The sequence below is a fragment of the Battus philenor genome, unplaced genomic scaffold, assembly GCF_028537555.1.
Source record: "Battus philenor isolate CCGP_79_NKW_IND1 unplaced genomic scaffold, ilBatPhil1.0.hap1 SCAF_10, whole genome shotgun sequence".
Lineage (NCBI taxonomy): Eukaryota > Metazoa > Arthropoda > Insecta > Lepidoptera > Papilionidae > Battus > Battus philenor.
The window spans coordinates 15,746,163-15,814,819 of record NW_027181662.1 but is presented as its reverse complement, the minus strand read 5'-3'; the positions used below and the strand labels follow the sequence as shown (position 1 = coordinate 15,814,819).

General features: G+C 45.8%; 5 protein-coding genes across 6 annotated transcripts; 2 read left to right on the top strand and 3 right to left on the bottom strand.

Moving 5' to 3' along the window:
- Nucleotides 1-3,983: 3,983 nt before the first annotated feature.
- LOC137927393 (piggyBac transposable element-derived protein 4-like) lies at nucleotides 3,984-5,947 on the bottom strand. Its single transcript, XM_068771195.1, is given in 2 exon segments — nucleotides 3,984-5,266; nucleotides 5,269-5,947. Coding segments are annotated over 2 exon segments (1,962 nt in total).
- Nucleotides 5,948-18,095: 12,148 nt separating this feature from the next.
- Nucleotides 18,096-25,158, top strand: LOC137927382 (uncharacterized). The gene is made up of 5 exons (XM_068771184.1): nucleotides 18,096-18,170; nucleotides 20,383-20,640; nucleotides 23,238-23,378; nucleotides 23,538-23,597; nucleotides 24,141-25,158. The coding sequence occupies exons 1-5, from the start codon at nucleotides 18,096-18,098 to the stop codon at nucleotides 24,372-24,374; spliced, it is 768 nt and encodes a 255-aa protein (XP_068627285.1). The 3' UTR covers nucleotides 24,375-25,158.
- A 2,386-nt stretch (nucleotides 25,159-27,544) lies between these two features.
- Nucleotides 27,545-28,999, top strand: LOC137925672 (uncharacterized). Its single transcript, XM_068769147.1, has 5 exons — nucleotides 27,545-27,668; nucleotides 27,816-28,022; nucleotides 28,214-28,354; nucleotides 28,471-28,569; nucleotides 28,708-28,999. The coding sequence occupies exons 1-5, from the start codon at nucleotides 27,600-27,602 to the stop codon at nucleotides 28,909-28,911; spliced, it is 720 nt and encodes a 239-aa protein (XP_068625248.1). The 5' UTR covers nucleotides 27,545-27,599; the 3' UTR covers nucleotides 28,912-28,999.
- A 221-nt stretch (nucleotides 29,000-29,220) lies between these two features.
- Nucleotides 29,221-61,461, bottom strand: Cad87A (cadherin-87A). Of its 2 annotated transcripts, none has more exons than XM_068769931.1 (37): nucleotides 61,094-61,461; nucleotides 52,600-52,664; nucleotides 51,580-51,698; nucleotides 51,419-51,505; nucleotides 51,090-51,221; nucleotides 50,822-50,947; nucleotides 50,608-50,742; nucleotides 50,158-50,350; nucleotides 48,790-48,902; nucleotides 48,294-48,491; nucleotides 48,008-48,160; nucleotides 47,274-47,461; nucleotides 46,989-47,151; nucleotides 46,529-46,678; nucleotides 45,540-45,704; nucleotides 45,100-45,223; nucleotides 44,127-44,318; nucleotides 43,763-43,998; nucleotides 37,261-37,414; nucleotides 36,974-37,171; nucleotides 36,287-36,526; nucleotides 35,848-36,038; nucleotides 35,292-35,478; nucleotides 34,998-35,203; nucleotides 34,439-34,651; nucleotides 34,195-34,354; nucleotides 33,712-33,847; nucleotides 33,398-33,588; nucleotides 32,948-33,124; nucleotides 32,392-32,504; nucleotides 32,158-32,321; nucleotides 31,902-32,059; nucleotides 31,476-31,581; nucleotides 31,144-31,345; nucleotides 30,889-31,002; nucleotides 30,591-30,689; nucleotides 29,221-30,111 (listed from the first exon to the last, which is right to left on the bottom strand). In XM_068769931.1, exons 1-36 carry the CDS (start codon nucleotides 61,105-61,107, stop codon nucleotides 30,600-30,602), a joined length of 5,553 nt encoding a protein of 1,850 aa, XP_068626032.1. In that variant the 5' UTR covers nucleotides 61,108-61,461; the 3' UTR covers nucleotides 29,221-30,111; nucleotides 30,591-30,599. The 2 variants fall into 2 exon arrangements, with proteins under 2 accessions (XP_068626032.1, XP_068626040.1); XM_068769939.1 differs by having other exon boundaries at nucleotides 34,439-34,636.
- Nucleotides 61,462-61,830: 369 nt separating this feature from the next.
- Nucleotides 61,831-67,550, bottom strand: Iyd (Iodotyrosine deiodinase). The gene is made up of 4 exons (XM_068766908.1): nucleotides 67,165-67,550; nucleotides 64,249-64,470; nucleotides 63,176-63,492; nucleotides 61,831-62,902 (listed from the first exon to the last, which is right to left on the bottom strand). The coding sequence occupies exons 1-4, from the start codon at nucleotides 67,349-67,351 to the stop codon at nucleotides 62,720-62,722; spliced, it is 909 nt and encodes a 302-aa protein (XP_068623009.1). The 5' UTR covers nucleotides 67,352-67,550; the 3' UTR covers nucleotides 61,831-62,719.
- Nucleotides 67,551-68,657: the final 1,107 nt, after the last annotated feature.

The following is a 68,657-nucleotide window of genomic DNA, read 5'->3' as shown; positions in this document are numbered from 1 at the left end:
CTACCTACCTACCTACCTACCTACCTACCTACCTACCTACCTACCTACCTACCTACCTACCTACCTACCTACCTACCTACCTACCTACCTACCTACCTACCTACCTACCTACCTACCTACCTACCTACCTACCTACCTACCTACCTACCTACCTACCTACCTACCTACCTACCTACCTACCTACCTACCTACCTACCTACCTACCTACCTACCTACCTACCTACCTACCTACCTACCTACCTACCTACCTACCTACCTACCTACCTACCTACCTACCTACCTACCTACCTACCTACCTACCTACCTACCTACCTACCTACCTACCTACCTACCTACCTACCTACCTACCTACCTACCTACCTACCTACCTACCTACCTACCTACCTACCTACCTACCTACCTACCTACCTACCTACCTACCTACCTACCTACCTACCTACCTACCTACCTACCTACCTACCTACCTACCTACCTACCTACCTACCTACCTACCTACCTACCTACCTACCTACCTACCTACCTACCTACCTACCTACCTACCTACCTACCTACCTACCTACCTACCTACCTACCTACCTACCTACCTACCTACCTACCTACCTACCTACCTACCTACCTACCTACCTACCTACCTACCTACCTACCTACCTACCTACCTACCTACCTACCTACCTACCTACCTACCTACCTACCTACCTACCTACCTACCTACCTACCTACCTACCTACCTACCTACCTACCTACCTACCTACCTACCTACCTACCTACCTACCTACCTACCTACCTACCTACCTACCTACCTACCTACCTACCTACCTACCTACCTACCTACCTACCTACCTACCTACCTACCTACCTACCTACCTACCTACCTACCTACCTACCTACCTACCTACCTACCTACCTACCTACCTACCTACCTACCTACCTACCTACCTACCTACCTACCTACCTACCTACCTACCTACCTACCTACCTACCTACCTACCTACCTACCTACCTACCTACCTACCTACCTACCTACCTACCTACCTACCTACCTACCTACCTACCTACCTACCTTTTTATACCAAGTGAAATTGATATTCTATTAGGATCACAATCATTCTATTCTCTATTACTTTCAAACACAATCAGTATCGGTCCAAATCATCCACATTTAATAGAAACAGTATTTGGTTGGGTTGTAGCAGGAAATATACCTTCAGAATACCCTAATACAATTAAGAACTATATTAGCTTAAATCTGACAGAGCAACCATCTACGGATGAACTATTAGTTAGATTTTGGAAACAGAAAGAGATAACACCAAAAAGTGCACTTAATCCAGACCAAAAATATTGTAAACAGCACTTTCTAGACACAACTACACAATTGAAATGTATTGTCAGTCATTGCACAAATTTATGATACTACAGGCTTTTTAGCACTAAGCATTATTACAGCAAAAATTATGATTCAACAGATATGGAAATTAAAATTAGATTAGGACAGTGTGCTTCCAGAAGATATGCAGAAATCATGGTTAGAGTTTTATAATAATATTCCCTATTTGAAGCAGATAACAATACCTAGATATTACTTTAGTGATGTCCCATTTGAAATAAATTTATTAGGCTTTAGCGACGCCTCTCTCAAGGCGTATGGAATTTGTCTGTATTTTAGGGCAACATATCCTAACAGAAAGCCAACTCGTTCACTTGTATTAGCAAAAACCAGAGTAGCCCCTACCAAAATACTGTCGCTCCCATGCTTAGAACTTTGTGGTGCGCTTTTATTAGCAAGACAAGTTAACAGATTATTAGAAACATTTAAAAATTTCAAAATGTCTCATACATACCTTTTTACAGATTAACAAATAGCTTTGAGTTGGATAAAATCTCCATACAAAAAATTACACACTTTCGTTTCACATAGATTAATGGAAATACTTGAGTTAACAAAGGAAGAAACGTGGCATTATGTGAATACAAAACTTAACCCAGCAGATTTACTCACACGACGAATAGCACCTCAACAATTGCAGCAAACAAAGTTATGGTGGAATGGTCCAGACTGGCCTATTCAAAAACCACAGGATTGGGAAGATTTACTTTCATATTCCATTCCGGTTGAGGCTGGGATAGAACCTACTTCTACACTCGTATCCTTAGTTAATTCAAAAGCGAACAAATCATTTATTTTAGATTACTTTCAGAACAACTCTAAATTCAGCAAATTAGTTAGAGTTATTGCATTAGTATTCAGGTTTATTAATTTAGTTCGTAAAAAGACTACCTTAACGCAAGGAAAGCATTTAACTACCTCTGAGTTGCATAATGCATATAATTTTGTAATTAAAACTATCCAAAACAAACACTTTTCAAAAGAAATCCAAGAATTACAAAGTAGAACAATTAACCTAAACTCAGTATTGAAGTCTAGTCCCTTAAGGAAACTGAACCCTATACTGGATCAGGAAGGAATATTACGTTTAGGAGGTCGCATTGACAATGCTAACATACCTTTCAATCATGCACATCCTATACTACCACAGAAGGAACACATCACTACACTCATTATAGAGCAGGTTTATTACAGGCTACTACATTCATATACAAAACACATTATGCAATTAAAGATTGAAATATTGGTCAATTAATGGTAGAAATGAGGTGAAAAAAGTCATACATAGATGTGTTCGCATTATCAGGTTTAGCGCGCGAGTCTGTGAGCAACAAATGGCAAGCTTGCCTTCTCCGAGAGTGAATCTAGAACGTCCTTTCTTACATGTTGGTGTTGATTTTAGTGGTGCAACTCTTATACGAAGCTCTATGGGTCGTAATTGTAGATACGTGAAAGGCTACATTTGTTTAGTTGTTTGTCTGACCACGAAAGCTTTTCATCTCGAGTTAGTCACAGAGTTGTCAGCTCAAGCATTTATTAACGCATTGAAGAGATTTATTAGCCGAAGAGGTATTTATCAGTATATTTATACAGATAATGCAACAAACTTTAAAGGTGCTTACAGCGAGTTAAAAGAGTTATTCAAGATGTTCAAAGATGATGTTTCATACAGTCAACTAATAGATTTTTGCACAACAATATCGATTCAGTGGAAATTCACAGTTCCTCTAGCTAGTCATATGGGCGGACTGTATGAAGCAGGAATTAAATCAGTAAAATCTTTGTTGAAAAGATATTTAGGAAATAGAAAGTTAACATATGAATTATTAAACACTGTATTGGTCCAGATAGAGGGAGTCCTGAACTCGAGGCCGCTATGTGGTTTAAAAGATGTGCCAGAATCTGATGATGCTTTATGTTTAACGCCAGTACACTTCTTAATAGGTGCCCCGATTTCGGACATTCCCGAACCTAGTTTATTGGATAAGACAGAAAATATAATAGATTAAGTTTGTTTCAAAGAATAACAGGCATTAACACGTTCGCGCGCTGTAATGCATGACAAAATTTGGCATTTTGACACACGTTTTTTCCATACTAAGTCCATAGGCGTACTTGCGTAGGTCCGCTTACCAATACCATACCAAATGACAGAACGTCTTCAGGCGTCGCACGTCCTAGGGCGTTCTGGCAGATTTCTTTCTATCATGTAGGTGTTCTGCCCCTTAACGTTTTGAGGCGTTCAATAATAAAACATATATTTTTTGTACTAAAATGTTTAATTAATCTTAAGAATAAGGTATCAATATTTGAAACTATAACTAGGTAAGGCACTTTTACTTATAATAAATCAACTTACAAAACAAAACAATCTTAGGAGGGTGAGATCAATTATATGTTGAACTATAATTAGCGACTAAACATTTACTTATAATAAATCAACTTTCTTATAACAAAACAATCTTAGGAGTGTGAGATCAATAACAATGTTAATTAATAATTAGGTAGGTACGAAACTTTTACTCATAATAAATCAACTTTCATAATAAAAAATTAGTAAACAAAATGACCTTAGAAATTACTGGTAATTATGTTATTATAAATTAATTTCGTTATGCCAGGCCTCGAAGCAAGATGGACAAAGTGGAGGTTTTTGTGGACATCCTTTGCAACGGTAACTAGTTTCTACGCGTTTTCCATCTTTGGAACAAACACGGCATTTTAAAAAAGCATATTTTTTCTTGCTGCCAGGATTAGATTCAATTCGTTCAGGCCAGTGGACATTCATTCTATCTAAAGATCTCTCATTACGCTCAATTGCTGGTATATTATTGTGTAGCCTGTTGTAATGCATACTTTTCTTGTTGACCAAGTCCTTTACATTTATATTAGTATCGAGTTTTATCAAGTCTTTTATCAATTCCTCTCTAAACATAATAAATTCATAACTTTTGTCATTATTTTTTTTGTATTTTTAGTACAAAAAATATGCATTCCACACTGATATGTCTAAAAGATGAAATAATACTTTTTTATACCAACGAATTGTTTTTCTAGGGCTTGAATAATAAGAGACCATTTGGTCTAAGCGATCAATTCCTGACATATGATCATTATAAGTCGCCACCTCAAGAGGCTTCATCTTCTTTCTCCCAAATCTGTTTTTTACTTCAACCATTGTAGGATGAGTGTTTGTAGAAATCATCAGGACAGGGCGACTATCCCTCCATTTAGATACGTAAACATTGTTCTTTCGGACCCAAACGTGTTCACCTTTCTTTAATTTTTTCTTTACAATACTGTCAGGATTACCTTTCCTATTTGACCGCAACGTTCCAACAGTGTGAGTTCTCAAACCGAGTAATTTCTTGCACAAGCTAACAGAGTTATAAAAGTTGTCCATATATAAATGGTGTCCCTTCAAAAGGTAAGGTCGCATTAGCCTCAAAACTAGGTCTTCAGTCTTTGAAATGTTTTCTTCTAGATTTTCTTTACCACAATACATGTAAATATTTAAGACATATCCATCCGACGTTGTGAGCTCATAGAACTTGATACCGTAACGAGCCTTTTTAGATTTAATATATTGACGAAATTGCAATCGCCCTCGGAATAGAAGTAAAGAATTGTCTAAAGAAAGATTTTTACCAGCATTGTAAATCTTTTGAAAATGTGCTGTAGCTGTGTCAATAAACGGAGTTATTTTTCTTGATCCCTTAGCATCAACTTCAGAAGCGTAAAGACAACGCAATAATTGCTCATGTCTTCTAGCAGACATAACATATGTAAAAATTGGGTGATAATACAAATGATTTGTGTAGGTAAACAGGTTACGTTGTTTAGGGCATTTAACATGTCCTTTCAGCAAACATAGACCATTTCTTCATTATTGGTCTCTCGAAATACAGCCCTTCGACTATGTCTGGTGTGGGGTCTGTTAGTAGAACACAACTTATTACCATAGGCATTTGTACACTGCACAATATAATCGACGAAATGTTTAGGAAAAACAATATCAAACATATCCCGAGGATTGTTTACATTCTCTTTGTTTACTGATATGCCTTCTATTGATGAATCAAAATTAAATTCTGGAATGTCAACTAGTGTAGAGGACCAATCCTGACTATCGAAGTCGTCGTTGTTTGGCTCGTTGTTACTATTAGACTGGGAATTATGAGTAAGTACGAGTAGATCTCTTTCTATCTCAGTTCTACTAGTAGAAGGCTGAACATTTTCGTTTTGCTGAGATTCTTGCTCAGTTTGATGCTCCGATTGTGATAAATTTTGGTCAGGAACATCTGATAAATCGGTAGAAGACTTACTTGAATCAGACGATCCACCGACACGTCGTCGTGACTTGTTCGGTTGATGTACTCTTACCACGGTTTCTGAATCGGAACTACTGCAATTATCTTCATCAGAAGGTACGTAGCATTGGTCGGAACCATATTCTCCATCATCTGCATAAGAATCTTGGCTAGATTCTGACGATGAAGCTTCGTCAAACAATTTTTGTATACGATTTTGTTGTCTTTGGTATGGGTCATTGGATTCCATCTAAAGGGTAAAAACACAAACATATAACTTCGATTGGTAAATAAAATAGTGTAATAAATCACACTAAACACATATAATATACAATTGTCAATGTAGTGGAGATATGGCTGTCCCTTTCTAGTAAGTTTTTACCATTCAATGTGACACTAGCAAATTTCTGAGGGTTCGTACAGGGACAAAAAAAATTTCCCGCTAATATTTAATAGGAAACAATACCGCCCGTCGACGTACGGTGGATTACTAGATTTCAAACTTGAACGACTGTCGACGTAGTGTCGCGTTAGTTTTTTTATCTTCTATCGCCCACCGACGTACCGCGCGCGAACGTGTTAAGCAACGATTTTGGTCTCCATTTTATTGTAACTATTTATCAGAATTACAGCCTCGAAGCAAGTGGTTGCTAGCTAGAGATAATTTAAATATTGGAGAAATTGTGATTTTGAAGGAAGAATGCACACCACCTGCTTGTTGGCCATTAGGTAAAGTAATTAGTGTAAATAAAAATTCCAAAGATGGTTTAGTTAGATCTGTAGTAGTAAAAACATGTAAGGGTCAATACACAAGGCCAATTAATAATTTAATTTTTTTACCTAGCAATAGTTAAATTAACCAAGACACTGGGTCTATTGACTTCAGTTTAAGCTCATTTAGTATATCAGCATCGTTATTTAAACATTAGCTCAACTCAGTTTTAACTGTCATTTGGAATATTTATATTTTATTCTTGTATTCATTCATATTATTAGCAATAAGTTCACAGTCGTTAACATGCCATCTAGAGGCCCAGAATGTTCGATATTGTATCCGAACTCCACTTTATAATTGTACTTGAGTGCGTGTATCGAAACGGTCGGCTTCTTTCACCGGCCTCTTTCACCGGCTTCTTTCTCCGGCTTCAATCGTCGGACAATAAAAAATGAACTAAAATGTACTTGTTTTACATCGATACCCAACACCAAAGAAATAAGGTATTTTTCAGTAGAAACAGAATGTTAATAAAACGCGTCAATAGGGCGCTCGCGTTTTAAAACTGCCGCCCATGCACAGGCTGGCCGCATCTAAACGTTTAACTCGTGAAATGACGTTTATTTCGAGTTGAAACCAAATGTCAAAAAAACGCGTCAATAGGGCGCTCTCGTTTTATAACTGCCGCCCCTGCACTGGCTGGCCGCTTCTAGACATTAAATGTGTGAATTAGGTTTATTCGAGATTAAACAAAACGTTCCTGAAAAAAGTTGTCCATAGGACAATTTGCTTAATAAGCGTGTTATTGTTTTGTAAAACGTTGTTATTATCACATTGATTAAAACAAAATGTAGTAATTGATAGCGTTTTCGTTTTACTAAATAATTATTTATTTATTTTATTTCAGGAACAAGCAGTCGGTCAACTATAGTTTTTCTATGAGAAGCTTCATTATAGACTTATAGTTCCCTTAAATATAATTGTAAATCTTAACAATATAACAAAATAACTGTTACACGTTGTAATACGCTCGCATCATCATAAGCAGTTTAATTATAAGTGCAGTTCAAATTCGTAAAACATGATTAATAAAAATAATTACGATCAAATCTTTTCATTTTGACTTTTTATTTACTTTACATTTTCCTAGATATTCCTAGATTTTCATTATACGATGGTAATTTGCTGTAAATTTAAAGGCAGTTGTATAACTATTTATCAATTTTATGAATGTCATATTGGACAATAGATTAGATGATTTGAATTTACTGTTTTATTGTTCGTATAAATTTACACAGACGATAGTTACAGAACTTGAGTCTTATTTTTGGATGATAATCTACTTTGGTTCTCAAGTATGCCCACCGAGTTTTAGGTGATGGATTTTACAAATTGTGAACTAAGAAGATTTGTTTCGTTGAGTTTCACCAGTAAGCGGGGTCGGTTCGCAGGGGTTCATAATGGTTTTTATAATATTTTTTCATCAGCTCGGATGTACACAAATCGTAGTTTATAAGAGAAATAATATGTAAGAAAAAGGAGATTTTTCACACTATTTTGAATGTGACTTTATTATTTTCTTTTGTCTCAATCGACTCTGGTAGATGTATAGGTTTTTGGGAGATGAGCAGGTGCACGCGTGCTGCTGAGCATCCCGCACACAGAGCAACCTAGTTAATAATAATAAGGAATAATAAATAAAAACAAAAAGAAAAAACATGGAAAAACAATTAAAATGTAATAAACATGAAAATGTAAATTTAAGGAAAGTAGTGAAGAATGAGAGAAAATGAAAGAAAGTAATATGCTGAATGAGACCTTTGTCTTTTTCCAACACTTTTCTTAGGATTTGTGAAGTACATCCTAGAGAGAGCGAAAGGTCATGCGAAAAATTAAAGAAAAAATAGTTAGAACAAAGCTGAAAAACTCGGGTCGTACGAGAGGCCACAGAAGGAAGCCAGGAAAAAACTCTAGCTAACGATCGCAAGTCTCACTCCTGCTCGGCAAGGCTGCCGCTGCTTATTTATCTTGTGCGTCGTTTGCTCTGTGTACATAAGAAATATAGTTTCGAATTGGTCTGGAGCTTTTAGGTAACTATCTTGTACATCTGTGTTAAACTGACTGGTCGCTTGCGGGCTAGTAATAGTATAATATAATGTAATATATGTATTTAATATATACGCTATAAGTGGGCTATATTTGCGGGGCGCTTGTGCAAATTACGCGGTATAAAATATTATGTAGCTTCAGTTTGTTACAACAGGAAAGAGAATAGTAAGATAGGAAGACAAGGGCTAAGGAACTCACCATGTTAGCATTAAATCCTTATTCTCTGAGTGCTGAGAGCGGCGCGAAACTCGATTCTCGTTCTAGCATTAATTGTCTGTTTTACAGAAAATAAAACACGCGGCGTGGATGCGGTTAGTATCAAGGTATGCGAAACAATAATGGTGGGCGGAAGAAAGTTTTGTCGCGGTTTTAACCTATGCGTTAATGTTGCCACTTCACAGAACAGCTTGGACCTTCGGCGTATTGATGCGTGAGTGAGAAAAGGATGGGAACATAGAAAATGACACACTGACAGCTACATTGTTATTTAATAAATTTCGAGTCTGAAATATGAATGCGGAAAAGTAAATGTATTGATAATTAGAATAATTGTACATATAATACATATCACGGCGTAAATACCGACTTTGTATATTAGACGCAAGTTTGTTGCCGTCTTGAATGGATGTTCCATTTGCTCTCTGAACGAATTTATGTATTTTCTTTTCTTTTACGTTAATGTTGCCTAGTTACCTTTAAAATAATATTTGCCGGACTCAATTTCGATTTCCGCACTGCATTAATTATATTACAGAAAATTCACTAGTTGGTGCTTACTACGAAATTGGATAAAACTGCATACAGTTGCTAGCGACACAACTAGATGGCGTTATCCTCAACATGCCTTGTGCGGAAAAGACAGCGCTGTACAATATTTATCGCTTTTTCTAATAGATTCAGGAGTTATGTTTCGGAAGTCCATCCTAAGTAAGAAAAGGACTAACATATAGCTACTTCCGCTATGTAGCAGTAGTCGTGCAATAAAGTGTACCGTCCTCTAATAAATGCGCATGCGGCAAACATGCGAATTACACAACTACCACCGATAAATCACTGAACACGTGTTTCACCCCTCCACGGGGTTTCCTCAGGAGTAATGTTACAACGATTAGTGCCTAACATCGAGTAATTTTTTTATATATATTAATGGCACCATTTGTGTTGATATAGTTTCGAATATTTGTAAAGTTTTATTCTAACAAAGAAACCACTACAATCATTTTTTTATTTTCATTACCATTATTATTATCGCCTCGTCATCACCATCACAGTCATAATTGTTGCACACGACATGTCGATTTCTCCTAATGTAAATTTGAACCTTTGGGTCGATGGCGTGTGTAATATGTCACTATACTATCATATGTGTGTGTACGATCGTATATTTAATCTACTATCAAACACGGTGCGGGGAGGCCGGATGGTTTTTTCTCACGTCTCCTTACAATGCCAGACAAGAGTCAAGATCAACAGCGTCTCCTTCCCTTTATATAGTGATATTAAACATAGAAAAGACAGAAAGACTGCTTTACACCTAATTTAATCATACCTTGGATTTATAAATAATTAAATTCAAAAATTCAAGTCATCCCGTAGCTTTATATACTGATATTAAACGTAGAAAAGACAGAAAGATTCACAGTTAAGATTGCACAGCCGAAAGTAAACGTGCTAGGTAAAAATGATGTAAGTGAAAGTTGTGCGCAATTTTATGCGGGTAAAAGTACTCAAAAAAAGTAATGCCATTTTTTCCGGCAAGTTTAATAGATCATCCGGAAACTTTATTTTGATATCAGTTCATTTTAGCTTTTATTTAATTTGACATCTGTATAACGCGTGAGTTGTTTTTAAGGTTCATACGTTTTATGTAGTGCTATAAAAATTTTCTGGGTGGTCGTGTTAAAAGTTAAACTTTGCGTACACGCGTGTCTTCACCTGCCGCAAGTAAACTATACACAAAAAGTTGCACTTAGCTAGAAGTGTTGACAATCTAACAAAGGACAGTACAAAAAGTATTTCAATTTATAAATATTTCTAATTATATTACGGATCCAAAAATCATATTCGTCTTTTTAACAATTGATATTGAAAATCAATAAATGAAAATGAAATATATTAACGATATCGATCAACTATTTTGTTAGATCACGTATTAAACCAGTGATTCCCAAAGTAGTCTATATAGACCCCAAGGGGTCTATGACAACTTGCAAGGGGTCTACGTCAGCAAAAAAAAATTTGGGGGTCTATGAAATGAAAATGGGGGTTCACAAGAGTGATCTCGACACATACACTGATAGTACCTATTTTCTTACATCATACCGAAATAATATCAAAACATTTAAATTATTTATAAAAGTACCTATGAAGTAAAAAAAATATTATATATGTTTATAAAATTGTGTAAGTTGTAGGATGTTGGTATTCGCTTTGTGGTCGCAATAAATTTTGAACTTGTAAAAAAAAACCTGAGAGTCGCAGTCTCAGAGCTTCGCTACCTTGCACTGATTTGTTCAATTCGTCACTCTATAAATACGAATGTGGAACAAATACGTTTATTCGTTTCCTGAATCTTGAAAAGGAAAGTGTTAAGAAAATATTTTAAAAAATAAAAACTGATAGTATATCACACAAATTATAGTGAGTCAGTGTTATTTTGTTTGAGAGTGCTAACACTAAACTTCACTACAGTTAGAAATTTACAGGAAATCAACATCAGGTAAGTAGGGGTCTACCCAACACGGAAAAACATAGCAAGGGGTCTATGACACAAAAAAGTTTGGGGAACTCTGTATTAAACGAACTATTTTATTTATCGTGTTTGACAATATCGATATCAGATCAACAATATCGATATTACGTTAGTTTTGCGCTCAGGCACTTACTTGTAATTATCGAAATATACGCGAGTGTGTAAAAACATTACGGACACTTGTTGCTCGCATTAGTTCCATTTATTGAAAAAATACATATTCAGGCATGTAGATTTTGCGACGGTGCACTTGCAAGAGTTACAACAACTAAGGTTATTTATTATTAATATATCTAACGAATAACGCTCGCCGTGGAAACGCTTCACAGTTCTGAGCAGCGCGGGCTCCGCGTCGCGACGTCGCGCCGCGGGGCCGCGCGGGCGATGTGGAGGTGGGGTGGGGGGGTCGAACACGACACTTCGAACAACATACTTTGAGAATAATATACATACGAATTATTCAATAATGGTCCTTATTACCTTAGTATAATATCGAGTATTGCATATTGAAATTAATGAAACAAGATGTCGTTTTTAATAATTGTGGGTATAATACTAATTTTCAATATAATTTAAAAGTAAAATAAAGTCACACAACTTTCTTTTTAAATAAAAGCAATCGTACTTTGAGCCATATATACCTTAGTACACTTACAAATGGTTTAGAACACTTATTAAGAACTATTAAGAGAAAATTTAAATAATATATATATATTATTATAATATATATATAAATAATATTCAGTGTTTAATTAATAATAATATATATATAAATAATATTCAGTGTTTAATTAATAATAATATATATATAAATAATATTCAGTGTTTTGTTTTACTCTTTATAGTTTGCTTAGTGATGCTGTACTTATACAACTCAGTTAATCAAGGCAGTTGGCTCAGTTGAATAACTATGATGTCACCATATACAGTGACTTCACATTCAGACGGATTATTATCGCTGGCAAACAGAACTCAGACTATAGATGTAAGGCCGGTTTAAAACGAATTAAACCAATCGGTTTAAAACGAAAAAAACCGTTTAAAACCGAAAGAACCCATTTTTTTCGATTTTAAACGTTTAGTGTTGACGACTATGTTTTTCTTAAATATAACACGTTATCTATTCCAAGCGTAGACATTACCTAGCTAAGTTGAAAAACTATTACCTAGTTAACTATATTGGTTATTTTGAAAAGATTTATCAATCAGTTTCATTCGGTTTAAAACCAAACTCAACACTTGCACTTCTCACGCGGAGAGACGTCAAGAGACCTTTGAGTAGACCTAACTACTTGGAAATAAAGGTCAAAACTCCTATCCACAATTTCTTTATGATTTAGGTACATATTTTAATCTATTGTATGTAATATTGTTTCTTTATAATTATAGTACTTTATATGTAATATACTTACCTACATAGGTATAAACTGCATAGGTAACTAACACAAGACCAAGTATTGTCGATAATGATGTGTAAAAACACTGTTCTTATATTTTAGTAGGCGAGTTTTAAACCGTTTAAAAAGATCTATTTGGGGTTTTAAACCGCCACTTTTGGTTTTAAACGTTTTAAATCGGCTTTTTTACATCTATAACTCAGACCCTATTTTAGTACAAAATTTGAAGTAGTTCCAAAGTATGCCTACCAAACGCCGAGCGACTAATATTGAGTATTTTAAATGTCTCTGTATTTCGACAGTTTTTACAACAGCTCGGATTTATACTAAATATTGCCGATTGGATTAAATATAAGATGAAATGAGTTGGACGAGGAGATTTCTCGCAGTGTTTCCTATGTCGTTTGATTACTTTATTTTGTCTTAATCAACGCTGACAGTTGAATATGTGCACTAAACGTTCTTATTACAAATCGGAACTTTTAAGACGAGTTTCACAATTAATTAAGATAATGCGCGCAGGAATTAATAACATTACAGTGTTTTGAATCAATTCAATAACGTGATACTTACCGTTTATTCCTCGCTCCGGTTTTTCTCACCAAGCTTCATTCACAGAACTTCAAACCGGTCCCGACTACACAAGTATAGAAACAAATAATAATAAACATGAACGTCTTTTCTTATACTGATTATTTGCAATTACAGATAAGGAAAAAGACCTTTAAGAAATTTATGTTATCGATCAATAGCACACTAAATACACACATACAAACACCTACACATATACACAGATCTAACAATCACAGAGCCACTTTGTAACGCTGCGTTTTTAAGACGAGAACGAAACCGTCGCGAGAAATCCTGCGGGGAATCCCCGAAGTAAACGCAGACGCTCGCCAAGAAATGCACAGATTGAAGACAAGCGACTTTTGTCGTTCGACAGTCGCAAGATTTATTTAATTTTTCATTACTTTTATTTCCTTGTCTTCATAATAATTTAAATAACTAATTATAAATAAATTGTCTATTCCTATAACAGAGGCTGGCGCTTTGTATCCACGAGAGGGCATTCGTACGCCGCCGTGGTTTCGAATAACTCCCCGATAAATGTTATGTGTACTTAGACAGTGGCACCGCGATTAAACAAAGTAGTCGTAAAATAAATAATAAAATAGTAAGCCACGAAAATGCAAAAGAAAACGGCCCGCGCTGTCGACATCACGCACGCTTATTAGAAATGGTTCGTCATCATCCTACAATTGTTGCTCTTTTATTTTTGTTACATTATCCGCACGCTTCGGCCAGTCGTTTGCCACAAATTCTTATCATTATGTTATATTATCTCGATAAAGTGTTCTATACTTCTTATTACTCGTATCGGCCAGATGTCACTGAATAGTTACATTTAATTTACAATTGCTATTTTTAGTTAGGCTATTGAATAACAGATGGCACTGAACTCAATTTAAAACTAATTAAAAGAATTATGTTATTAAAGATATACATTGAAGTATTATGTTTGTGACGGCTGTCCTCTTTATTTAAATAAGAAGTTTTTAACAGTATTGTGGTTAAATAACCTCCAAGTGTGTTATTATTATATTAACCAATATTTTGCTAGTGCACTATGATACATCCTACTTTATACAGTTTACATGCACTGTTCTAGAACCATGCGATATGTTACCTGTCGGAGCGGGAGTCATCGATAGCTTATCATTCGTCCTTCTTTTGCTAAAAAACTTGAGAAGTTATCCCGTTCGTGTTTAAATATTACTTGTTGACTATAACGTAATATTTTAAGCTACCTTGCTTTCGGAATTGTACCGTTGCTACAGTGCTAGGGATGGCACATATTTAATGATTGATGATGAGATGGGATATTGATTTTAGGAAAAAGTACAAAAATCAAGATATTTGAGTTTGAAAGGTAATGACAATGCAACGAAGTCGCGTTTTTTATCCATCACTGTTGCAAGCGATCAAGCTAGTAGCATAATGAAAGAAATACATGTTTACAGTTTTAATCAATGAATGCTTACTTCGACGGGTGCCCGGAACAAAACCGCAATCGCCACGGTGGCAGTCATTCGATTTAGCCGTTTTTGTGATATGCAGTCTGTAACACACCACGAGAATTTTTTACACATTAAAAATGAAAACTGTCGGGTTTAGCAAAAGCGCCGTGGATATTGTCTCGTAATTCTAATCTCGTCGTTGACGTTTCATTTACTAATCGGCAAATATCAAAACTCGACCTGATCACCGCGCGAGTTTAAAATACAAAACAATCGCTTACAACAAACAGTACGCAGGTATTGTTTTTCATTTGAAATTTATATTAATTAAAAATATTACTTAAAATATTAAATTTGAACTGCGATTATTCACGGTTGTGAACAGTTAACTAATGATATTTTTTATAATAATGAAAACAATATGTTAAGAAAATATTAATAGTAAACAGAAATTATGTAAAAGATAGTGGTGAGGTTCTTCTATAAAAACCATCCCCGCTGTTTTATCAAAGCGACTTGAATTTCTGACTTTGGTCTATCATAGAATAGAGTTATAGAGAAAAAAAAAAACGATTTTTTCATTACAATAAATGCTTCATATTTTTAATTTCGTTTTTAATACAACACAGTACACAGTATAGTTTATAGTTGTTTAGTTGAACTTGTAGAATCGCGTTTGTTTTCAAATTGAAGTAAAAACGAAAAGAAATCATTCTCTGTTCATTATATATCATTACATATCATTTAACATTATTTTTTATTTTTTATTTCTGTATTTTCGTCTCGGGTCACCATGACTAATACGCTTTTGCAGTGCTCTCTCACTTTCTAGTGTAATATTTACATATCTCAAAATACAATTCAAAAATAGTATCTTTTTTATTTTGTCTCTAGGCATCAGAAGTTTTTTAAATGAAATAAATGAGAATTAATTGGTTCCTTGTGCTCTGTCCGAGACATAGAGGTGCCGTTGTGCCGTGATTGTCGTGATTGCCGTGATAGCCATGTGAATAGAAACATTATTTTAAGCTAAAAGTCGCGGCCGCCCTTGCAAACAGTGATTTAGAAGTGGACCAAATGCTTGCGTACTGAACTTTAGAACTCCATAGTGCGATCGGCCCCGTGATCACAGACATACAGACATAAATCTGCAGGAAGCCTGCCCGGGCCGCGTGCGCCGCCCACGCCACCTTGCGGAGCGACCGGCAGTCGGCGCCTCACTTTGTAGCGCATGTTTACACCCCCGTGTAACAAAGTGCAGCGCGCGTGCTGCTCTCTGCGCGGTCCAACGGCGACCTTATGTACAACGCCCGCCAAAACTACGGACATGCATGTGAAAATTGCAAATTCAATCTTTAAATTTAATTATATATTTCACGATGCTCATGGCGCTGAATGCACTTTTTAGCAAATAAAGAGAAAAAATTAAGAACATCAACGCAATAACAGGAACAATATGAAACAAAACAAAAAAAAATCAAATAAACTTGTGATACATCTGATTTAATCATATTTATTATAGCAGAATCGTTTCATTCTACTGCTAAATGAAAGGCAAAAGATAAAACAGCGCACAGTTTCGCAGTGCCTGTGATCGTGTGCCCGTTGGCACGCGCGCTCTCAAGATGCGTCACGGCCGCGCGCGTCAAACGAAATCTTCCTACGGATCTGTAATGATCCGCATCAACCTGCTGCTCGCAGGTGAAATACAATCAGAGAGCAGGGAGCGCCGGTAGGTTGCAGTATGTGTCGGTTCCGATGCACGGTGATATAATTTCAACGGTGTAAAACTTGCAGTGTAAAACTTGCAGTGTAAAACTTGCAGTCTAAAACTCGTAGTATAAACTTTGCAGTGTAAAGATAGCAGCATAAAAGTCGCAGTGTAAACCTTGCAGTGTAAGACTCGCAGTGTAAACTTTGCAGTATAAGACTCGCAGTGTAAAACTTGCAGTCTAAAACTCGCAGTCTAAAACTTGCAGTGTAAAACTTGCAGTCTAAAACTCGCAATGTAAAACTCGTAGCGTAAAGCTCGCACCTGTGAATAAATGTCACAGTTATAATATACATATATAAGTATATGTACATTTTGCTCCGCTGACACTAAACCCGGAGATGGCTTGCGATGAAGTAAGGGCAGAAACCGAAAGCAGTTGATGTGATTGTTTACTGTCAGAACGGAGTTACAAAATGTAAAGCATGTAAAACAAAAATAGAAGAGATAAACAAATAAACAGATTGAAAAGTAATAATGAATACATAATGATGGAACTATGGACACAGACAAAATGTTGAGCTCTAACTTATAGATAAATGCTACGTAATAATGATGTCTTTATAATATTTGTTCAACACTTACCCCTTGGGGTGCGAGACGATGTAAAGGTTGTGACGTGAACTAAATGATGCCCGGAGAATGAATAGGATCAAGGCGTGAATTTATAACGTAAATTCTAATTGGCCCCGGCGCGTATGAAGACACATAGCTGGTGAACGCAACCGACACAAAGAGTGTGCGTCGGTGCGTGAGACGATACCTAGCTAGTGAACGCGACCGAGGCCAGGATCCTTCTGCCTGGCAAATGTGAACTGCTGTCGCTGGTGCGCGGGCGCATTGGAATTTTTGTTATAAAAACAAAGATCCGTTAAACCAATAGCACGCTCCCACGACCCCACGCCACTTGAGACGTACCGTTACCCGCTAAGGGTTGAACAATTTTTTGCTGTATTGCGATTTATGAGACGTTTCTCGTGATAATATTTTTTTGGTTAAGATTTTAACTAAGATTTATGGGACGTTAACTTGCAACGTTACAGCACTGGTGGAGGGATTGGATGGGTGGAATACAGAAATTCTAGAAAACAGCTAGTTCAACCTCACAGAATTAAGTTTTTTTCCTTTTTCTTCGCATTCTTCGATCGATCTGTGGCAACTGCGATGCAGATTCCGAAAATTATTGCAGCAGTGCGCCACCTGCGCCCGGCACGACCTGCTGCTCTTTCGCAAGTACAGTCATCTTGCAAGGCGGTACGGCGGTCTTCCAACTGCAATAAAAGAAAAACGCTCAACCTATATGTACTGCCATAGGAAAATACGAGCGTGCGACTCGCGCTATAGCCAGACGCTGCGGCCAGTGGGGATGTACGACTTATCATCACGCTCTCGCATCTGTGCTGTAAGAAAAAGAGTTCTCGGTATCAAAGAAGGAATGGGCAGTGCTGGCCAATCGTCACGCTAGGTTTTCATTTTTTAATACGAAATTTAAAATAATTTAAGAATCAATGAAGCATATATTTTGTGTTTCCACTACTTCGCGTGACGTCGCATGACGCCGCGTGGTGTCGCGTGACGTCGGCGACGTGCGGTGAGGGCGCGCGCGTGTCGGCGTCGCTGCACAGTCGCTACGATGCGCGCGCGCTGCTCGGCTGCCTGGCTGCTGGCGCTGGCCGCGCTGGCCGGCCGCCTCGCCGTGTGGGCGCAGGTCGGTGCAATTAAATATTCTATTATAACTGTCCAAAGGTAAAGATATTTAATTCATGTGGCCTCGTTTTACTAGTCTACACGTGCGCCGTCCCTCTCTTGACGTCTTTTGCAATTCCGGTCGCTTTTGCAGTTACGGCTGCCAACTCTACACAGTTACCACGCATATGGCCGCAGCCAGCCTGACGTCGCTCTACCTCGCCCCCCCCCCCCTCTTGATGATACACACACTGATCTGGCACATTTACTCTATACCACATCGTAACACGTTTCTATTTTCCGCATATTTAACATCTCCGTCCTCTAACTTTTTTGTCGCAACGTGACCCTAAGGGCCGATCTAGTCCGTCACGGTGCCGTTACTGCAGGGCGTTCTGTACATAGTTCCTTCGAGACACTGCGTTCGCTCGTCAAATCCACCCGAGGCGCAATTATTCCAGCTGCACGCTGATGGTTTGCTGGCCGGTATCAATTGACGTAAGCAGTTGTCCACTTCGTCGGTCGCCGGCAGCAGAAGGTATTGCAGAAGCGCACTCGCCCGCGCGCTCGCGACAATGCAACCAGTCCCGCTCGCCGCTGCGTATAAGAGAAGCCGTTATTGTAGGCGCGACGAACTCGCCTCACGAATTAGTTTGCATTGTCTACGAATCGAGCCCATCGGCATCTACCGCTGCACCGAGACCGCTCTCGAAATACGTGCGATAGCGATACGATAAAAGCGTAGGGAGTTCATTACGGAACCGCACGCGGACGTTAAAGTCCTGCCCTGGAGCACCTTCAGTTTTCAAGAAAAGAAAGATTACCGGTAACCAAGCGCGCCAGCCTTCCGTAAAGTTGCCCCGTGCTTTCAACGCTTGTAGCATCAGCGCCATCGATCAAATGACGGCAGGATGTAATATACTCTTGTTTTGATGCGTCTGTTCCTTGGTGTTCATTACTAGTTCTTAAGCATTTACACCAAAATTATGAATTCCATGAAAATAAACTTTAACAATACTTGTTTAGAACTGTAATGAAAAGTAAAACGAACAAATAAGCGTCGAATTCAGATAAAAGCAAACATATCGGATGTCAAGACAGCATCGGAACCGGGCACCTGATATTTTCACAAGGCGCGCTGCCGTTATATGAGCGCAGCGCGTTCTGCTGACGTCGTGTAATGTTGGCGAATCGCTGGCACTTGCGCGCAACGCGTGCACACGAATGGTTTCGAAAAATTGCAAAAAAGAATAAAAAAGATCTGAAAAGTGAAGTCTGCTCGGCAGGGGCCGTGGCACACTGAGCACTCTCGGCCGCACCGCAACAACCACGCCCGGTAACAGTGCACCAAAATACAGCACATCACCTGCACAAGTGCATGCGACGAGCCCGGCGCGCAGAGCGCGTCATCGCGGGCGACCTCGCTCATTGTCGACGGAGGCGCAAGGCCGCCGCGATGCGACCGTTTGCAAGCGCGTGCGCTAGACGTCACAACGTTTGTTGAACAATCAACATGAGTATCTGTCGATCAATACAAGTTCAAGTGTCTGTTAGGAAGTACTCGCGTCTGTGTGCATGTTGCGCTGGCAGCCGCGATGTACCGCAACGCTCACACTCTTACGAAATGTTTAGAATTAAATAAGATGCGCTAAATCGCACTCCTAGGCCACGAAAATCACCCCTCATGTGTACATTGGTTTGAATTTTGTATTCAAATACTCGTGCGAGAAATTTCAGCGATTTGTCTCAACGCCTTCGGTAAGCAAACCGTTGGGGGCACTCGTGCCGGTGACTGTACATTGTTACCGTGTGAACTGATGATCCGTGCGCACGCGCTGGTGCCGTTTCCCCGCAGCGTGCGCTGGTCGCGCGACGCCCCCCGTCCCGGTTATCTCTGAGAGCTCCAGTCCGATTACTTCTAAGAGGCGCTCGAGAACTAAGTGTCGGCGCGTGGAGTCGTTGAGTAAAGCACCGCCACCGATAAATACAATATAAAATTAAATTTAAAACAGCCTTTTGTCCTTTCAAAACAAAAAAAACTCTAAACATGGCCACGACGGCCCCGCGGGCGCGCTGATTGCGATATAATGCTGCCGAATAAGACGACCACAGCGGAGGTGATGGTGCGTGCGGTTCTGCCACTCTTCGGTTATTTTTTAGTAATACACTATTTACGTAGCGATCAACACCTTTAGACCTAATAACTATTTTCAACCTGTAACCTCTCGTTGCAGCCCGCCGGAGTGACGGCGCGTTCGGACGCGGGTTGGAAGGAGGAGGCCGGGGAAAGTGCGGAGGAGGACCTGGACGTGGAGAAGCGGTACACGAGCGAGCTGGCGAGCGAGCTGCGCGCGGCGAGCGACGACGTGCTGCTGCTGTTCACGGAGTACACGGGCCGAGCCGGCTACGAGCTGAAGGCCTTCCTGCGCAACATGTCCGCGCTCACGCCCGACACGCTCGCCGCCACCGACCGCGCCCTGCTGCGAGATGCGGTACGCGCCTCGCTTGCACTAGCGCCCCACCGCCGCCGCGGCCCGGGCACGAGGTGCCTGGCGCGATGCGTATCGTCCGACAACAATTTTGAGTTTCAGCGATGTGTGTCCCTAATTTAAATGAACGCTGGTGTGCGTTGACTGGGCTCGTTGCGCGGCGTCGACGCTACGGAGCACGGTGCGCGCCGACGCGCTGCACATGTATCGCTGCTATAAATTTTTCCCTGCTTAATACAGGTCTCCTCCAGAAATTAGTAAAAGGGCGCGACTTCCGGAGTCTTCCGACGCTCGCAACAAGACCTTCTGTGTCTTTTCCTATTGCGTCGACGAAAATATTAACAGGACTCCTGCGAGTCTACCTAGCTGTTTGTTTGATCTGCCAAATGAAATTTAAATTAGAAACGAATTGCAGATATTTAATAACAACGTATACCATTTCATTATATAATTTGGCCTTTCTGAATGTAAACAAAGTCGCCAATGACGGGAAAGGCCCGCCCCGCTGTTTGCACCGCACGCGCGCGGCCGCGCCGCTGCGACCAGGTTTTGTGTTTCACCTCTCCCTATAGACAACAGGAGTACTAACCCACGGTAGCACCTGGAACACCTCTTAACGATTTATTTAACAGTTCGGTGCAACGCTTCATTATTTTAATGCTTTAGTGTTCTTTTCACCGATTAATTATTTCATTCACTTTTTATAATTTGACAATTAGTCAGCTTTGTCATGTCATACGTAAAAATATGAGCCAGCTCGGACATTCGAAAGACGAACTGGAGGAAGGAACCAATGTAAACTACAATGTTTATACTTTTATTAGCTTTCATACGAATATGTGCGCACTAAACCAAAGCGCCTGGAAATCAGCTAGTTTAATTTTCTAAAAGTATGCATGTCTCTTAATTAAATAAAAGTAAAGCAAAAAAAGTCATTTGTAAGTGAAGCTTAATAAGGCAAACAGGCGAGTGCGTGCACCAGGCTCCCCCTTGGCTGAGGCGCCGGTGCCAGCGGCAGCTGCGTCCGCGCGCACGGCCGACTGTCCAGCGACACGCGCGCGGTTCCCTTGGTCCGGTCGCGTCCGGTCGCGTCGTGTCGCGCGTGACGCACCGCTCGGTATAGTAACGCTTCCGTTGCGAAAATGAACGCGACGCGGCGCGAGGCCGCGAGCGCGCCGGGGCCGCGGTGCGACGCGCGCTAAAATTAAAAGCTCCGCGCGCGCGTGCGGACGGCAGCGTGCGTTGTTTTCGCTCGTTTGTCGGTACGTTTATGATTACTTACGTTTGTTGTTTATGATTCGCGATGTTCGCTTTACGACAGACAGCGAGTGGGACGTTTCGTTACTAATAATACGTCGTTTGCCTTCATCTCCCAGCTTGGCGGGCGATGCGTTGCATTTCAGTGTACAAGTGTCATCATCACCGCTTCCGTGCCGCGCGCCCGCCCGTAAATAAATTCAACATCCGCGCGGAGCGACCGCCGCTCCCACTCAATGATTATTATTTTGAATTATGCAGTCTATTCTACGTGTTCTTATGAAAAATAATATCTCACCGCTTGAGCCCGCCGGCGCTCGGCTTCATTTCATTGAGTACTGTTGCAAAGCGCGATACTAAAACATATAACAGATGTAACAGAAAAAAATATATAAAATCAAGTAAAATTAGTATTTTATTTAATCAATCTCGAGCTAAAACGCCAACTTTATCGTTTTGATTAAATTATTAAATTCATATTATTACTTTTGTTTCACAGTCTCGGCGTCTGTCTAATCTATTGATATTTCCTATCCGGGTTCTAGAAAGTTTTTAATGTCTGCCGCACCTGTAGCTGCAATGCTTTGACGTCAGGTTACAATCAAACTCCGATACACGTTTTAAACAAATATATAGATATTTGTCAGACTTAAATATGTTTCCAAGCAACGACAAGGTAATTGAATAGGTGACGACGACGGCTTCTGAAAGACAAGTCGTCGGTAGGCCTGAAAGTGCGCATCCAATCAAATCAAATGTTTGCGCTGCACAATCGTTCAACACGTTTTAGAATTATAATATCGTCAGCGCGGGCAGTCCTTACTTTTACAATTGATTGTTAACATGCCAGTATAAAAATGTGTTATGTTGTTCTGTTTTAGTGTCGTAGCGTCGGCTGGCGTCTTCGCGTTAAGAAAAGAAGTTGCGGTATTTTCTTAAAAATATGTTCGTCTCAAAATGTACAATCAATAAGTGAGAACTTGTTACGGAGAGGCTTGTAACTTTCAATGTTATTGATATGCACAGCTGCTGCCGGAACGTTTGTTGAGCGGTTGTGGTCTGCATCTCTGCGCCTGTGCTGCACATTGTCGCACCGCAGACATGTAAAGACTTGCGCGTAGTGTGGGGCAAAAGCATCTAGAGGTTGGCTTGGTTTGGCACAGGTCGATTGCATATCTGGATATTATTGTTTTTATTTTCGTACGTCAATACGCGGGCATCAAGTTTGTTTTCACGAGCGGTTAGTGTTGTCGTAGTTAAATTTAATATGGCACATTGGCCCCGGCTGGATATCCACTAAATACAGTCGCGTGCGCGCGTTGCAGCTGTGACTGTGTTCGCAGCCCGCCGCCTGCGTGGCCGCGCTGCGCGCTACGCTCCGCGGCGTCGAGGCGAGCGCGCGCCGCGCCGCCGCCCTCAGCGCGGAGAAGCACCACAAGTTCCTGCTCGGACACATGATCGTCTTTCGGATGCACCTTAACAAGGTCCGTGTTCACTCTCTAACGCTACACCCCCACCTCCCCCCCCCCCACACACACACTCGACACGGTGGTCACTGGGACGTGCGCCCACCATCAAGCCAATAAGTATCGGACGGGGGGAGGGGCACCGCGCTTAGATTAACCCGCACTTAATGTTCGCAGAGCGAGGAGTACGTGAGGAGGGGCGAGCGGCTGGTGGCGGGCTGCGGCACGCCCTGCGAGGTGAGTGCTGGCGCGCGCTCGGTTCTCGATTTTGTTTCAGCGGTAACTTCCGCCGCCAAAGAATAACTTTTCCCTGTCCGTGTAAAAGCAGCACGCGAAGGGCGCCTGCCTCAGTCTCCCGTATATTTTCATTTTTGATAAGAATACGTGATTTATTTTCTAAAGTCAACAAGATGCGATGCAGCTGTTCCGCTCTACGCTAATTTACAGAACGAAAGGATGGCTTAACGTAAAGAGAAACAAACATTTGTTAAAGCTTATAGGTTATCATTGTATACTATTCTAGTTGCCTCGAAAAACTTTGCCTGAGTGCATTAGTTTCCTGATACGGACTGAAATGGTGACGATACACCAATTTTTATAATGGAAGATTTTCATCTAATGTCTAAAATCTAATGCTAATGTGTGCGTATGCATTTTCTCAGTTTATGGCGATAGTGCAGCTTGTGTGGGGCAAATCATACTAAAATTGGAGGGCCCCCCGAGTCGGGGACTATTAATGGCTTTGTCCTCATGGACCTTGTTCTGCTCGATGGGTTGCAGACGACGCCGCGGGTGGTGCGTTGGCGGCGCCTGGCGCTGGAAGAGATCAGCCGCGTGCGCGACGACCTGCAGCACTCGCGCCGCGCCTATCACGACCTGCTGCTGCACGCGCGCCGCCGCCTGCTCCAGCTGGGCCGGAGGGCGCGCGCGCAGGCCCGCGCCGCCGCGCTGCAACTGCAGCTGCCCGCCTGCGCGCCCGGCGGCCGCGCCGGCGACGGACAAGCGCGTAGTTAGGTTACCTCGCCAACAGCTTGTGCAACTGAGCGTGCTCTTGTTCGCGTTGCTAATTAATGCCCGGTACAACCATCTCACCTGACGAGCTATGCGATAGATAATCAAAATAGCTTTTATACGTCCCCTGGCGTGGCCACATGGACGCGCGCGGCAAGCTGCTCCGTCATCGTTACTAAATTAAGAATTTTTCAAAAATACAAGCATCAAGATGAGCCGTTGCCTCATCGGTCGAGGAAAATGATCTTATAAAAGCTTCAACTCTGCCGATTAGGGGTTTTTCGTTGCAACATGTTCATGACGGGGCCGTCAAACCCGGGCGTAGCATCTACAAAGTCGCCGGCATCCGGTTACCTCTAATAACATTTTTGTTCAACAATTGCACTCGTCACGGGAGGGAAAGAGTCAGCCAATCAGAGCAGAGTGCTCCGCGGAGGTGTGGCCGCGTGCACAGCGACTAACAATTCGCATCGCTCGTCCGACGGGAGCGCAGCGCGGCAGGGGCACGGAGCGGCGAACTAAAGTACAAAGTCCCAAGGGAACTAACCGTAACGTAGATTTAATTAAATTGCTTTAATTTATTAATCGTTTATTAAGTAGATTACTTATTAAAATATTTTTAATAAATTTACTCAAAAATGTATCCAGTCGCCTTGTGGTGCCAGGACTAAATAAAAATAATTTAACTGTTTAACACTGTCCCCTGGTCGCCCGACGGAAGTACAATTAGTAGATGTGTTACTTACAATATTATAAACTATTTTTGTAATAAATATGTGAAGCATTACGACAACTGGTTTCATTCTACATCTGTACACCGTGTGCTGGCTGCGCGCGTCCTTCGCACCTGTTTGCCTTCGTCAGCCGGCAGCAGGTGGGTCAGCATTGGACGCAAGCGCGGGATATTAAAAAACGTGACTGAAAATCGTTTTATTTTCCAAAAATATCGAATTTCATTTTTGGTTAGTGTTTTATGGGTCCCTAAAAACCATTGTTGCATAGACTTATTAAGACTAGGGGCCACTCGGGCAAATCATCAACTGATGGCGGGCCGGCCGCCAGAAGTATAGGAATTTGAAGATAATAAAGAATCGATAATAATTTATTAAAATTGTAAAAGAATTTATCATCAATCTTTTTTATATTTGGCTCAAATTTACTTGTAGCAACACGTAAAACTGCTTCCAAACTTTCATTTGCAAGGCGGTTTCGATTTTTTGTTTTATTATTATTTAGTATTGAAAAAGTTTGTGCACATATATAGGTAGAACCAAATAAGCTGGCACATTTCAGAGCGCAACTCTTCGTACATATTTTTATCAATGCAGCGGTAAAGGTTCAGCAAGTTTCTTTCGTTAAATTTGTTGCGTAAATCTTGGTCGTTTTGAATGTCGATAATTTATAACCGCATTGACTCCGGCGCATTTTCAACTGAAATCGTGAAAGGATTGCTGAATATGTCCAACAGAGGTTTCACTTTTTTAAACTCCCAAAATCTGTCTTGAAAAAATTAAATCAAAATATCTAGCTTTCCTACGTAACTGAAATTAATCGCAGTTTTGTTGAATTTTTTCCAGAATTCAATTGTGATCTGAGAAGTGTCAACTTGCATTGAAAGGATGATACATGAGCGTAGAGCTGGGATATTAGTTGATTTTTACCTGGAAGCCGTCAACTAAATATCAACATAAAATGTCAACTAAAAGCCAAATCGCACAACTAATCAGGATTTTTAAGTTCCGGGACATCCCTTTGCTTTTCCGACAGAAATATTCTAATTTCTTTTATTAAATTTAGAAATCGTTTCAGCATCAATCCATGACTTAGCCACCTTACTTCTGTATAATACAGTAAATCTCCGTATTCGCTTTCGATGTCATCAAGGAATTGTTTAAATTGCCTGTGATTGAGTCTGTCGACACTTCACTCAAATTAAAACCGAACTGTCGGTCGCTGCGGTTGGCGTGGCTTTTACACCGCGCTAGAAAATTCTTGATTTCTCTTCTATTTTGAACTTTATATAAAGGCGGCAAGCGATGTTACTTGACTTAACATTTTTGGGCGCTAGATTCAAATAGCGCGCGCGCGAGATTCAAATTACTTTTCGAACATATTTTTTTGTTTTATTCTGGAATAGAATTCAATATTTTTCGATTGTATGAGAGTATTATTTTTGCTGTCGGCGGGCCACCAATATTCGTCCGGCGGGCCGCGGTCTGTGCATCCATGCTAAAAACCCTTATCTATTAGTAATAATAGTATTTCATTTTAACTGTTAATTGTAATGTTAACAGACAAGCAATTTTTGCAATAAAATTTGGAGACCGCGTGTCTTATAGGCTGCTAATACTTTTTCAAAAACCGTGTGTATAATATTTTATGAACTTTGTTAGAGTTTTATTGAATAACGCGATGACGCCGACATTTATTTGTCTGCATATTTGTGCAAGTCAATGATACAACTTCGTATATTTTTTTCATCAACGCATGTTGTGTGCACATCGCTTTCGCTTTGTACGTCAAAGTAAATTCAAGACAAGTCCTTTTTAAAGTTCCAGTTAGTCGACCTTTTACAAGGAACAAAACAGCCGATGCGCCCGCGCGCGGCAGCGGATTTGCGGACAGCTCAGTTGCTCGGTGACAACAAAGTGCCGCTCACAGGACTCGACCAAGCGGTGCAGGCGGTGCAGGCCGCGCGGCGCGACCGGTTTGTGCGCGTCAAGGTTTGTTTGTTTATTACTAAAGTAATTATCGGCCTCGCGTTGTACGACGCGCGACCGGAAGATGTTTTGTGATGTTTGATTGATTGCGATGCCGTGCGCTCGGGCACAAGCCGCTGCGACGCAAAGACGTAAACAGAATAATTAATCGATCGATACGTCTGATCCCGGGATCAATCGTTAAGGTTATCGAGAGCGGGTACGGTCGGCAGATCCGAGCTCGCAATTATATTCAATAAAACTCGCAAGAGAGCGTTCAAAAAGTTAAAACAAAGGTAATCGCAAACGGCCCGCCGTGCGTCGGCCGCGGGTGCGCGCTGTTCTGCGCAGACACGCGCATCGCATTCGCGTGTCCGTCGGTCGGCAGGAGCGCTTTGCATACACGCCGCTGTAAAGACGGGGCGCGCACCGCGCGAGTGGCCTGCTGACCGTACGCGGGGAGGTCGCGGGGCGCGAGCGGCGAGGCCGCGGGCCGCAGTCATCTCGGATTAGCGGTGCGGCGGTCGCGATGCGAACGCGCTGCAGCCAGGTTTTGCTCGTGCTGCTGCTGCAACACTTCGGCTCGTCGCGGCGCGAGGTACGTCACTACTTTAACGAGTAACGACACTATCACAGTGCTCTACACCAGGATTTACGCTCATATTTATTTTTACAAAGTTACAGTGGGGTCGTATTTTTCGTTTTTCTGGTAGAGGAGACGTTGAAACTATAACTGTACACGCAGACGGCGGCGGGCGACGGAAGCGAGGTGCTCAGGCAGTGCGAAGCGAACGTGAACGCGTCGCTGTCTCTGGAGCGTGACGACCGGCTGCTGCGTGCCAACTGGACGGCCGAGTTGCGCGTGCGGCAAGTGGCCGCCGCCGCGCACCGCCGCCTGGAGCACGCGCGACATGCAGAGCGCGCCTACCGCAGGGTCAAGTCAAACGATAAGGTATGAGTTCATGAGTGAGAAGTTCCTTGGCGAAAGAGATGGAGTCGGCATGACACCATTAAAGAATTTCTTTAGTATTTCTTGGCCGACATCGCTGATTTGAAAAATGTAGTCTGTGACCGCCGCTCGGCCGCCGACGCCGGCATCAGTAACACGCGTGCGTGCACTGATTGCGCTTTGCATTGTTTCAGTGGAACGAGTGCTTAAAATTACACGGCAGGGAGGTGCGGCACTCGAAAAATTCGTATTACGATGGGGAGCGCGAGTGCCTCAGGGTAGCCAGCTCCGCCGACTCGGACAAAACGAAGACCGTCACGCAAGTCGAGAAGGAGGTAAACGCTGCACCCGCTGGGTCACCGGAGGGTGCAACTGCTGTATTGGGTACCGTCGCCGTGTGCGCTTGTCTGCCGACGGCGCTAATTAATTTACTGGATATATTGATTTTCAGATTAAGAAATGGCGCAAAAGTTACAAGTATCTTTCGAACTTGTGCGAGGTCAACCACCCGGGCGACAGGGCGGCGGCGGAGGGCTGTTTAGTTGAATATGTAAGTTGATTGGTGGCGGACAGGAAGGCCGCTTCCCTCATGTGCGTTGCGGCGCGGGGCGAGCCGTGCACTCGTGACCGAATATACGGCTCGCAAGGCTCGTTGTGAGCGGAATTTTAATTTTTAATACATTTCCAGATAAAACGAGACAACTATGATTCGACGTTCGAGAGACTGATACTTTTAAAACTCGAAGCCATGTCGGATCTTCTACAGCGTATGAACAGCTCGCTGCAGGAGCTGGACGAATGTCTCAAAAAGAGCCTCGCGGAAAGCGTGCAGGGCATTAGAACCGTAATGGAGGTGTTGAAGCGCTGTTACTCAAGGAACACGGACGAATAGAAGCCGCCGAGCTGTGTCCTCGTGCGGTGCCGGTGCACGCCAGTGCTTCCGGAAGCCGAGCTTGTTTCATTAAAGCTTCTGCTGTTGCTGCCCTCGTTTTCTTTATCCCTACTGCCAACCACACACCTGTACACGTACATACTGTATAACAATTCAAAGTGATCATCTAATTAAAAATAAATTGAAATGATCAAAGATCCCGGCCGCGCGACGGCGGCGAGTTTTATGCTTTGATAACAACAACGGCGCGACGCGCGGTCGCGTTTTTCGTAACGGCGCGCCTCTGGACTGAACAAAAACGCAATAAAATGTTGGCAAATCGTAATATATTACTAATTCGTTGTTTTAAATACATCGTAAATGTAAAACAATATAAAATGAAATAATATTTACAACTCTCTTTTGACTATCTCAACTCTAACTTATATAACAGTTGACATTTTGTACGCTCCGCAGGCGGCCACGTGCGGTTATTGAATTATCTAATCTCTTGATAAACAAAAGTACCGGTCGTTTTTAATAACAAATGATAATAACTGGCTTCTAGATAATATTTTCACGGCGTTAGAATAAAATAGTTGTATGTCCGATTTTATACAAAACAAAAAATGTTTCGCGTGAAATCTTAGAGTTGTCTAAATCTTAGCGATGTTTTGTTTACAATAGAGATTTCTTATCAATAATATTATTTTGTTTGGAGACCTTCCCCATCTATAACTGAAGCCGTGCGTCGAGCGCGACTGCGCCGAGCGACGCTGTGGCATTAACAGACGGTTTGTTTATAAAAGCTTGTTTCCTCGTTTGCGCGCGCAGGTCAGCGGGCGCCTCTCCGCGCGCGGACCTGTAATGTGGCTGTGCTGGACCGCGATCCTTCCGCGCAGTTCACACACACGTTGACCGCGTCCAGTATGCGCGTGCGCCGCGTGCGTCGCCTGCGTCGCGTGCTGACTCATCACAAGTTAGTTCTATCTATAGGTAGGGCGAGAGCTCGGCTTTGACTGGAGCGAGCGCGCGGACGTTGGCGGGGTACTATTTTGCAAATGCAACCATCTACGAAGAGTTTTTGTACCAAAATTGTTTTAAATTGATTGCCAATTTAATCTCTGCAGTGTAATACACCGCCAACATGCGCAGTGTTATTATAACTATATTTACACACGACGTAAGGTCCAATATTCTGTACACTTATGGCTGACGATTCTGCAAAAAGAGAAAAATAATAGTTTTAGACTGTTATTAGTAATGAGTAACATGAAAGGTTCAGAACGTTGTTGTTAGAAGACTTTAGTTAGGTATAAATCTCGGCGCATACACTCGTCATGTCGTCATGACATTCGGTGCTGCGACTTAAATGGCAACCTTACGCTTGGAAAAGTTGAGTATCAAGTGAAAGAAATTATTGATTCTAGTTTTATTTAGAGCATAGAGCACAGGCGGGTACGGACCCATTGCGATATCGGAAGTTTTGATTAAAAGTCCATTTTGCTGCGGACAGAAGCACTGACTAGAAATGATGTCAATGAAAAATTTCTAACGACTCGAGGCGAGGCAACTGCGGCCGCCCGGGTTTAGTTGCTGTGAAGAGGTCCAGGCTGAGCGCCATCGCCGCTCACTAGCTGGAACTATAAATACCTGCGGGAAAACTGCAAAGGTTTTTTACCAAAGAAAATGTTTCTTACGTCAAGTGATCACCGCGGTGCCGGGTGCTGGGCGGAGTGCTGTGCGGGGCGCGGCGGCGGCTCCGGCGTGTGCGCGGCCGGCGGCTTGAACGTGCTGCCCTGCACACGCGGCACACGCTCACCACAATATATCACGGCTAAGGGTTATTGACACTACCGGCACAATTTACGACATCAGTAGCTAGCTAAGCAGCAACGTGACTGCACTTAGTTCGTATATCTGTGCGCCAGTACAAATATAATACGAGTTGATGAAGACGTCGCCAACAAGAGTATTCATAGATCATAAATTGCTCACCTGAAAACCGAGCGCAGCCTCCAGGGGAGTGGGGGAGTCCCCGGCCAGTGTGGCGTAGTCGCCGAAGCGCTCGGCCGCCCTGTTGCCCGGAATAGTGGCGTAAGTGTTGTCCGTCTGTACACACAAAACAAATATAGTTTTACCAAGTTCTAGTTTTATGTTAAAACATGAGATTGGCCGTACAGCGGGCGCGGGCGGACACCGCCGCAAGAGCTCGCATCACCACTACGACTGATCTCTAGGTGGGGTCGCTACCGGCGGCTCGGGGCCAGGCGGCTCCGAGGCCGGCTGCTCGTTCTGGTCGCCGAAAACGTTCATGGTGAGCTCCTGCTCCTCATATGGCCTCAGTTTGGTCTCCAGCCACAGCGGGTTCTCGGTGGTGCTCAGCTCCTCCAAGATGCGGCGGCGCGCTAGGCTGTCCCCCTTGCTGGACTGCAGCGACGGCGGCGGGATTACCCTGTGAACAGGTAGTACTTTCTGAGCGAGTTGAGGTAGAAATAAACAGAAGCCAGTAATAATTCAGAGTGCCACGTAGAGCGATGTTAAATTTAAGAAAAAAGGAATAAAACATGAAAAAAATAACTTACCAATGCTTCAGGCAGGCACACACCACTACGAAGGTAACGATGCCCGTGAACAGCACGATGAGCAGCGCGATGAGCGCGGCTAGCGCCGGCTCGAAGCTGTCCGCAGCTGCAGACGAGCGAACATTACTTTTAGCCGTCAACGTAGCCAACTCTAATCAAATCCTTTCTCTCTTTGCATCGAGATCGTGGAATAAGAGCTTGGCCGCCCGTGTTCAATTAGCAAGAAGACAAAGTAAAGCAACGAAAGGTTAAACCTTACTGTGGTTATGTGAGGTTTGTCGCATCGAGCCGAAAGACCGTTCCGCGAGCGGCCTTTAGTTTAATTCGAACCATCACCACTTCACCACGTCTCCAGGATGGGCTCTTGTTTGTAACTGGCGTTTGCCTACCAAATACTTCATTTCATCCTTCATTAAAAAAAAGTACCTTTTGAGGTCGCACTCGCAGCGATGAGTGTCTCCACACCGAACTCCTGGTAAACATCCTTCAGCTCATCATATTTGGAGTCGATGGTATCCAGTACTTTGTCTACCGGCAGCACCTGATATGTGGAAGGATCCACGGCGTGCAGATGAATCTCGCACCTGAACCAAAACGAAAAACTTGATTATGTTGAAATGATGGAAACGAGAATCCGAGACCAAGGCGCTATATAAGAGAAAGTCTGAAGCGGGTGACTCACCAGTCGTCATGGCGGCGGTCGGCCTGCACGAGCGGCAGCCGACGCCCTGGCACCAGGAGCGCGCGCGCCGCCGCCTGCAATCGCCGGCGCACGTCGGTGCCGGGCGCGCTGCAGCTGCGCGACACCACCATGCGCATCAGCGACGACCGCTCGATCACCCACAGCTGCAAGCAAAAAGGGAGAACCGCTAAGTGCAAGGGCCGCGCCCTCGCCCCAGCCCCTCCGCGTACTTACGTAAACCTGCGCGGTGGCCCGACGGTGTGGCGGAGCCAGCTCCTGCGCGACGATGTCCAGCACGAAGCGGTCCTGATTGTACTCCGACATGAAGGCGGCCGTCGTCAGCACACCTGTGACGCACACCGTGCAGTGAGCGCGTTTGCCGAGTTATCGCTAGTAGTCGGCGCGACGGAAAACGTTCTTCCACCACGAAAGGGCTTTTTTTAGGCTTTGTAACTAAATGATAATATAAAACTAATTTTGTGTTCTTGCAGATCTTACTTTGATACACGCTTCTTTAGCTGGTAACTATGGAGGCTTGTTAATGTCAATCTGTGATATTAGTTTTTAGATAAATGAATACATATCCGTTTAAATGTATAAATATTTGTTGAAATCTACCGAGTATTACTGGAGGGGAGTGTGTTGGGAAGGAAGACGTTTAGAAGACGATTGTGTAACACGATATCGGCCGCGACGCGCGTGGGCGCGGGCACCGGACAGCATTGCTGCTGTCACAAGTGTACGCTGCCTTTCTGTCGCCGGTAACGTGGCGGATGGACGAGAGGCTCACCATCCTGGCTGATGTTGAAGGGCGACGGCACGACGCTGCCGCTGGATTGCGCTGAGCCGAACTTGTAGAGGTGCGAGGCGGCCACCAAGTAGGCCACGGTGCCGTTCTCCTGTAGGTCGGGATCCTCGGCTACCACCGATATTATGGGCTCGTTGATGCGCGCCGTGTGCTTGATGCCTGACGCGTAAATTAAACAGTGAAATTCAAATTGAAAAAAATATTTAAAATTTCAGGTCACCGGGGACGACTGAAATCTGACGGAAAATTACTAATACGTAGCAATGACATAATGTGGTACTATAGCAGCTATACTACTGAGCAGCTACGTTTCCCGCGCTGACCAGCAGCAGTAGCCTTCAATGAAGGCAGCGCCGATGAGGCCGCCGCGAGTGCCGCCATGAGCTGGCGGTCAAGTGCAAGTGACCCAGCGCCCTGCTGCGCCCCACTTACCCGCGTAGTACACGCTCTGTGAGAAGCGCGGCTCGTTGTCATTCTCGTCGAGGATGGTGACGGTGACGGTGGCGACGCTGCCGTCCTGGCCGTCCGTACTGTTGTCTATGGAGTTCAAGATGGAGGCCCCGTGCTCAAGTAGCGCGTTGTTGCTGGCGTAAACCGTAAGCGTGTACTCGTCCTGCTTCTCCCTGCAGGTTAGTTGTGGTCGTTAATTGTAAGTTCTGATCCCCGCGACACACCGACAACCTCGGGCGGAGGACCCGGTGCGCGTCGGCGACACAAAGTTTGAACTGCGTGTGAGTTCCGCTCACCTATCGAAAGACGTGTTGGTCCTGATGACGCCTTGCGTGCGGTCGAGGATGAAGCCCGCCTCCCGGTTGCCCTCCAGCACGTGATAGTACACGCGGCCGTTCTCCCCGGAGTCCTTATCAGTTGCTTTCACTGTTCCTGGAAATCGAGTTTGCGATAAGGATCCGTTTAAGCTTGTATATAGAGAAAGCGACGCATGCTGGCGTCGGCCTTAAGCTTCCTGGATCGGCTCGCACTTCGCGTGTCTCTGTTCATAACTTCGCGTTTGTCGCGTTGCTGCATAAAATTTTGTAGCACAAAGTATTGCATTTATTATATCGACGCAGTACGGGCACGCACTCGGCAGTGCATGTTGTGGTACTCATTTTATGAAATTAATCCAATTACCCCATATTGTCTCCTATAAAATTCTGAAGAAGTATGCAACACCGGTTTACAAAAACATATTAGACAAAGAAACGTGTGCGCCGGCGCGCCTGGCTCACCGATGGCGGCGCCGGGCGCCAGGTTCTCGCGCACGGAGAAGCGGTAGTGCGGGCGGGCGAAGCGCGGCCGGTTGTCGTCGTCGTCGCGCAGCAGCACGCGCAGCACGCGCAAGCTCTCGAAGCGGGCGGGAGCTCCGTGGTCCACCGCCGCCACTACCAGCTGCAACCGTATCACAAACGTTACACTGGCGGACTAATATCTTTCCTGCAAACCGTCTCTGCTGCGCGTTAACGTTATCATCACCTGATATTCGGACCGGTGTTCCCTGTCCAGGAAGGTCTTGGTCCTTAGTTCTCCTGAGTCCGGGTGTAGGCTGAACTCTTGCGTTTCGGCCACGTTTTGGTTATCCACCTTGAGGTAGTAAGAGACGCGACCGTTTTCCCCCGTGTCCTCGTCCGTCGCCTTGATCGTAGTCACCAAGTAGTCCGCTTGCGCCGCGTTCTGTAGACAAGCGGGCTATAAAGGTTACGGTCAGCCAAGCGCTCGTGGCGCCCATGTTTTCCGCAGGACGAACATTAATAGGCGCAAAAATATCACTCTTACGAAGCATACAGTCTTTCTCAATTTCAATACAATAAAGACTTCCACTTTTGAGTTGTAGTGGACTTATTGTTGTTGCGGTCGACATTCATCATCATTCTGGTCTTCTATCAGTTATAACAGAAGAGTTAGTGCACGCCATGGGCGAACCCTCGCAGTGGGTTACAGCGCTCTTGGCATTGAACTATCTACGTTGACTGACAAGATGTTTTCATAAAGCGCTTTTAATAAATGAACAAGAGAGTGCCGCAGGCGCACAGACCTCTGGTATGACGAGGTGCCGCAGGTCGGGCGGCGGGTGCACGAAGGTGGGCGCGTGCCGGTTGACGCTCAGCACGGCGACGTCAAGGCGCGCGCGCGCCGCGTGCCGGCCGTCCGTGGCGCGCACGTGCACGCGGTACGAGGCCCCGCCGCGCACCGCGCGCGCCGCGTGCACGATGCCGGAGCGCGGGTCCACCGCGAACATACCTGCGAGCAGCGCGCCGTGCTGGCGGTCACTCCCTCACTCAACACTTAACTGATAGAGCAACATAAAGTTCCCGCCAAGGTTCCTCACCGGGCTCGCTCTGCTCCTCTATCGAGTACATTACTTGCGCGTTGACTCCTTCGTCCTTGTCCTCCGCCAGCACTTGCAAGATAGCGGCGGGAGGGTCGAGCTGCAGGTTCTCTGCGATGGTGCTTTTGTATACTTTCTGGCTGAAGACCGGAGGGTTGTCGTTCTCGTCTAACACTTTGATATGAACCTGGTGGCCGATAAGTTCTTTATAAATTTCGATTCTCAAGGGAATTACAATAGTGTTATAAATTAACATAAGTATGTACTTTAACTCCCTTTAATGTAATATTGAACATTTGTTTATTTTACCCGCGATTAGTCCCTTCACAATAGACGTTCAGGTCAAACGTTTGTCGGCGGGGCGTTGCGGCCTCGAAAAACAACAACAACACAACCATTGAAGACTGAGAAATGTAACATTCTCTATACATGTGATATTCGGAAACAACCAGTTGGGCCCGTCGAATATTTCGATTGCGGTAAGTTTTATGCAGCAACGAAAAGGTAATAGAAGAGTCACCCGCGCCAGGCCGACCGTCGACGGGGCGGTACTCACGGGCACGCTGGAGGATTTGCTGAGCGCGGGCGGGGCTCCGTCGGTGGCTACGGCGCGGAGGTAGATGTCGGTGACGTTCTCGCGGTCTATCACCGCGCCGTCCGCCACCGAGACGAGGCCGGTGCTCGGGTCCATGGAGAACAGGGAGGCGAGCTCCCCGGAGAGGCTGTAGCTCACTTCGCCGTATTCGCCTGTAAATAACAACGCAATCATATACATAGCAGCGCTGTACGTCAACGGAAACAAGTCGGTCCGACTTGCTTCCGGCGCAAACTCCTCTGTGCTGGATTCGTGGGAAAGCATTTTTAATACTCTTAATAACAAAGCACTATTTTTAAATACAGTCGAAAATGGGCACGAATTCAAAGAGAAAATATTGTGTGCACTGAATCGATGTAAATGCAGGTAAGAGCGCGCGAGAGCCGCACGAGCCGGTTACCGTCGTCGAGGTCCCGAGCGGTGACGGTCAGCACGCTGGCTGCGGGCGGCGCGTTCTCGGGCAGGGCGGCGCTGTAGGCGGGCGCCGCGAACACGGGCTCCTCGTCGTTGACGTTGAGCACGCGCACGGACACGGCGGCGGCGGCGGAGCGCTGCGGAACGCCCGAGTCGAACGCCACCAGCGTCAAGTTGATGTGCTTCACCTTCTCGTAGTCGATGCGCTGTGCGGTCTTTACCACTCCTGTTGGACAGAAAACTTGAAAAGAAACGGTAAAGAGTGACCAATGGCGCATGGCGGGACACCATATGCCGTTACCTCCAGCTCGAAAATTGTATTCTGGAAAAGAAGATTTTTGCATTCACTGCACATCGACCGTGGACATATGGTCTAAACTCCCGCGCGATTTTAAGAACTAAAGAAGTTCTATGTAAGTGTACACAATAGTATTAGTACACCCTTCCTTCGGACCCTTACCAAACGAAGCCTTGAGCTACTTCTTCCGACTGCCACTAGACAGAACTGCAGTGTGATAGTTTTTGAGGGCTGAAAAAGACTCATTCTCTTCATCCAAACATCGTAAAGTAAACGTCCGCACACTACAGCGGAGCCCCGGGTTGATCATCGGGCACTTTTACTCGAGTACTTCCAGGGAGCATACCTCTCCCGGAGCAAGCAACATGCACTCACCGGTGGCGTTGTCGATTTCGAAGTATGGACTCGGTGGATAGATGAGTATGTGCGAGATGGGCGTCTCCCGGTCGGTGGCGACGTACGTGCCGAGCACCGTGCCCACCGGCTGCTCCTCCAGCACCGTCTCCAGGTAAGCCGGCTGCGTGAACACCGGCCCGTATCGGTTAACGTCCACGATGTTTATTATCAATTCGCCTGCAACACGAAACGCGAAAATGATTTTATATCCCGATATGAAACTAAAAAGGTTGGCGTGGGGCGTGGGGCGTGAGCCGCGCACCGACCGTGGGCGCGCTGCTGCGCGTGCGCCGAGGTGTCGGTCACGCGCACGGGCAGCGTCACGACAGCGGCGCGCGCGCGCTCCAGCGGGCGCGCCACCGCCACCGCGCCGTCCGGCAGCACCTCGAACCACGACCGGAACACGCCCTCGTCCGACACCTGCCGGAACGGTATAACGTTGCATATTAGCGTTCCACATGTCTAAATTAAAATTTTACCAAAAATTATAAAGGGAAGAAATGTCGCATAATTTGTAATACAGTAAAATATATTTGAACACCTGGAGATATATAACACTTTTATATCGTACATTCCCATGCGCCCGCGCGCCTCCCACAGCAGTTTACATCTAAAGTGTTAGGGTGTAATTAAAAGATGTTTGTAACACTTTATCAATTTATTTAACGCACGAACAAATATTTGTTAACGCTTGAGGGCGAGTAAAAAGAACGTGCATTCGCCGTGGGATCCTGGGGCGCACTGAGCTCCGCGACCGAGCGACAGCGGGCAATAGAACAAAGCTGCGCCTTTGTTGTTTGAAACAAAAGGTCTGCGCCCGCGTCACCGGTGCGTGCGCGTGCCCACTGCACTACGTCGGCACACTAGGCTCGCCCGTCGGCTCCGCTCGCCCACAAAATCTTACACCAATTATTCATCCAGACATCACATTAGCGCATCTACGACTCCCACAGTACTCCCCCGCTGAGACCGAAGGTTACTGCGGTCGATAGTGGTCTGGAAAGCGGACAGTACGTCCCGATTTGGTTTTCCTTACTGGAACGGTTTCTTCTGTCAAAGTGGGGTTGATATTTTTAGGAACGGAATTGGCTAAAGTCGGAATCTGCTCGGTTCTGGTTTGTGGTGTCGTGTTGTCATCTCTGGTCATATATGCTGGTTTTAGTCGATCTATGGTAACGGTGGACTCTCTGTCGTTAACAACTATCTTAAAGGTTTTGCTTCCTCTTTCTAGAACTTTATAGGGACCTGTATATGGTGGTTCCAGTGGACGTTTGGCTGCATCTTGCCGAAGGAAGACGAACTCTGCTGTGGCAAGATCTTTCGGTACGTAAAATGTTTTCTTTCCATGTCTGCTTGCAGGTTCAGGAGACAGCCGAGCCATGTGGAGACGGAGTCGTGATACGAAGTCGGTGACGTCAGGAGAAGCCTTGTTAGGTACGAAAAACTCTCCTGGTAGTCGTAGTGTTTCGCCGTAGACGAGCTCAGCTGCTGAAGCTTTAATATCTTCTTTCCAGGCTGTGCGGATCCCCAAGAGTACTAACGGATGCGCTTCGGTCCATCCAGTGCTTTGATGGCACATGATTGCAGCCTTCAATTGACGGTGTAGGCGTTCCACCATGCCATTGCACGCTGGATGATATGCTGTAGTAGGGCGATGCTGCGTACCCAAGATGGACGTCAGGTTGCGGAAGAGCTCACACTGGAACTGTGTACCCCGATCAGTAGTGATGCGATGAGGTACACCAAAGCGAGACACCCAGCCAGCGATGAAGGTGCGGGCGCATGTCTCTGCCGTGATGTCTGGAAGTGGGTATGCCTCAGGCCAACGAGTGAAGCGATCGATGACCGTAAGGCAGTACCTGTAACCACACGAAATTGGTAAAGGGCCCACAATATCCATGTGGATGGCGGAAAAACGTTGAGAAGGAAGAGGGAAATCGGAAATAGGGGATTGGGTATGCCGGTATATCTTGCTTTTCTGGCAATATGTGCATTCTTTGGCCCACTGCCGACAATCTTTTTGTGCTCCCGGCCATATAAATCTTTGAGTGACCAGTTTTGCTGTCGCTTTTGCGCCTGGATGGCTCAGTCGATGTAGTGTGTCAAAGACCAGTTTGCGGTAAGCAGGTGTCACATATGGACGTTGGTTTAGAGTAGAAACGTCGCAGAAGACAAACGTCTCGGAATCAGGAGCTTTAACCTTTTGTAAGTTGAGTGCTGAACCTCTCTGTATCAGTTCTTTGAGTTCTGGATCTGTATCTTGTGCTTTGGCGAGTGCTTTGTAATCCAGCGTTTGTGTTCCAATTTCTTCTATGCGAGAAAGCGCATCCGCTACGACATTCTGGCTTCCTTTAACATATTGGATATCCGTTGTAAACTGGGATATGTAGTCAAGGTACCGGAACTGCCTGGGGGAACATTTTTCGCGGTTATGGGAAAACACAAATGTCAACGGTTTGTGATCTGTATAAACCGTAAATGGTCTTGCTTCTATCATATGTCGAAAGTGGCGGATGGCGTCGTATATAGCTAACAGCTCACGATCGTAGGGACTATATTTCTTCTGTGCTGAAGTTAAGCGTCGTGAGAAGAAAGCGAGTGGTTGCCAACTGTCATCAAATTTTTGCTGAAGTGCTGCTCCTATCGATGTATCCGATGCGTCTGTAAATACAGCCAACTGCGCGCCCGGCGTAGGGTGGGCAAGTAAAACTGCGTTTGATAGACTGGTTTTGCAGGTGTTGAAGGCTTGCAACATCTCTGGGGTCATCGTAATGGACTGCGATCCTTTTGTCTTAGGTCCTGATAGCACGATGTTGAGAGGGGCTTGATATTCTGCTGCTCTAGGTATGAATCGGCGGTAGAAGTTGTACATACCAAGAAATCTGCGCATTTCTTTCACTGTAGTTGGAGTTGGGTAGTCCTGGATAGCTTGCACCTTGTCAGGAAGTGGTTTGATGCCCGCTGCACTGACTTCATGTCCAAGAAAATGTATATGCGTCTTCCCAAACTCGCATTTACTGGTATTGATGAGCATACCATATTCTGCCAAGCGTTTGAATAATTGTCGCAAGTGTTGTAGGTGAAGGGCTTCGTCTTTAGAGGCGAGTAAAATGTCATCTAAGAATCCGTAGCAAAATGGAAGATCCTTGAGCATTTCATCCACAAACCTCTGAAAAGTTTGTGCCGCATTTCGTAAGCCGAAAGTCATGTACGGAAATTCGTATAACCCAAAAGGCGTAGTGATGGCAGCTTTCGGTATATCTGCTGCGTGTATAGGTATTTGATTGTAAGCCTTGACCAAGTCGATTTTTGAAAAAATTGTGGTACCTGCCAGCTGTTGCGAAAAGTCTTGAATGTGGCGTATCGGGTATTTATCAGGAATCGTACGTGCGTTGAGTGCCCTGTAGTCACCGCATGGACGCCAACCATTGTCCTTCTTCGGTACGAGGTGAAGTGGGGATGCCCATGCACTTTCAGATCTGCGCGCGGTACCATTCGCCAACATTTCATCGAATTCGTTCTTGGCTATTATCAGTCTATCCGGTGGGAGTCTTCTAGGTCGGCTAGATACAGGTGGACTTGGTGTCGTACGAATGTGGTGTTCCGTACCGTGTTTAACCTCCCTCTGCGTGCCAGCTGGACATGTGATAGCGGGGTACTCACGTAAAAGTTGGTGGTAGACGGTGTCTCCGCTAACGGCTTTGATTGATGAGATGACATCATGTTGCTTGACAGGTGCACCGCTTGTTGAAAGTGTAGTCAGACCGTCAATTAAGCGATTATTTCTCACATCAACCAATAATCCATAAAATTTGAGGAAATCAGCGCCTATGATTGGTCTTGACACGTCCGCTATTACAAAACGCCAACTGTACGCTCGCCGCAATCCAAGGTCAAGTTTCAAGTGGATCCAGCCGTAGGTTGCTATTGAGGACCCATTTGCGGCATAGAGTTGATAGCTTGCTTTAGAACGTGCTTGATTCAATAGCGACCGTGGAAACGCGCACACTTCTGATCCCGAGTCTACAAGATATGGCGTTTTCGTTGACCGGTCTGTGACAAATAAGCGGACTGTTTTGTACGGGCAGCCGTTAGCCGCTATTTCCGGCTGCCACTTGCGTTTCCCTGCACGACGAATTTGCACGGAGTCGTACATCGAGTAGCCCGTTCACCAAATCTATAGTGGTACCAACAAAAATCTGGGTTCTGTTGTCTGGGGCGTGAGCGCGAGCGCGAGTTGCGGCTATGTTGCCTATTTTGTTGTCCATTATCACGCGAATTAGATCTGTCGTACTCACGTGATCTAGTCACTTGCCCTCGTAGTGATGCAACTTCTTTTGACAGTTCTGCTAGCTGATACATCACATCCGTCATTGATATGCTGTTGTCGGTAGACGCCACGATATGAACTGCGGGTGCTGGTACAATCTCGTACACCCGGTCCGCCAGGTCAGCCGCTGTTTCCAATGGCGTATCTGCCTGTGATGCAATAATTGTTTGCACGTTGTGTGGCAACCGACTACTCCATAAAGTGCGCAGGAACGAATCTGGTACAGCAGGGCCAGCCAGCGTCTGTAGGTGCCTCAAAAATTGAGAGGGCTTCCGGTCACCTAATTCCTCATGCGTAAGCAGCTGCTTTAACTTCTTTTCCTGGGAGGCTGACAGCCGTTTAATCAGCTCCGTTTTCAACTTGAGGAATTTGTTTTCTTGCGGCGGGGCTATTATAATGTCTTTCACCTCAGCGGCATATTGCTGTTCCAGTTGGGATATCACATGGTAAAATTTTGTTGCATCAGATGTGATTCCAGAAACCTGGAATTGGCCTTCCACCTGTGCGAACCACAGTGTTGGTTCTTCGGGCCAAAATGGCGGTATTTTAACACCAACTTTAAAAATGCTGACCGCTCCGTCTGCATTGCGCTCTCGACTACCGCTTCTGGATTCCATCTTAATACTTGCTGCGTTCGTTTCGGGGTCACCAGTAAAGTGTTAGGGTGTAATTAAAAGATGTTTGTAACACTTTATCAATTTATTTAACGCACGAACAAATATTTGTTAACGCTTGAGGGCGAGTAAAAAGAACGTGCATTCGCCGTGGGATCCTGGGGCGCACTGAGCTCCGCGACCGAGCGACAGCGGGCAATAGAACAAAGCTGCGCCTTTGTTGTTTGAAACAAAAGGTCTGCGCCCGCGTCACCGGTGCGTGCGCGTGCCCACTGCACTACGTCGGCACACTAGGCTCGCCCGTCGGCTCCGCTCGCCCACAAAATCTTACACCAATTATTCATCCAGACATCACATTAGCGCATCTACGACTCCCACACATCCATTGCCCGGGAGAAGGACCCTGGCCTCGGTCGCGTTCACTAGCTAGGTGACGTCTAACACACCGGCGCACACTCTTTGCGTCGGTGTGTTAGACGCTCACCAGCTACGTGATGTCTCACGCACCGGGCCAATTCTAATTTGCGTTACAAAATTACGTTGTAAATTCGCGTCTTGGTTCTTTTGATTCTCGGAGCATCTTCAAATTCACGCCACAACTTTTATATCGCCTCGCCCAGTGCGAGGTAAGTGTTGAACAAATATTCTAACAGCATCAATATTAAGTATCGTTTAGCTATTAGTTGGAGCTCAACATTTTATCTGTGTTCATAGTTCCATCGTTATGTATTCCTTATAATTTTTTAATTGGTTTTTTGTTTATCTCCTCTCGTTTTGTTTTACAACACTTAAAATTTTGTAACTCCGTTCTGACAGTAAACAATTACATCAACTGCTTTTAGTTTCTTGTCTTCCTTCATCGCAAACCATCTCTGGGTTTAATGTCACCGGAGCAAATTGCACATATATATTTATGTGTGAAATTTGTAAATTATATGAATATTATAGCTGTGACATCTATTCACAGGTGGGAGTTTTATATATATATATTTTCTTCTGTTGCCGAGTTCGCTGTTTCTTTTCACCTTACCACCCACAGCAAGAAACGGTACAGCAGAATATGATTCATTCACACTTACTGCTCATTTCTGATCATTTCTAGTGATCACTTGTGTGCGTCATAACAACAATCGCAGAGCAGCCCGATTATACAGAAACTAGTCAGATTGAAACTTAAAGCGAATGTGTTGTTATTGTTATGCACATGGAATAAAATATCGCACATACATCGATCCTTGTATTGTCGCTGTTTATCTTGACGAATCTTTTATTTAAGTTTTTGCTCTCATATAAATTACACGACCAGCTCTCGTTTGTAACTCAAAAACTATCGAACAAGCTCCCCAACATATTGCATGTAATGTACAAAGCACACACACGTGGGATTCGTACCAGCAAAAACGCTGCAGTATTGATGAAATAAATGACCGCGTTATTGCGCTGTACATTGGTTTCATCATTGTTGCATGCTCGTACTAGCGCCCAGCTTTTAGCCTGCAGTCTTTATGCATTCAATTATAAGAACTAAACGAATGTATAACTATTGGGTGAGCGTTGTTAACATTATCTGTTATTACCAGTGGTCTTCGGTTTAAAAAATAAAGACTTCCCCAAACAACTCGGTTGTCCTTTACAAGGTAGGGTACTCATTTTAACCAATGTTCCCGGAGAACTTTTAACGCGAGATCGATCCCCGCCGCACCGCCGCCGCCGCTGCATTTGTCGTTGCATTTCTCTTTGTGAGAGAGCGACGCGTGGTGCCGACAGCGGTCCGTGCGGGTGGAGGTGGGGGGCGCTGCGAGCCGCAGGTGCGCGGGTACCGACCTCGTTGCCGTGCTCGTCGACGGCGCGCAGGGGCGCGTCGTGCGCCAGCTCGTAGAGCAGGCTGGCCGGCGCCGCGGCGTCGGGGTCCACGGCGCGCAGCTGGTGCAGGCGCGTGCCCGGCGCCGCGTCCGCCGACACCTGCGCGCGCTGCACGCGCGGGCTGAACTGCGGCTTCTTGTCGTTCACGTCTACCACGTGCACCGCCAGCTCCGTGCTTCCCGTCAGGCTGGGCACGCCTGCGCGCGGAATTAACGCATTCAATTTATTGTACTACCAATCGGCCACGGGCGAGGACGCCGACTTTCTGAACCACTTAAAAGAAACCAAGCTTCCGTAACGGCTTCATGTCGTGTGCAATACGAACCCATATCCGTGGCGATGATCTGTATCCTGTACGTGTTCCTCTTGTCGTAGTCGAGCGGGGCGGCGACGGTGACCACGCCGCTGGTGGGCTCAATCTGAAACGAGTCCAGCGCCCCCTTTTGAATCGCGTAACGGAACTGCGCGTTGACTCCGCTGTCCAAGTCCGTGGCCCGCACGGCTGCTACTTCAGTACCTGAATCCACCGGACAAGTTATTCATTTATTAAAAGATTATCTTTTATCGTCGATAATCATAGCAAAAGTGTTACGAACAGTGGAAATAAATCATTCAAAATTCAAAAGAAAATCGTCGATTATTTTAACACTAAGCAGCAAGCTAAGTAAGCAACTACCGAGCTATTATTCAAACTTAAAACATTGAGTTTAAATAAAAAAAGTATATTATTGTAACTTTAACAAAAAAAAACAGTATTCTTAACACTTAAGAGTAAATTATGAATGTGGCACCAATGCAAAACACGTGACGGTGCATCGTTTACTCGTTTCATCATGATTACTCCTATTACGCTCAACTTTAAAAATAAGTGACGTATCATCAGCAAAAAGTTCAAATATCAAATAGACCCTTTACGAGGAATGGCAAGTCGTTACTGAATTTATAAACAAAAGGGAGCCCGAATTAGAACCCTGTGGAAAGCACATCATTAGATGAGAAGCAGCTGATTTACTGACGTGCCGTGTGTGTGTCAACCGTCCGGAGTCTGTTACCAGATAAAAGGCAATAACAACACCACGCGCGGCGCTGCGCACGTAATGGCTCATTTTGCGTAGTAATGTTTAGCCGATTAGCACATACAAATCTAGACTAGTAGTAAACAGTGCAATCAGCTACAGTGCTTTGGAATGTGACTGTGGCGCTGCACTGTGGCAGTACAAATGATCTGTCAGTCGTATGGCACGCGGTCGATCGGTACCTTAGTCTGTCTTTAAGCACAAGGTAAGGTGGTACGTCACCGATGGGAGCGTCCTCGGTGACGTCGGCGTCGTAGCGGTCCGTCTGGAAGACGGGCGCGTGATTGTTGACGTCCCGCACTGCCACCTCGACCAGGCACGTCGCGTTGTGCACGCCGTCCGTTGCCTGCAACCCAAAGTCTCGCGTCAGAGGAGTGCCAGAAACGATCATAACTTTGCCGTCACATGAAGTTAGTACTATCGGAAAGGAAACACTTTCCAAAAATATGTTCAAACAGGTAGGGAGGCGTGGCTCGCTGCGTCCGCCCGACGTCTCTCCATCTGCAGTCGGTCTGTGGTCATTGCAGTAAACACACTGCAATAAATCAACCGCTGAGACACGAGACTTCTCTCCTCTTTCATACATGCAGCTAGGAGCCGCTTCCTTGCGCCCCGGTTCAGCTGGACTACAGGAGTCGAGCACTGAAGTGAACATAACTCACGAGCACTGTGAGCACGATGCGGTTGTCGCGCGTGGCGTTGCCGGCGACGAGCTCGCCGCGCACGGCCAGCTTGCCGGACTGCGGGTCCATCCAGAAGGGGTGCCGCGCCGGGTAGATGATGGAGTAGCGCACGTCCGACGACACGTCCGCGTCGCGCGCCTGCACCTGCGTCGCGCACGCACACGTTACCCACGCAGTCAGACTGAGCCACATCGCTAAGCTTACTAGAATATACTCTCAAACATGATCCGTGAATTACGCTGTGAACGACGCAATCGTATGTTTATAATATAAATTTACTTTCAGTAATATTTAGTGTCACTCTTTGTTTTTATTTATTTTTAAATAGATTGTTTAACAAATTCCACCGGTAGCCAGCGCAATTGCCCTCCCGCTTCGGCGCTGTGTTTATATTAAATATTTAAGTACACCCTTACGTGTACCCACAAGGAACTTAATTGTTTTTTTTTTGATTCGTTGAACTGGCGATGCTAACCATCACCGCGGCTGAAATCGTTCGGGCTTGTTCGGAGTTTTGGGTACACTTCGCTTTAAATTTGTACGACATTAAGAGATCAACTTACTTACAATGCCATCACAATGTATTAATGATAATATTTTGTACGTATAGTCCTTATAAATTCTGAATAATAAGGAATCTTCTGAATAATTTAGTGTTTTTACAATCAAAATATCGACTGCTAAAAGTCTCTAATTCATTTGTAATAAACGGAATATTTATAAAAAAAAATCGCCAAATATTATTTGACTACCATTTACAAAATAGAATAAAGGAAACTCCCCAACAACACATTTTGTGTCATTGTGGAGTTCCTGTCTGCTTCTTTTTCTCATTATAACACCTTGCGAAGCAGTCTTAAAAATTAAATAGATTAAAATAATAAATTGACAATTGTCTCTGGAGCATGCATCGCAAGACCGTTGTTCCAAAGAACCGTCACTAGGTGCTGCTAGGTGCAGGTACTGACCTGCAGCTCGGGCTCGAACTTGACGGCATCCTCGTCGATGGAGGCCTTATAGACGGGCGTGAGGAACACGGGCGCGTTGTCGTTGGAGTCCGTGACCGAAATCTGCAGCGACGCCACCGCCGCCTGCCCCGCGCCCTCCTCGTCCGTCGCCTGCAACGCGCGAGCCTTGTCAACTTAGTAGAAACCAAATGTAAAGAAACCCAAACATAACACCTGCGTATCATCATATTTAATTTTTTAACGATTACACCTTCTAGTTGTAAAATATAGACAAAAATTCCCGGAGCAGCTGTATTTGACGGCGAAGCCTAGCCAACTAGAAGCCAGGTGTGGCAGCACATGCTGTCGTTGAAGCTGATGGAGTTGCCACATTGTCTCTAATTTTTTTAGATAAGATGTTGAAACCACCGGATGCATTACGTCGTTGATCTTATTAATCCAAGTAAACCTCGATATTTACCTTAAACTGTAGGAAGTAGTCCTTCCGGGTCTCGAAGTCGAGACAGGGCGGTAGGCCGGGCGTGGGGCAGTCGGCCACCGTCACCACGCCGCTCTTGCCGTCCACGCGGAACAGCTCCGCGCCGCTACCCGACAGCTCGTACACGATGCCCTCCGTGCCGTACCTGTCGGCGTGCGGTTATTCCTGTAATGGCTCTCCGTACGAGATATTAAAAATGTCGAACGAAAGGAGCGGGCGCCAGGATCATGTGTCGGGGACAAGTTCAGAAGGTTCCCGTAAACTTGCCGGCCGGTGTCGCGGTCGGTGGCACGAAGCGCGGTGACGCGCGTGCCGGGCGGCGCGCCTTCGGGCACGGAGGCGGCGTACGGCTCTTCCAGGAACTGCGGCGCATTGTCGTTCACGTCCCATAGCGATACGGTCACGCTCGCCTTCGACGACAGCCGAGGCGACGTGTGCAGCTCCTCGGCTATCACCTGCCGAAAGAACAACCAGGTTGAGAGTAAACTTGACAGCGGTGCTCGGCTGCACACAACAACAACAACAAGCCCCTCGCCTTTTGTAGTAAGTTCTTTGATTTCGACCAATTCAGCATCTATATACTTAGACAAAACACGCAGTAATGATTTCCACTTCTTATTGGCAAGTGGAGACGTTAACTAACCCGGCACCAAGACGCCCCCAACAAAGTTAGACAATCACGTCAAATCTGGTCAAACGGTGGAGAACCTTTAATGACTCTGTGCTCTTCAGCCTCGCCGGCGAGCAATTCCGGTTACGCGCTACGGTTTTACATCATCGCCAGAAAAGTAACCGACGTGCTAGCGCGCTGTCGTACTTTGTAACATTGCGCGCGTAGACGCGGTGTTGTGTGGTGTTTTGCATCTTGAATTTGAGTATACAACGGCAGAAAAACTCGCCTTAGTAAGGACGCTCCGACTGGCGGCATTGTGTGGTTTTATTGGCGTCGCAGTATATAAGTAAAAAGCGCTCACAACCTGTAGATGCTCCCCGCGTCTCACCTCGAGTATGAACTTCCTTTGGTTAGGGTCCTCGTAGTCGAGACTGGTGTTGAGGCGCAGCGTGACGGTGGCGCTGCCGGTGGCCACAGCCGGCTCCACCACGAACGCGCCCATCTCGTCCGACAGCCGAAGTGTAAATACAGAGTTAAGTCCCTGGAAATCATTTGGAGATAAGTGACTGAAGACAGACGCAGTCGCGCTCTCAGATAGCAGATATTTACTGTCGCCTGCGATGGCACTACCGGCAGCTCTCAATTATAAAGTTTTATTTGCGTTCACAACTGACCACGTCGGTGTCGGTCACCACCATGTCCAGGTTGGGCAGCGGCGTGCCCACGGCCAGGCTCTCCGGTATGTGCACGTGGTACTCGCGGCGGTTGAACCGCGGCGGCTCGTCGTTCACATCCTTGATGGTTATCGTTACCGTCGCCACCGACGAAGTTAAATCGGTGACCAGCGGTACCCCGTTTACTATCTCTGACGCCTGAAAAATTGGTGGATGGTGGTTGATAAATAAAATATGCAGTTTTGGCTTCGGAAGGTTTAAGGACATTTATTAATTAATTTTATTTTCATTAAAACAATCCTTTGCTGAGTTGAGGCCTTTCAAGGAGGGTGCGTAGAAGATACTAGACGAAAGCAGGCAATATCCACGTTACAACATTCTCACATAAGAAAATAACCTCTTGCCATCCGTGAAAACGGGAATAATTCTAGACGTTTCCAATTTATTCTTGGGCGTGTACTCTGATAAATGTAAAAACATAAGCAATTGTCTGTACCCGCACGGTCAGGTTGAGCGGCGAATTGGGATCTGGCAGCGCCTCACGGTCCAGTGGTTTCGCGGTCTTCAGCTCGCCCGTGTTGCTGTCCAGCCAAAAGAAATCCAGAGGATCTGCGGAAGTAGCAAACCAATTACGTGAGGCTGCTGCACTTCTGGGGTCCTCGCTCGCGGCTGGCGGATCTTACCCCTATTTGAAAATGGATGTTCTTTAAAGCAGAGTTTTTGTGTTCGTTAGTTTGAGGCACGACGATGACGACGATAGCTCGTCAGTCTGTGGTTTTAAGTTTCACTGCAGTGGCCCGCTCGCGCTGCCCGGTGCTACTTTGAATAATGGCGCCGCAAAATACAGACCGCAACACAACTGGTCATGGTATTACAAAAGTCATTCTCGTCCAGCTGTTTCTGTATTTATTCATTTTTATGGAAAATTTGCAGCTATAGAATGATAGTGTTGTTAAACTAGGAGCTCATCACAACTCGTGTGGAGTTGCCAGAAATTCTCAACTGTCAACGCGGTTGGCCTATCCGTCACCTAGATCAGTAGGTAGCGGTTTATCTGGCAATTGGCAGGGTTCGGGCCGAACTACCATCAGAACTACGAAACGGACAAGGACTTTAGGAACCGCAAGGCGGGCCCTACAGTCCTCAGTCTGAGGTTCCATGCCGCACACACTTTTTAAAGATGGGAGAGAGGACAGCCTAATCATGGCCCTCCGGAGAATGGTGTTCCCTAACAAAAGCGGAGCTTTCCGATTCGCGGGTGTTTAGGATGGAGGCCCTAAACTTCCACTAGTTTCAGCAACTCTGAGGCGGGCGATACCTTCTCACTGAATGAAAGGTGGCCGGAAGGAGATTTGAGGCGCGCTGCTGACGGAGATTATTAAAATTTATAATAACATATGGGTGAAATACTCAGGAGGGCCTCGTCAGGTACAATAAAAACGCACTCCTTTAATATATTTTTTTTAATAATAAGGCTTATGTAAGTTTCGGTGAATGATAGGTCAATTTTTGGCTTAATCACGAACAGTTTTTTCGAGTACGGAATTTTTGGTGATAGCAAAGATATTTAATAAATAATTTTTGAAAGTTTTAGATATGCTCTCTTCATTTAAAATTGAGTGGGTTTCATACGAAGACTCATATTCGTAATGACTACTTATATGCGTTCAAAAACTATTTTTTAAAAAGTTACACGTAGAAGCTTTTTAAACTATAGGATAAATGTTTATCATAGAAGCGTTTTCTGTCCTGGATAACACCCAGGTTACATGCATTACTACATTTTAGTAGAGTTTGGCCTTTCAATATGTAGTTCCAGGTCAAACCTTCTCATTCAATAAGGAATATACGGCAAGGGGCGTACTGGTGAGCAGCTGCAGGTGCACGGGGCGCGGCGCTGCGCGGTCAGCGTCGCGCGCGCGCAGCGTCAGCACGGTGCTGCCGACGCGCGCGTCCTCGGGCAGCGCGCCGCTGAGCGCGCCGGCGAACACCGGCGGCGCGTTCTGCACGTCCGCCACCTTCACCTCCACGTGCGCCGTCGAGTTGAGCGCGCCGTCCTGCGCATACGCCGCGTTGTGTAATTCACAACAAAACAAACAAAAGAACTTTCACCGATGCAGAGAGAAGGTTGACAGTAGGATTTCTAATACTTGTGTATATATAGTTTTTCCACAATATTATAGTACGATTTTGAAAAAAAATTGTAGATTTACCGATTTTTGAACACTAAATTGTTGTTACGATCGTGAGCTTACTTCTGGAAGGCAGCTGTCGGCGTGCTATCGCGAGTGTATTTAGTAGCAAAGGAACTCACGGTGGCATACAACTGGAACTGGTAGAACTGGTTCTGATTGTAATCGAGGGTCCTGTTGAGGAGCAACGCGGCGGTGCAACGGCTGGCGCTCGAGCTCAGCGTCACCACTACGAACACCTCGCACGCGTCCGCCCACTGCACACACACACAACACTCAGCTCCTGTGCTCCCACAAAACATTATTAGCAATAACAACATGTGTAAATTTGTATACCTGTTCTGTGGGCAGACACCCCACCTCCAGACTGTCTCCGACGGAGTCGCGGTCGTGCACCTCGATGGGTGCAAGCAAGGTGCTTCCCACGGGCGCATCTTCGGGCACGTCCACCTCGTACGGACTCTTGAAACAAAGTAACTTTTAGAACTTTGCGTTTTGCACTTGTACACGGCATTACGCTTTCTTACGTTCAAAAGACTGAGACTTGATGTTTTAGTCGGTGTGAGCAAAGCTGCGTGGCTGGGCTCGGACGTTTGTTACTCACGTTTTTGAAGACGGGCGCGTTGTCGTTCTCGTCGATGACGATGACGGTCATGGGCTGGCTGAGCGCGGGCCCGGGCGAGCCGTCCGGCTCCTGCGCCTCGATCGACACCAGGAACTTTATCGAGTCCTCGCTCTGTCAAGTTCACAGTAGAATTAACCAACAGAACAAACAACAGGCGGATCGTTCTATTGTCGTTATATCGTATTTGTGTTATCAGCCTCGCGTAACTTCTTCGGAATGAAAACTAAAAGAGATTCGCAAGGGATTGTCTCCCTTGCAGTAGTCTACTCGCACGTGACTCTTGCTGCTTGTTCAAAAATAATGCTCACCTCTCTGTCCAAAGGCTGGATCAGTGTGATCTCGCCGGTGTCGGGGTCCACGGAGAACTTGTCTGTTCCGACCAGGCTGTATTTTATCTGAAAATCGGAAGCGCCACGGTTAATGCTAACGGTCAGCAACTGCAAGTGCGAAGTTTTAAGAGTTCACTGACCGGCAGCCCGTCGGGGTGCGCAGCGCGCAGCACGTGCACGACGCGAGCGGTCGGCGTGCGCTCCGACAGCGCCAGGTGCGCCACGTCCTGCGCGAAGGCCGGCAGTGCACGCGCACCCTCTGTAACACCGACGTCACTCCTCATTACTTCTGCTACTTTTACGGCAAAAATATACAATAGTTATCGCGATAGCGTGGCGGCGTGCCCGTGCGAACGCACCGGAACAGCCAGCAATACTAGCAGACGAGATAACCGTAGCCGCGCGCTGCACGCCTCCGCCGCCGTTTGTCGCAGTGGGCTTGCATCTGCTACCTAGATACGCGGTGTGGACTCCTAAATGATGCACTAGACGAGGCGCGCGGTTGTGAGTGCGTCACAACTGTTGCATTTGACTTTTCAGATTGAGTTCTTGTACAGTAAATTTTGATGTACCAATAAATCTTGGGAGTGCAATGAGCCGCTACAGATGATGTTGCGCTTTCGCTTTAGTCGCGGTGCCCATGACACTTGATCGCTGTCTTCGGTCCTGTGGGCGGTCCCGCGCGATGCATAACGCACGCTGCTTTCACTAATGCAGTGACAGTCACGCGCTGTGCCCGCAGCGGGGACTGTGAACAGGTTTGCACGCGGTCGCACAGTCCGTGTCAGGCGGCGTCGAAAGTGTGCCGGCGTCCGTTTCAGTGTGCATTGGCGGTGGGCGGCGGTGGGCGGCGGTGGGCGGCGGTGGGCGGCGGTGGGCGGCGGTGGGCGGCGGTGGGCGGCGGTGGGCGACGGTGGGCGGCGGAGGGCGGCGGAGGGCGGCGGAGGGCGGCGCTGCCAGTAGCACCATGCGCGACGTGCTATATATTGTTAGGCCACGCGCTAAGAAAACAAATGCACACGACAGAGTCGTTCCATGAACACGCAGTGGGCGTTCGCTTTCCGCGCATATTTACAGCTAGCTAGCGAGCTCCGGCAGCCCGGCGCAGGCTTTTAGGGTGAAGAGCACAAAACAAATGAAATTTAAATATAATATACTACCTGCGCTAGAACATAGCGCTGCGCAGCATAACACCACGCACAGCCACCGGGACGCCATACTCGTTCTGCGAAACAAAAATGTTTGTGATTTGTACGCAGATGATATAATTTGAAAATAAGATACGTGACAAGATACAGGAAGTGTACACAGTGACGCGCTGCTAGAGAAAAGATGACGCGGCCGGAACCGAAGAAAGGCTGCCCGCCCCCTCCCCCTAGTTTAGGTTGACAAACTAGCTGCAGCGTTTAAAACATAAAATATATCTTTTAACGGATGTATAGACAAAGTGAGTAACTTGTACTCTTTCTGAACACGACTGAAAATAAAATTAAAATTTGTATTTTTTATAATTTTAACATTAACAATAATAAATATGTTCTTACAAATATCGTCACAGATAACATCACTAAGGAAACGCGCACAGAGGCCGGCGAATGTCATCAATGGTCAGTGCGACGCGGGGGCGGGTCAGATGTGGTCACTTTGCGGCGCGCGAGACTGTTCGCTTGAGCAGTTGTAGCCAGACAGTGGTCGGCAATGATTACACTGCATCAAGTCCGCCGCTGCACGACGTGTAAAAAAGTGAATATATATATATATATATATATATATATATATATATATATATATATATATATGTGTAATGGATTCAGGCGTTATTTTGCGGAAGTCCATCCTAAGTAAGAAAAGGACCAATATATAGCTACTTCCGTATACGTGCGGAAGTAGTTATATATTGTCCTTTTCTTACTTGAATAAATATACAAACCATTGATGGTTTTGTGTAAGAAAATACAATTGGCGATTGCATATCCCGGCAGTGACCTTGGTACCTTGGCCCGTGAGCCAACTCTTGCGCCGCATCGGCCTAATTAAGTCCTCGGTTGCCGTTAATTGATTGAAGTTAACAAGAACCGCGCTGATAATTTATGCGGCGCGGGGTCGCAGGTCAGACAAGAGGAGCGCCTCCCCCCGGCAACCGCGACGGGGGGGACGGGTGCCGATATCTAGAACGTATAGTTGCAAATGCCCCTACTTGCGCACGAGGCTCACCCGCGGTGCACGCAGCTCGACCTTGAAGCGCAATGTCCCACGGTTTTAGACCATTGTATCCATACAAACGACTATTTCTAAATCCTACGTATCGCTACGCATTGTGTTGGCCCAACTTCGCATTTAAAACGGCGATACAGCGCGCTCCGCGACCCCGTGGGAGCCAGCCGGCCATTATTAGCGGCGGACATCTTGCGCAACGAATGACAGAGCGCAGCGCCCGTGCACGGTGTGAGAGTGCGTTTTGTCCCAATCCCCGCGTGCTTACACTTAAAGGCCTAATCACACCGGGGTCAAATGGACAAGGATTTCGCAACCGCTCCGGTGCCGTAGTTTTGACGCGGCCATTCTGGATGCGCCGCGCCGCGTAGTATGTTCCACGTTATGGCCCATAGCAATAAGGGCAGTTCGCAGTTTCCAAAACTTTCATTGATTCGATGACTGACTTGTTTCTCAAAGTTGGATTTCTTTATGAGAGCAGCAAACAGTTGCAATAGCGACCGGCGGCCAACTTAATCTCCGCAAAGCAGCACCATGTTAAGGCATCGCGGGCGCGTAGCGTGCGGCGCGGCGGTGTTAGGAAACATGACCGTCTCTTTAATCGTTATACAAGTACACTGGTCTGCGTGTATATGTCAGCCCCAACAACAAAAGTATATAAACCAATATGAGCGGCCATTATTGCGACAAAGTTTTGATTCTAATATGAAGTCGTGTGTTTTCTTCAGACACTGAAACATAACCGCTTGCGTTGTGGACACGCTTCATGCAACGTTTTGTAAATTAAACTATCTGCTGGTCTCAGGAACATCTCTTCTTCTATACTTTTTCTAATTTTTGACGAATGGCTTTGTATGCCTATAAATATCACGCCGCAGTCCTGGGTCTTGATAAGCGTCCAGTAGCGTCAAGTATACAGTAGTGACAAAATAAATAATTAATAAAAGTTATTAAAAATCGATACCTCCTCCTGAACTCAACTCATTAGGATTTTATCTAAAACATCAGCCCGTGCGTTGACAGACATGGCAAATGTTGCTCTGTGCGGGTGTTGCGGTAACAATATTCACTGGAGCCGTGCGACTTGGGAGCTGTGCAGCACCACCTGAAATTTGTTACGACGTCCTGACATGGGGAATTAAGTGACAGTGCGGCGGGAGTTCTCGGACTATCTACACAAAGGTTCAAGTTTGGCGTTTCCCTCGCTCGCTCTCATTGTTAGCCAGATTGTTGTTAAAAAGAAATCGGCAGCGCGGCGCGTGCGCGTCGCGCGGCCGCAATTCGCGCGCCTTCACCGAATGCGCGACGGGTCAAGGTGAGCGCGGCGACCCGCTTCCTAGCGTCAAATACCTTGCGTCGGCCGCTGTGTTTACGTTGCAGAAACCAATAGAGTTGAACGATGCAATTGCTTGAACGGGCGAGACGTAATTAAAGACTCATTGATCGGCAAAAACCACGGAGTTATTCGGTGCGCCGGCGCGTTACGACACACCTCGCACGCGCAGATGTCGGTCGCGCCGCGTGGCCGCAGACACTTTCTGGTGCCGCGTGCTGCACTTCCGCGAGACCAACCTCGCGCACGACACTCATATACAGCTGCAGCGTACCATCCGACACCAGGAGAACAAGCAAATAGTGGAAGAACGAATGTGGAAAGAAGTCATGAGACTTGTTTGTCTGAACTGCCACTTTGCTTGTCTATATGATAAAAAAGAGAAAAAGCGGAAGAAATCGGCCAGAAGCACTACGACAGAGCACGACAAAACCCTGTCGACACCGAATGGCGCGGCGCGGGCCCTGACGAAAACAAAAGAAAAAAAAATGTATTTAAATTTACAAAACTTCTTAAATTTACAAGGATTCTGAGGAAAGGTGTGCCGTATTTCTTTAAGCTACAACGCCTACTGTAACGCCAAAATACAAACACACTTCATCACTCTTTTTCACGTGTCTTTGTAAAGCTATTGAACCTAAAATTATCGTTAATTTTTGATGAGTCTCATTTGACCGTGGCGCGCGCCGGCACACCGTGCACCGCGCTCACGTTGCGCTGCAGACTCATTGCAGGTCAAGTTGTAATATCTTCAGTTGTAGCGCATTTAAATATAAACATAATGAAATAATCAGAGAGAACTACCCTTCGCGATGACGCAGGCCATGAAGCAGCATAACAAACAATGGCGTGGTAGTTCTTTTCTCATATTTTATTTCCGCCACCGAATAGGTAATCGCGTGCACGTTCGCTTAAGTTATTGTCATAAATTGTTTGTGTACCATCTGTACTAACGTAGGTGATCAGGAGCCGTCGTATTTAGCGAACAGTTGAATAAGATCGCCATACCACACCATCCGTCCGCCGCACGTCGCTGCACGTCGCCGAGCGCAGAGCTCTTCTTATCCCGACGAGACGTGTTTGAACAGTACGCATCGTTTCGGGCTGTTGATATGGGGACAAGGGTCACGCGGGAGGGGGGTCAGCATCTGCTTGTGCGATTCGTGATCAGCTCAGTTAAAATTTTGCGCTCTATACCAAGCACGCCGCTCGGCTGTGACCTGTTGCAACACGACGAGCCTCAATTGTCTAAAAGGCCGTGAAGCTATTGTAAGTAACCCAGCGCCGCCGTCGCATTGCGCGGTGCCGACAGTCGGAACTCTGCGGCGACACATGGCCAGAGCGACTAGAAGTGGCGCCTGACCTCATCGCCTGCGCGAGCCGCTCGCCTGGCGGTGCGCGGGACGCCCTGGCTACGTAGCGGCCGGTATGCGCGACCGCAAAATGAATTGTTTTTATTTGTAATTATTCCGTTCTTATGCCTCTGCGCTCTGTGCTTCACATTGACTCAAATTGGCACGGCCAAAGTCAGATAATAGAGGTCTCGGAACAATTGCATACATCGCTTCGCCGTCGTCTAGATCTTCTTAAGAGAAAGACGAATCGACCCACAAGTTCAGTCTTTCGTCCTCTATTTGATGTGATGATCCAAGTAACCTTCCACGCATACAAAAGTGCTATCGAGGCAAATTTATTAATGAAAACTATGCCAGGGACGCGCTCTGCTAGAATGTACACGTGTTTTGTCCGTGTAAACACACGAGTAAGCTCGTGCACTGAGGAATATCTGGTGAGCCCGGCCCCGGAGGAAACACACGCCTGTCACGAGAGTCGACAGCAATAAACCCAAAGACCTGCTCACTGTAACGTACGCAGTCCTACAGAAAAGTTTCGTCGCTTACAAAGAAACTAACGGAACGACCGACATCTAAAGTCGCGATCACTTTTTCTGGATTGTGTGTTGCACGAGTGTTGTAAAATAAATTGTCGAAGCAGAAAACGTACCCGTGGAACTGGCGCGGCTGCGTGGCCGTGCTGGCAGCGCGCGTCTTCCGTTACGAATTATTGCTTTTGTTTTATTTAAGACGTTTTTTCCTACAACTCAGTATGGGCTACCTAAAAAACACGCGAAAAAACGCGATATGAAATTTCGAAGCTTTATTTGAAGTCGAATGGTAAGGATTTCACTGAGGAAACTAAATTTGATTTCATATCGAATTAGGATTTTTGTATGCACCGTAACTGATACAAAGTGAAAGATAATTTAAACGATGAATGCATTCCCGCCGGCGATCAGAACAGCAGCGAAGTAAGAAGCCGCAGTTGGTGAGTAGCGGCGCGCCCGCATTACGCATGCGCGTCGCTCGCGCGGCGCAACGGTGCCTGCGCAGTGTCATCGGCCTGCTTGCAAGGAAACGCCGTCGGACCAACGCTCGCGACAGCCTCCGAGCACCCCGCCCCCCGCAGCAGCGCCGTCAGCCGCTCAGTGCAATGCTTAAGGACGCGCAGACGAGCCTACCGAAGACTGATTTCCATATATATATATATATATATATATATATATATATATATATAATATTAATATAATATTTTTTTCTGAATTGAATCATTGTTTTGCTTTTAATACATTTTATGAACTATTTCATTTATTTCATATAAGAACTTGCTTTACGTAAATAGCTTGTTACAATGTCTATGGAGTAACATACCTTTTAAATTGTATTATGCTAAAAGTTTTTCAATAAAATGTGTTAAAAACTCGGTATCAACTAGTCCAAATTATCAAAATTTCAGCCCGCGGCGTAGTACCGCATGTGCCGCGGACAGGCAACTCCTCGAAGTGTGCAGTCAGTCCCCGCGCACTCGAAAGTTACCGACGCTACGGAATCCCGGCTGCGGTGGCCGTGAGCAGCGGGCAGATGCGGCCGCGTTGTCAAAGGAACGCCTTCCGAATACCGCGCGTGCGCTGCATAGGACGACCTGTACTCTAAATCTATTCAACCGGGTGCTACGTTACATGGAACTAATGACGCTAGTTCGGCGCGATGCCTTTATAGATCTAAAAGTAATGATAGGCCATGCAAGTTCAATTCTTTCAAAGATAGTTCGAAACTTATGCTAAGGTTTGACAGCTGCATAAGTTTATAATAGTCGTATTTAGAAACAAAGAATCGGTATTATAAATATTTGCAGAAAAAACTGAAAACTTGTTGCTCGAAATAGCTACCCGTTGTCACGAGCTCCACCTTCGGCTGACCGAAGTAGCAGCGGCGGTGGCTTAGCGACTGAACAGTGAGGTAGCCAGGAAAGTCGAACAACAATTTCGGAGCATACGCGGAGATGCCGCGGGAGGTCGCGGCAGGCCCCGGGGACACGGGACGCGCCCGCGTCCGGGGAGCGAGTGTCGGACGTGTTACGTGCGCGCGTTGCACAACGCCGCGTGCCGCCGCGTGACGCCGCGCGCACTTTTACTTTCGCGCGCGCGCGCCGGCCCGCTGTACTCGCCTCGCAGCCTCGCTCACTGTACGCATTGTTTCTGTGTGTAATCAGTCCACATGAACACCTCGAGGTCTGTTTGTCTGTGTGTTTTTATGTTCAATTGCATGGCCGAGCCGTGCGCCGATGCCTCTATATCGTCACGCGGGCTTATTGCCACAGCATGATCTCCTGCCGTTCAGTTCATCTGTTTAATTGTCATAAATTAAATAAAATGGCAGTAAAACTGTTACGCTAATGCGCATTCCGCGTCGAGTGTAGCGGTGGATCGGCTGCCAATCGATTGCGAGCGGTGTCCATATCTCACGAGCCGCATTCTCACATTCTCGGCGGCTCGTTTGCTAAGGCAGCAGCAACAGCGGGGGGACGCGGTGCCGTCGACGGCTGCTTGCGCGTGGAATTGCATAACGCTCGTTGTAATGTCCACGTTATTTCCAAATCAGCAATGTAAAATAGTCAATAAGATAACTTGCACCTATTAAATTGTGTGCTTTGAAAGAAACGACGCGGCGGCTTGAGGCTGCGAGGAGAGTGCGCGGCGGGTGTCGACTGTTCGTGTCCGCGTAACCGAGTCAAACCGAGTCCCCCGCCCCGCTGACACGCTTCGATATTTCTCGCCCTAACGCCAACGCGCGGGTCATTATTAGTGCAGCCAAAAGCAACGCACGCGGGCGTCGTGCACACGTGCGCCCCGCGCGGTGAGCAGTGCATCGTGCGGCCGGTGTCGCGCTACCTCGACACAAAAGGGGGTTGTTATTGCAATCCCTGCAGACCACTCGTCACTTTCGCTTTATGACCGACACGGAATTCTGTTAGCTGCTGCAGCACGCGGGGCGGTTGGCTCACCTTTCTGTGCGCAGCTCTATGCTCTTAATGCCACAGTAATGCGATGTGCATGCGATTTAAACACCTGGGATAGAGGAAGCAATTCATCTCGTGAATTCCGGACCGGGAGTTTTTTTCCGAGTTCGATGTAGGTCCAGAAGTAGGGAAAATTGTCATTGCCGACCGTCGCCGAATATGAATGAACGTGTCGGCGGCTGACGCGCGCGGAGGCAGTGGCGCTGCGCAAACAGCGACGCCGGCGGTACAACGCGACTCGTGTGGCCGTGACGTTAACGCACCGAAACAAATCTGCAACCGTAACGTTAACGCGGACTGGAACGACAGTAGTAGTAAATGAATATGAATGTCTCATTATACTCGGACGTTTTAAAATTTGATTCGGCAGTGGGTTAATAGTTCAGGCTAGAGAGGTTGATAAATATAGCGGTACCAATGGCGCGTTGTACGCCGTCCACGCCCGCCTCCAACTTTCCGAAAGGTCGTTAGCCAGGAGCTGAAGTGACGTTCCCATGATGTGGACGCGCACGCGGCGAGATAACAGCAGCGGCTCAATTACCGAGAGAAAACAAAATAACAGCACAAAGTTAGGCGAGCCCGCGCCGCGCTGTACCGTTAGCGCAGGAATTGGACACAAAAGGTGCGTCACCGGCAGTAAGTAAGAAGCAAACAGTAGCGCGTGTCACAAAAACGAGGCGACGTCGAGGTGCCCGCCTTGTTTGTTTTAAAATGCCGGTGTTGCTACACTGTGACGCTGTGCCAGAAGAGGTCAAAAGCAGGGTCGGGTCCTTGCCGGACGCGCGGGAATACTACAGATCACTGATGGCAAGCAGACACAATGGCGCGCCCGGGGACACTCTGCGAGCACAAAGGAGAGGAAGTCGTCCAGCGCGGCCGGCTCACAAGTCATTCCACGGCTTTGTACCGCATTGTTCATTTATTATCTTTCGAAAGTAAAAATATTTGAACAGCGCGATCGTGTCAATGACAGTTATATGATTCTTTTAATAACAACTGCTCGTGTTGTCTCCGTTACTCAAATAAAATAGAAACGCTTCGAGATTTTAAGTAATTGGGTAAAACGGAGTATTTGCGAAACTGACAAAAGTGTATGAATGGGTTGCAGCAACAGGTCGCGGTGTACAGTCAGTGCGTGCGCACGCGTACCCGGCGCACTCGCCACTTGTAAGAGATTTTTGATTTTTGTATGCGATTGGGCGACTCGCTCATGTTTCTGGCGACGGATATGGCTCGCAATACATCAAAAGACTGTTAGAGGTTGATATAGTAGTAGTTGTAATAATAAGTTAGAAAGCACTCGATCCTTAACAATAGAGAAAAAGCCGACAGCCGCGCACGCAAGAGCAACACGGAGCAACACGGAGCAGCCCGCAGTTACAAAAGACAAGGAGCGGGTCCGTGCGCGACTCGGCCGGAGAGCGGGCCGCGCCGCAAGGCCGCCGCCGCTCGGCACTAAAATGCCTTCTTAGCTCTGATTCACGCAAACGGATTACTAAAAAGGTCACATTATAAAGCTGCTGGAACTTGTTTCTATTGAGAAATATTTGAAGGTGCCTTATCAATAAGCAATATTTTTTCATATTTAATAAGTTGCATTAATTCTTTATACAAAATTTTGTAACCACTTATACTTTTGACCAAGTCTACGAAAGAAATGAGATAGTACGAGAATCTGTATTAAATAACTTAACATAAGTTCCGCTTCGGAAGTAACCGATTCTGAATAAATTAATTATGCGGGCGCTTACCGTGGCGAGAGCATGCTCAAAATTCACTCATGTCCCGGCACCCGGATTCTGTGGCACAGAAACAGGCTCTGGGCATCCGTAGGTGTGCCTCGAAATTGTTACACCACGAGAGCAGCACCAAAGTTCATAAGTGAATACCGTTAGCCCCGGAACTCGCGGACATGGCAGCGACGCGCCGCCGGCCAGCGCAGCGCGGCGCCGTTATTCACAAATTGCGACAAAGAACAAAAGGCGTCAAGTTATAATTGGCACGGCACATACAAACGCACTAATTAGTTTCAACTCAGATACGCACAGACCACCACCGACGAGCTGCGGGCGCGACTGACATGTTTACCTTTGCCCGTGGTGGCCGTAGCTATCTGTTCTTGTCGACCTTACGGCCGTGCGACTGCGAGAGAGAAAGGTAGAAAATCTAGAGCCTGCAATTGTACCGTCGCTACCATCGAATGTAAAGTAATAAGTCGCCATCTAGCGTTCCTAAAGAAAACTTGATTATACGTCAATAATAAAAATCTTTGATTTGATATTTCCTGCCGAGAGATGGCGCTATAACTAAATTATACAAATATGCGTTTTACTAAATTAGAAATATTTGATTTGGAACAAAAATCAGGCTTGCGACTGCTAGCGTGGCGTCAGCTTCTCAGCGAAGACGAACCGTACAGACTACATTACATTTCTGTATAAATATTTTTTTACAGTGGTGATTAGAAATTAACAAATTAAACACACGATCGAGAACAAAATTTTATTACTCAAAAATATTTTGCTACAAAACTGAGACCTACATCTCATCGTTCAGATTCATTAGTTCTAGGACACGCAAGTAGCACCATCGTTGCAACAGAGATTGTATTTCACTAACAAATTCGAACCCGCACCCGCGCACGTGGCGGCCGGCGCCGCTGACGCAAATGTACGCGTTTCATTAGGCAATTAGTTGCTGAATACAATATTATATACCACTACATTATTTATATACATATATGTATATATATATATATGTTGACTAGTTACACAAGAACGATCGCTGCGCAGCGCCCCGGCGTTGTTATATCGTTAACGAATTTCGACACAAATTAATTGCTTCTACTGCCGGTCGCGTCAATTTCCACAGAATGTATTATCTCTTCAAGTCACGACTTTTGGCATTAATTTACGTTTTTGTCGGAGGAGTTTCGTGAACGCCATACCGTTGATAAGACATTTTTCACAAATACTTCGCACGAAGGTCTCCATACGCTCGGTACTCTCTGCCGAATCTTGAAGAAATGTAGCGCCCGCGCGCGACCCTCCCTGCGACCAGACGACCAGAGAGCAGCAAACGGTGCGCACAATTGTCGGCTGTGCCCGGCACGGGGGCTATCGTTTATTAATTACATAATAATTTTGACTCATATCACTAATACATTAAACTAGGGTAGGGGGATTACAGAAGGATATAGCAGAGATTGTCCAGCTTTACGTGCATCGCAAAGCTGGATGATCTCAGATGCTCACTCCCCCGTGGCGACGACACGAGCAGAGCTTAGAGCTCGCAATTAACATGAACAAGATGAAGTATGAAAAAACAAGAAAACTAAGTATGTATTGTACACCGCGGTGCAGCGACGCAGTGCTCCGTCACACGTTAATCATGATGTCCCGCAGCGGCTTGCGGAGCAGCTGCGGCACGCGCGCCTCCGCATGCGGCCGCCCCACCGGCAGCACCAGCTCCAGCCGCTCGGCGCCCGGCCGCGAGGCCAGCGCCCGCAGCCGCGCGCCGCAGTGCAGCGGCGTCGACGTCAGCGCCACCAGCCCGCAGTACTGCAACCACACCAAACTCATTGCATTACAACAATCTTTGTGCACTGTGAGCACTGCGCTCCGGCCGACGCGACCACTGCTCACAGTCACAAGTGAGCAGCGGCTGCTCTCCGTCACGATAGAACTTCCAAGTGGTGTTCTGTAGCGCCGCTTTAGGTGAACTTTATCGGTCTACGAAAATGCCTCCTCGCACGTCTAAGAGCGCGGAGCAGTGCGCACACGCAGATCGTTCCTGCTAACAATGCGTGTAGGTGTTTCGAATTTGTCGCTCACATGAACAGCGGCTAGCAAGATGCCGGCGGCGATGGCGACGCTAACATCGCTGTAGTAGTGCATCCTCTTCTTCCCGTCCTCTCTCCAGGAGTACGTCTGTCGGAAGACAAGGATGAGTGCGGGTGCGTCGGTTAGATAAGGCTTTGTTGCGTTGGTAGCGAAAGGCTTGAGGTCCGCCACCCACTGTCTGGACATCCTCCTAGAGTAGTTCAGTTCCTCTTCTTCTTCGACGATGTTCCTTATCGCGGCTTTAGTTTCTTGGTCCTGGACCACTACGAAGGTCCATGGCTCCGTGTGTGCACCCGACGGTGAGGTACCTGGCGAGGAAGTAATAAATTTCTTGTTAAATGCTTAGCGTGTTAAAATACTTTTTAAACTAACGACTGAAACATTAAAAGCCGTGCGCGGAAGTTGAGTAGCAAAAGTGTGTTTGTCTTTACAATGATCAAGCATCGTTATCGCAGATTGTTTTCGCGCGCCGGCCATTCTGCCCGGTGCTTGTGCACACGCCCCTTTTTGCTTTTAAACAGTCGCACGGGAGCGTCCGCTGCCGCACTCGAGGCATTCAACGAGCGTGCGAAAATTATTTTTCGGCGCATTGTTATTAGTTTTTCGTTTGTTTGTTAAACTATTCTAACCTCGTAATCGCGACACGAAATCAGTTTTGCAAGTATTCAATGCTCGGGACAGACAGGGCGTTGTAAATTCGAACCTACTGGATAGCAATCGTTATCGCTCAACAGAATGTATTACATTTGCACAAGAGAGGACGCGCCACTAGACGTCGTCACTCGACTGCCGGCGCGCGGCGATCGCAAGTGCAGTGGCGAAGCGACCGTCTCAACACGGGCGTAGTGTGCGCGGTGCTGCGGCAGCTGTCCAGCGGGCACCTGTGTCAATTTAGGTTAAAATACCGGCTGCAGCTGTGCCAACGTTGGGCTGTGCTTGCGGGTCAAATACGAAACAAAAGGGTGAACGCTCGAAGTGCGGCCTCGATCTAATTAACCGTACACTCGAGTGCTTCCCGGAAGCTCTTTGAGTCGGTCGTGTCGAGGCCGGGGCGTCGTCCTTACCGGCCGTCTTAATGATGTTGTCGAGCACCTCCTGCGGTATGGGCTCCGTGCTGAAGCGCCTCACCGTGCGCCGCGTGGCCATCAGTTCGTAGAACTCGCGCGACCGCTGCACCAGCTCGCAGTCGGGGCGTGCCGGCGGCTGGTAAGGCACGTGCGGCGTGTCCGACGGTAGCGCCGGCAGCAGCTGCTCGGGATCGTCCTGGTCGTCGCGGTACTCCCTCTCTACAATAATGAAAAACGGCCAGTTTACGTAAAGTTCGAGCGTAGAGAGGCCGCATTCCCTTATGCACTCCTCAAAAGGTTTTGCAAATGACATTTTCCATTTTCATGAGCTGCAAAAGTATTTACACAGACACAGTTTTGATGTGAAGATAAGTCTCGTTGGCAGCGCGTCCGCGGGCCCGGTCGGCTGTTGATCGTTCTTGTTGTTCCCCACACCGGCACCGGCCGACACGCATTGACAACTCAACACGATAGCAAATAAGATGGTTGTTGTCAGGATTACATTGATTATAGGAAAACAACGCTTGTGAAGATCGGTGTGCGTCGAGCTGTTTTGAACTTGAACTGATGTCTTACATAGCGGGGCTACATTTTGTCTGAACCAACCCGTTACCTGTGTAACAGGATCACTATCGAGCTCCATTAGTTATATCAACTTCCTTTATTTTTTTAATGTTTTAAAAGACAATAACTTATTACTGTCTTTTAGAACATTTCTTAAATCGTTTCTTAAAACAATTCAACCTCAATTCAATTTACAATTGTATTTTTTTGTTTCACAAAAGACACCACGCAACCGCGCACCGTCCAGCTGCGAGCGAAACAGTCACTGTGACAGCAGCGTGCAGCCCGCGAACTCCTAATTAAAGTAATTATCAACGAAAGTGTGATTCGGGTATACGCGAATATACCAAGTGGTCAAGTTCGCGTCAGAGCGCTGCTGGAATGAACGTCCTCGTGGCTGCGTGCTGCTCAGGTAGCGCCACCGGTATCAATTAGCAAAGTGTCGCGTCTTGCGTGTGTGCGCTTATACAGCACCTCTGAATAAAACCCGAAGCGTTTTATTTTATTGCATGTGAACATTCTTATCTTTTTCGGTCAAGTGGTTAAAACGTCTGCGATTTAATTCTCTCGCTCGAGTAACTTCTAATTAGATTTATCTAAACAGAAGTTATCGCCTAAGGCGACACAAATATGTTTGTTTGTTAACCTCTGGCTGGCGCAACAGTTGCAGTGCGCTGTGCGCGCGCGTCAGGCGACGGCACGGCCGCTCGCAGCGCCCGCGCCGCGCCCGCACCGCGCCCGCACCGCGCCCGCACCGCGCCCGCACCGCACCCGCACCGCGCCCGCACCGCGCCCGCACCGCGGCACCTCGCCGGGCACTCGCGATACGAGTTGGACGCGACAGACAAATAACCAACCAAAAAGCATTAACTGAGTCAGCGCAGGCGCTCGCTGCGCGGTTGTTGTTTTGTTCGCAATGGCGAAGTTACAGGCAATGTGTGCCAGCTGATCGCTGATCCAAACTACAAAAATGATAAACTAACCAAAAAACTTTTTAAAAATTATTCTTGTAAACGTGTCTAAGTTACTATTTGGTTGTTAAAGGTTATGGGAGGCGGCGTGTTTGCGCCGCGGGAGACGCCTTTTTTCATTATAAATATACATAATAATTTTATATAAATTTTGTTAATTTTAACAATATTATTATATATTAATATAAAAATATTTTTTACAACATCCGCGGCGATCGGTTTCAAAGAGCTGGATCTCCAATAAGAAGACGTTGATACGCAGAGAGACCAGTGCCGGCCTGTACACCTTGCTCTGTGGGCCGTGCTGCAGACAGCTGCGACAATATATTAAAAACAGAGTTCTGTCAGGGCGCTACCACAGAGCTCGTACACGATGTCAATTGGAGGCCTATATCGAAGCGGCTAGGCTGAGACCACCTGAGGTCTAAGGCGCGAGTGCACAAGACGTCATCCTTGTGTGGTCAGTGCCCTTCACAAAGTGCGCGCCGCAACGCGCTGTACGTGCCTTTGATATAATAAAATCAAATCACATTCAGGTTGTGAGTGCACGCCGCCACCTGCTGCGCCCACAGATCCTATCTCAGCAAAGCGCAGCCATTGCACTTAAATCCCTTAGGTTGCGCCAGCACACGCAATCGAAGCGACTGATGATTAGTCCTTCAGTGGAAATTCCTCCATTTCAACATCCGTGCATTATCATAATAATTAGTAGCAAAAGAAATACATTTGAATGGAAACAGTTGCAACAGAAGATTACACGCCGAAACACACTCACACGTAAACGCAATAAATGACCAGCGCAGAGGGATTGTCTGTCTGCTTGTCGACGGTGACCGCAGCCAGGAGTAGATCAAGAAACTTCCGTGCACTCACTCCGAAAGGAACTCCCGCAATACAATTATTTTTGCCACGAGGGTAATATCAAATGGTTTATTAATTAGGTATAATAAAATTTTGAAATTATTTTTTTCCTATACAACCCATAAACTAAGGGCAACTAAGAGAGAAACACAAATACGAGGAGAAGAGGCACCAGCTGCATGTACCCCAATTGCACCGAATTATCACCGCAGTAAATAAGCACTAGGCAACACCAACGTGACGCCATAGTAACATCCGAAGAATTGGCGCAGCCGGGTAATGGACGGAGTGGGAGTTGTAATGATGCAGGAACAGAAGATCATTTACAGTTTCGCTGACGATCCGCCGCCGACTGTTTCTGCGGTGATAAGCTTTACTGATATTGTTGAAAAAATCAAAGCTCAACGGGAAGTGACTAAGCATTTTCAAATATATCACAGTTTAATTTTGTGTCAGCAAATGAACACCGGAGGTGGTGATTTTGTACGAACGCGTTTATTAAAATAGCATTACGCACCCCAGCCGCCCCCGGGGGGTGAGCGCTGCTGCTTGACTGCGGCCCGGCTGCAGCGCGCTTCCACCAAGTTCTTATGGAAAATCGTGAACGCCACAAAGCACACCAGCATGCCGGCGTACACCGCGAAACAGTTGTTCTCCAGCGTCCACACGGCTAGCGATATCACGTTCATGTTGTCCGGGCTCATATTCCGTAAGCACTGCCGAACGTAACGCACGCGCACTCGCCGTCGCAGCGCGCGGGAGACTGACTTTGTTGTCGTTTATAATCGCGAAAATAATCTCATTTGCCGACCGACATCAACGTGAAATGTGTTTTAAGCTTTATTCCCGCGACCCAAGTGCGGCATTGCGGGCGCGTGCCGGCCGACGGATCGAATAATTTGTTTAATATTACTCAACGCGCTGTGCGGACGCGAGCGCACTTGACTTTTTGTCTTTTATTTTTGTTCATAAAAGGCACACGGAAAAAAATAATCTCGTCTCAGCTTCGTTCCACTCGCATGCCGCCACGGCAGCTCTCCTATCGCTGCGTTATTGAATCTATAATACTACAGGAAATAACTTTATTATCACTCTTAAAGTGGATGAAATTATTTTTGTAAGCATAACATGAAGAGATATAGAACTACCGCTATTTAACTTTTACACATAAATATTGTTAATATGCTTAAATGGAAATTAATAAAGAAGAGAAATTGCTGCAGTGGCCATGCCAGTTTGCTTTCTAGCGCGGCACGAAAATAACATTCCCGGTGCGCGGGTGCGCGGGTGCGCAGGTGAGCGGGTGCGCAGGCGCGGCGGCGACAGTACCTGGCCAGATATAGCACAACATTTACATTTGCATTTGCGACTTTTACGGAACAAGTAATTTATTTATTTATTAAATATTGTTACATTCAATTGTTGATATTCATTCATACTACATTTATTACCTATACTCACAATGTTACTATGGCGGGATGATGCTTCTTCACGCAGTCGAGCGAGCAGGTAAAAATGTACTGTAACTTACTTGAGATATAAATTTATATTTTATTTAAATCTATATTCTACAGACATAAGCGTCCGTGCCTTTGTTTTTTACAGTATCTTTTAATATTTCCGATTTTATTGATGATTTTATTTGTTCACGTTTCTGCATGTCAGCGTTTATTAAGTCTCTTATACTATTTCCTAACGTAACTCTTAAACTGTTTGTAACTAAATTAAAGTGAACTAATTTAATTAAAAACAGTTTAAGATTTACATTACAAATTTTGCATATCGCCCTAACAATGTCCAGTTTTGCTGCATGCAAATTGGCAAATATGTTGAAGTCAGATTTCCAGGAGTTGCAAGTCCTTGACACCGGTTCATCGAGACCTTGACAATGTCCGTGTGCCAATGCTCTTCATGTTCAAGTTACATTTTACGTTTCGCTTAGCGGAGCCGATGAACTGCTCCTTCTTGCCCGCTCGTTTCCTGTCCGCGCGCACGCAGCGCGTGGTATGA

What these genes read in the sequence shown, in the direction of transcription:
- LOC137927382 (XM_068771184.1), top strand. Translation starts at nt 18,096, where the DNA reads ATGCGCGCGCGCTGCTCGGCTGCCTGGCTGCTGGCGCTGGCCGCGCTG. An exon ending in GCCTCGCCGTGTGGGCGCAG is followed by an intron (nt 18,171 to 20,382) that starts GTCGGTGCAATT and finishes CTCTCGTTGCAG; the next exon opens with CCCGCCGGAGTGACGGCGCG. An exon ending in GCTGCGGCACGCCCTGCGAG is followed by an intron (nt 23,598 to 24,140) that starts GTGAGTGCTGGC and finishes GATGGGTTGCAG; the next exon opens with ACGACGCCGCGGGTGGTGCG.
- Iyd (XM_068766908.1), bottom strand. Translation starts at nt 67,351, where the DNA reads ATGAGCCCGGACAACATGAACGTGATATCGCTAGCCGTGTGGACGCTG. An exon ending in ACCCCCCGGGGGCGGCTGGG is followed by an intron (nt 64,471 to 67,164) that starts GTGCGTAATGCT and finishes TCATTATTGTAG; the next exon opens with AGAGGGAGTACCGCGACGAC. An exon ending in TCTTGCTAGCCGCTGTTCAT is followed by an intron (nt 62,903 to 63,175) that starts GTGAGCGACAAA and finishes GTGTGGTTGCAG; the next exon opens with TACTGCGGGCTGGTGGCGCT.
- LOC137925672 (XM_068769147.1), top strand. Translation starts at nt 27,600, where the DNA reads ATGCGAACGCGCTGCAGCCAGGTTTTGCTCGTGCTGCTGCTGCAACAC. An exon ending in TCGGCTCGTCGCGGCGCGAG is followed by an intron (nt 27,669 to 27,815) that starts GTACGTCACTAC and finishes CTGTACACGCAG; the next exon opens with ACGGCGGCGGGCGACGGAAG. An exon ending in GGGTCAAGTCAAACGATAAG is followed by an intron (nt 28,023 to 28,213) that starts GTATGAGTTCAT and finishes GCATTGTTTCAG; the next exon opens with TGGAACGAGTGCTTAAAATT.
- Cad87A (XM_068769931.1), bottom strand. An exon ending in GATCATCGCCACGGATATGG is followed by an intron (nt 43,999 to 44,126) that starts GTTCGTATTGCA and finishes TTCCGCGCGCAG; the next exon opens with GCGTGCCCAGCCTGACGGGA. An exon ending in ACAGAGCGTGTACTACGCGG is followed by an intron (nt 33,125 to 33,397) that starts GTAAGTGGGGCG and finishes TTTACGCGTCAG; the next exon opens with GCATCAAGCACACGGCGCGC.